This window comes from Stenella coeruleoalba, assembly GCF_951394435.1.
Source record: "Stenella coeruleoalba genome assembly, chromosome: 13".
Lineage (NCBI taxonomy): Eukaryota > Metazoa > Chordata > Mammalia > Artiodactyla > Delphinidae > Stenella > Stenella coeruleoalba.
In genome coordinates this window covers 69,566,334-69,633,460 of record NC_137159.1, presented here as the reverse complement: position 1 = coordinate 69,633,460, position 67,127 = coordinate 69,566,334, and the positions used below count along the sequence as shown (strand labels likewise).

The window sequence follows — 67,127 nt, the reverse complement described above, 5'->3', positions numbered from 1 at the left end:
GAGTGAGGGGAAAGGCGGGGTGGAAGGCAGGAAGAGCAATTACACACAGGAACCGCAACGACTGTTCACAACCGGGCTGCAGGGTAACTGATGAGGCAGAGACAGAGGCAAGGGTCAGGTCACTGACAGCCTTGCCTGCCACGCTAAGGAGCTGACTTCAGAAAGTTCAGTCTGGCTGTAAGTGTGGAAAATGGGCCGGAGGTACGAGTGCAGGTAGGAGAGCAGGGAGGAGGCTGCTGCCGCGGTCCAGGCAAAAGGCGATGCAGCTTGAGCTCAGGCGGCGGGGACGCAGCTGCAGGGCTTGCTGGCTGACCGGATGTGAGCGATGAAGCTGGGGGCGATGGATGCCCGTGCTGTCTTGGACGTCGCGGAGTGCTCTTCACGGAGGTGGGACTAGACTGTTGGGGAAGGTGGAGGTGGGAGGTGAGGCCTGGGGGACATCCCAGGGAGATGCGCAGTGTGCAACCGTACACAGGAGTCTGAAACTTGGAGGGAACTTCTGAGCTGGAGCTGGAGACCAGGGGTCCTGCACACACAGGTGAAGGTTAAGCCACGGCATGGAGGCCATCACGAGGAAGACTGGGTGGGCCCAGGACAGACCCCAGAGGAAGTGGGCAGAGAGGGAACATGATGAGAAGGAGACTGAGAAGGAAAGGACAGAGGTGTTGGTGAAAACCAACAGTGAACAAGAGAGCAGAGTAATAGAAACCACGAGTGATATTTCAAGAAGAGAGCAGTCCACAGTGTCCAGCGCTGCAGGAGGGCCACTGGTGACCTCTGCAAGAGTGACCTCAGTGGCGACATGGGGGCAGGGCCAGGTTTCAGAGGGCGGGGAGCCCAGGGGAGGCTGTGCTGACTGGGGAGCTTTGATCTCTTATTTGCCCGAAGTCTGATTCCCATGCTCTCTGATGTCACCAACTCGTCCCTCCTCTCCCCTCCCTTTCCCCAAACAAGTCTTGGTTCTCTCTGTGTGAGTCTCAGTTAACCAGGGGTCGTGAACCGTGTCTGCTGTGCTCGCTGTGTCCCCAAGCGTCTCTGCTCGCCCTGCTCTTGTCCCTCCCACTAGGCCCCTTGGTCGCAGAGGGTGATGAGTTAAGACTTTACCCCACAATACACAGCGTGACAGTTACAGAGCGAGGGGGTCAAGATTTCAGCAGCCTCAGGAGGGATGCCAGGAACCTGAATGGGCGGAATCAGGAAGAGCATTTTCAGTTGCCCTGGGAGTTTGGGAGCAAAGCCCATAATGCTTGCTGGCCTGAGTCTGCAGGCTTCTCCCCCTGCAATGGCAGCCTTGCAGCTACACTCGTCCAAACGCCAGCACAGCCCCTCGGTGCAGCAAGGAGCGTCTGCCCTCTGGTGGACCCAGAGGGTACTACACAAAGCAGGGCTGTCTCCCCAGCCCCAGCCCCAGCCCAGACTCAAAAAATGTTCTTTGAGGGACGTGAACATATTTTTCAAAGTCCAACCGTCCCTCTAACAAATGTGAAAGTTCCTTCCTGTCCACCCTTTGCTGCTTTTATCTGGGAGAGCTTCTTCTCCCGGGGAAGGCCAGCTCTGCCCTGTGAGATAATCGGGCATGTGGTTTCCTCACTCTCCCTCCTGCCACCCAGGCAGGGAGATCAGAAGTCTAGGCTGTGAGGTGTCCTGTGGAGTAGGGGGCATCGGGAGGTCAGTGGGCAGATCTTGGGTTTCCAACTCCAGGCTGACCCATTGCTCGCCTCAAGAGCCCCGAGCCTTGCCATTGTTGTTATGGATAAGGCAGCAACCCTTTCCATGGAGTTTAATGGTTTTTAAAGCTACAACTTAACATCTTCTATAGGTTCTTCTGTGCAGGACAGATGGACGCATTTTCTAAATATGGAAACTGAGACTCCACAATGGCCTCGGGAACCTGTGCCACGGCAAGTCTGGTTGAAGGCAGAACTGGAGGGAACCCGGATCTCCCCACGCCAACTCTAGGATGCTAGGTTGGCCATCTCCACCCTTGGGGTGGCTCTGAGTCAGTCCATCCCTGGAGACAGTGCAGGGCCTTGTCTGGGGACAAGTCTCCCCTTGAGACCTCTCCGGGCAGGATCTGCTTCTCCTGCAGCTGTGGGACCCCAGGACGCCCAGCTCTGTTCCTTCTCCAAACTGCCTGGCAGCTTCACATCTAACACAGGGGACCAGCTAGGTGGTTGGGAGTAAGAGGGTCGTGTCTGCACTCAGGCTTTACCCCGATCATCTCTGTGGCCTGGGGAAAGTCCCTGTCCTTCCCTGAGGTCCACTGCCATCACTGTCACCACCACCATCATCTTTGTCACCGCCACCATCACCATCATCATCAGTAGCAGCGGCACGTTTCTTATAACACTTGTTGAGTGTTTGCTCCTTGTTCAGCATCATGTTAAGTGCTTTGTACGCATTACTTCATCTACTCCTCAAAACAGAGCTAGGAGGGAGGTACCGACATTAGTCCATTATTACATGTGTACACTTCCTGCAAGAATTGGGCCAGAATCCATCCCAGCTTCTTGACACCTATGTCTTTGCTCTTAACCACTGTACGCTGTGCAAACACAAGTCATTCTGACCTCGAGTGTCAAGCGGATGGGCAGCCGGCAGGGTCATCGGCAGCACGGCTGGGAAATGGGCCTTTTTCACCCTCCCTACCTGGTTCACTGCATAACACTAGCTCCATCCTCACTCCCAGGCCTCCTCTGGGGCTGAAGAAGAAGTGGCACATTTTAAGAGTATTCCCTGGGCTTCGCTCGTGGCGCAGTGGTTGAGAGTCCGCCTGTCAATGCAGGGGACGCGGGTTCGTGCCCCGGTCCAGGAGGATCCCACATGCCGCGGAGCGGCTGGGCCCGTGAGCCATGGCCACTGAGCCTGCGCGTCCAGAGCCTGTGCTCTGCAACGGGAGAGGCCACAGCAGTGAGAGGCCTGCGTACCGCGAAAAAAAAAAAAAAAGAGTATCCCCTGAGAACCTGAGGACCTACCAGACATTCCCGTCAGGGAAGAGGGTCTCCCCACAGGAGCGGCAGATGCGGGACGGCTACTTCGAGTTCAGAGCCTGATGCCTGAGAGCCACGGCATCACCAGGTTGGATTTTTGGAATAAAATCTTTATCCGTGACCATCCCACATTCCTCTCCTCTGAGCCCCAGGACCACTTGGCCACAGCAGGACAGCACTGAGGGTCACACAGCACGGTGTCTGAGGGGCCTGTGCAATGCTCACCCCAGGTGTTAGAGCCAAGAAAAGGCGGTGTCAGCGCCCTGCTGGACCCACACACCTCTCCCCTGAGGGCTGTGTCAGCACGCGGCTGGACCCACACACCTCTCCCCTGAGGGCTGTGTCAGCGCCCTGCTGGACCCACACACCTCTCCCCTGAGGGCTGTGTCAGCACGCGGCTGGACCCACACACCTCTCCCCTGAGGCCTGTAGGGCTCCTGAGTCTCGGTGGCAGGTCACTCAGGCAAGAGATACGTCCCATCTGCTTGCAATGGGATAATCAAGGAAGTTCCGTTGTGCCGTGTCTGAGAAGGAGGGCGCAGCGGCCCTGGAACGCTTGCGCCGGTGTCAGATGCAAAGGAATTCCCACCTGAGCCTCGGCTCAGCCGCATTTCATTCACACAATAGCCTGTGAGAGAGGGGGTGTTGCCCCCACTTTACTGATAAAGACACCAAGGCTCAGAGCTGGAAAGAATTGTCCAAACTCATGCAGCTGAGAAGTGGCACAGACAGGATTCGAACCTAGGCCTGTCTGAGTCCCAGGCTCTGCTATTTCCACTACACACTCTGCTTGTGGTCCCTGTGGGGTGGGGATGACGCAGATCCCGGAGGGCCCTGTGGTGCCTGAGAGAAGAAACCACTTTCTGCATTCTTCCCAGACTGGCAGGGACAGTCTGATTTGGGACCTACCCCTGGGACTGTTTCTAGAAGGGGACAGGAGGTAAGGGACCTGAGACTAAGACACTCTTCAAGGCATCGCTGAGCATCAGGGACCTTTACGCCCGAGTGGACACTGGGTTCCTAGGTCACATCTGGACGTGGCCTGGGAAGTTCGGGGTCTGGAGGCTGCTGCCTACTACCTCCTGGGAGGCCTCCTGTCTGCGGGACAGGGCACAGGATGCAGGGGACAGCCCCTCTGGAGACAGGATCTAGAATGGGAACCTTGGGTCAGGTGTGTACCCACACCATAGGAATTCTCCAACATTCCAGCACCTCCTGGATTTGATCAAGGGACTCCATAGGGCTCTTATTTCCCCTAAAGGCAAGGCAACCACAGCAGGTTCAAGTACACGGAGGGTGAAACAGACCTTCCCCTGTGAGCCAGCATTTAGACACCTCCTCCTCTGAGGGCATCAGGTAGGCATCTGACAGCTTTCAGAGAACCCCTAAGGGGCCTCTCCTGAGTGCCAGAGCAGCTGGGCCCCAAAGAGCCCCTGTGGTGGCCAAATTCATTCCAGGGTTTGGCTGAAGGGCAAAGCAAATAAACCCTGATCGCTGGTCACACACTGTCGCGTCCCGAGAGTGCAGGGGTGCCGAGGGGGGCCAAGATATCTTGGGAAGCCAGGCGCCAATTGGAAAGACTGCTCAGCGCGTAGCTCTGTACAGCCTGCACCCAAGAGTCGAGAAGAGAGGCTGGGCGGAGGCTCCAGGGAAGGGAGGGCAGGACGTGTATTTTCCTGGTGAATTTCATCCCATTTGGCCTGGTCCCTGCTGTGACATGTATTGACCTCAAAAGGACTGGCCATCCCAGTCTTGGCATCACTGGAGAACTTAAGCCCTGGAATGAGCAGTTCTTAATAAAAAGTCCTTCTATATGACCCTGCACTCAAAAAAGGATGAACTGATGGAAAAAAGGAAAGGCCTTTCTTCTGCTTTATTGAATAAACAATATTCTAGAAGGGAGGGAGGGATGGGGACAAAGTCATTCTTCTAGTCAGATTTCCCCCAGCGCCCCGCCCGCAGGGGGTTGAATTCCTAGTTCCAGGGGTCCCCCTCAAGGCCGCCAGAGCAGGTATTTGGGGCCACATCAGCACCCCCAGAAGTGAATCCGAAAGGAGCGGAAAGAAAGAATTCCATTAGCCACCTCGAGCCTGCAGCTGTAAAGCCCCCTCTGATTTCTGGGTTCATACCTCTTGTGTCCCTTTCTCTGAGTGATGGCCAGTTTGCAGCTCTCCCAAGCCAACTCAAAGCCTCCTTTGAGCAGCTCTAGAATGCAAAGGCTGTCCGAACCTTGTGGTGCTGGAACCAGTGGGAAGAAACGGGAGAGATTCAAAGAAAAAACTCAAGGCAGACAGGATTCCAGCTCCAGTCATGTGCTGGGCTGTTATGGAGGAAGAGGAATTACCTCGGTTGTGGGGCGGGGGGGGTGGTCCAAGTGTGGATCCTCTTTTAGAGAGTCTGCCCAGGCTAAGCCCTCTGGCAGCCATGTTGGGATGGAGGGCCCTCTGCTCTGGCCAGGCAGTTGGAAGAGGGCTGGACACCTGCCTGGAGTTGGCCAATCAGATTCTCTGAGAATTTGGAGCCAGAGCTGAGGGACATTCACTGAGCCAAATAGACATAAACTTGGCCGCTGTGGAGGCCACATTTGGCCTCACGTCTGACAAAGCAGAGATGGCTGGTTGCACGTAAAGCAAAGTGCAGAGTTGCTGAGGACAGAGGCAGAGACTCTGGGCCCCCGACCAGGTGCTCTCTGAGGTCTAGCTGTCTTTGTTCTTTTTTGAGTGGTTTGTTAAACCATTTTGAGTGGGCACTCTTCCTTGCTACCAAAATCACCTAGACTGAAGACCAAGGGCAGAAAGGGCCCAGGAGTAGCAGACACAGGCAAACAGATGCAGCTCAGTGCGAGAAGATTGCCCTAAAAGGGCTGTTCCTCATGAAACGGGCTGCCTTCAGCGGTGGTATGTTTCCCACAACTGGAAGGACCCAAATAAGACTGTTAAATACAGCCAGTATGGAGATGGCCGATTGTCTCAAAGGAGTTTGGACAGCTAACGACCATTAAGGCCCCCTTCCGCCTGATGGAAGGTTTGGAAATGCTTGAGCTCTTCTCTGAGCTCTATCACCAGCTTCTTCATCCCTGCCGCTCCCCCCCCCCCCACATTTCCATGCCAATCACCAGCTCCCAGTGACCACTGGAGGTTGTGGTGGCATGGCAGCAGGACCAACAGGGGCAAGGGCAACTCCCCAGGTCAGTCCTGGAGCCCAGCGGGCTTTGCGTTGGCTGTAGAGGGACCGCGCCTGAAGTCTGGACCACCCACGTCGTTTGCAAAGCCTGGAATGCAATCTCCCCTTTGCCTTTTGAAACCCCACTCCCTGTCTCTTTCCAGGTTACCTCATTTCTCAGAAGCTCCAGTTTTGCTGATTCTGAAAGAATCTGCGAATTGCCCTGGAAACTCATGACCTCACTGGGAAGACCAAGGTGTCCCATTGGCTGAGGGAGACTGTGGGGGGGGGCTTCTTGTCCCCCACTATGCTGGGCATCCCCCCCTCACTCCAGAACACCTTAATTCATGAAGTCCGGAGATCTGGCCATCGCGTGTTCAGACTCTGAGAAAGACAGCATGTTGTCATTGTCCAGATCTGACTCATTCAGGACCTGGACAGGGTTGCAGAAGCAGCGAGAGAATCAGAAAGGGAGATGGGGGTGCAGGCGTGGGGGGCAATCAGCACATGCTGAGAGCTACCATAAGCCACGCTCTCGCTGGGTGCTCAGCGTCCCTGGAGTCCCCTGGGAGGCAGGTGCTCTACCCCTGCCCCAGACAAGGACACGGAGGTGCAGAGAGATGAGGTCATGTGCGTGGCTGTCTGGGACCTTGTGGGCTGGTCTCATCATGGGAAGAGTCCTCTTGGTGCCTCCAGGACAAACTTGGCAGTGAGAACGGGTGTGGGGTGATGGACAGGGTGACATCCCCCACCCGCTGTTGTCACCCAGTCACAGGCAGGGGCTCTGCACGGCAAGGGGCTCAGTCAGGGTGGGGAGGCAGCGATGAGCCCTCATGGTTTTATCTGCTCCTACTTCCCATCCAGACCAAAATGTTCTCATGGTCTTAGGACAAATGGGTCCATGGTTGTCTTCATGTCCTGCCGTACTTTGGACTGTCACTCTAGGACACCTGGGCGTTGTGCTGGAATAATGTAGGAGAGGGGATGTTGTGAAGTGTGCACCTGAGGCTGACCTGCTGTTGGCCCACCTGCCTGCAGTGGCTGCAGTGTTGCTGGGAGGGCCCCTTGGGGTGGGCTACTGATCTGGAGACCCAGGAAGGGAGTCATGATCCTGGAGGAAGGACAGAAAATTGGGAGTAGTTGCTTCCAGTGAGCACCCATCCCTCAGTGCCCCTCACCCTGCCTGCCATCAAGAGGCTTCAGGTGATAGCGGGGCCCACGCCAGCCACCGTCCCGTGGCCCAGGGCACACACGTGGCTGCTGAGGTCGGTCAGCAGGTCCTCTGACGCGTCGTCTCTGTCGAGCAGTTGAAGGATGATCCTCTACAGGTCCTCCTCATCGATGAAGCCATTCTCATTAAAATCTGCAAAGAGGAGGCGGGGCCTGAGAGGAAGGGTGAGAGGAAACGGGCTTCCTCGGCCTCCAAGAGTCCTGGGGCCACGGCACCAGCCAGGACCTACAGACTCCCACCAGCCCCTGGGAGGCCCCGCAGAGCCCAACTATACCAGGTGGGCCTAGAACCTGGGACTCAGGGAGACCTGGGCAGGCCTAAGGGGTGGGGCTCAGCAACGGCAGGGGCAGGCTGCAGGCAAAGGTGTTGCTTAATAATAATAATAATAGGCATTGGTTGGGTCTGTACTACCTGCTCAGACTTTTCCTGAGATCTTCACCTGTTTTAACTCACTGAATCTTCACAATTAACTTTTTATGAGTCTCACTTTACCAAAGGGAAACTGAGGCACAGAGGGTTTTCTGGTTTGTCCACACAGCCAGGAAGTGAAAGGGCTGGCATTCAGACCTGGCTAGGCTGGTCCCCGGGTCCCACATCTACCATCATGCTGTGGAAATTCCAACCCTGGAACTTACAGGTCAGTATATCTTTTGGTGGCTAGGAGTTGGGCAGCAAGGAGGAGTAGGAAGCAGCCTGGCTTTGGAGCCAGAGGACCTGGGCACAAGTCCCTGCTCCTGTCACCCTGCATCAGGCACAGAGATGCACCAGGCTGGGTCCTGCCGACAGGGAGCTCCCAGGCTGGGTTGGGGTGCAGGGAAGACCGTCAGGTGCCCGAGTGGCTTGGCTCCAGGAAGAGAGGAACAGGCATCCCAAGGACCCCAAGCGTTTCCAGATGGGCGTGTTCTTGTCTGGTTGGGGTTGGGGGTGTGAATGAGGAAGACTTCTTGGAAGAAGAGGCATCAGAGCAGCACTAAATGGAACTGCAGAGATGGCAATTGGAGGAGGTGTCAGGGTCAGGGTCACTGGGGACAGTGGCAGAGAAGGAACAACACCAGGTGATCAGTTAGTTTTGAGGGGGGTGGAGGCTTGGGAGAAGGTCAGAGGTTGTCTGGAAGGTGAGCCAAACTGCAAAGGGCCTTGAATGCCAGGATGAGACAATGGTACTGACATTCTTGACAGCCCTCCCCTGGGACACCCAACACAGTCCCTGAACCGCTCATCAGCCATGCAGTAAATGCAGTCAACTTAGGCAGGTACAATAATTACCACCATGACAAACAGAGGGGCCAGGCTATGGTCTAAGTGCTTTGTATTCACTGCATTTAATTCTCATAACACAGATGCAGAATCTGAGACACACAGAGATTAAATAACCATGTTTACTTCCTTAATCTCATTTCAGCCTATTACCTCATCAATACACTGATGAATCCCAAATTTGTGTCTCCAGCCTGGGCTTCTCCCTGAACTCCAGGCTCATATAACCACCTGCGTTCCTGCCCTCTCTACCTGGAGGACTAACAGTTCTCTTAAACTCAACCTGTCCAAACCCAACTCCTGATACGCCCCCCTCCACCCTGGCCCCTAACCTGCAGCACTCAGAGCTGCCCCTTGGCGAATGGGTAACTCTACCCTTCCAGTCTCTTGGCCAGTCAGGTTGGAGTCATCCTGGACTGTCTTCGCCCTCCCAGGTCTAGCTCCAGAGGCAGTAAACACAGGCTGAGGTCTCCTCCTCACTGCACTGCCTCCACCCTGGTCCAGCCACCATCACAGCTCTCTAAGACCCCGCAGCAGCCTCCTAACCAGTTTCCCTGTTCTCAGTCTGCCCCCTTCAGTCTCTTCTCCACTCAGCAGGCAGAGTGGTCCTGTTCATCCTTCACAGCCTCCCATCTTAGCCAGAGGACAGCCCGGTCCCAACCGTGATCCCCGAGGTCCACCCTGCCCTCACTCTGCCTCTTTGCCATTCCTCCATAGGGCCAGGCACGCTCCTGCCTCAGGACCTTTGCACTGTGGTTCCCCCTTCCTGGAACACACTCACCCCAGAGTTCCTTTGGGTCTTTATTCAAATGCCAGCTTCCCCCAGGGCACTGCTCAGAACCTGTCTGAAATTACACTTCCTGTCCCTTTCTCCGCTTTGTTTTCTCCCAACACCTAAGACTACCTAACACACTATATGTTTCACTTGTCGGCTTGTTTATTTCCCTTCACCAGAACATAAATTCCACGAGGGCAGAAGGTTTTATCTTTTGGTCACTACTGTGTTCCTGACTCCTAGAATAGTGCCTGGAACAGAGCAGGTGCTCAATGAATATTTGTTGAGTGAGTGAATGAATGAACCACCCAAGGTCACACATTGGTAAGCGATGGAAACAAGAGGAAACCCAGGAAGTCTGACTCTATGGTCAGTCTATGCTCTCAATCACTCGTAACTCTAAAACGTCCCATTTTAGCTGGGCCCAGAGTGGAGGAGTGCATTTGCTGATGTCATAGGATCCTTCCGTGGTAGAGCCTAGACTTTTGTCTCTGTTTCCCCAGGAAGGGTATGGATGTGGAAGGTACAACTAAGCACTAACCCCTTAAGCAGGGGGCTCTCCCCTGGCTGAATGTTTATCAGCCACAGGGGCCGGAGGCTAAGGCCCAAGATGTCCATCTGAGCCCTCCCTGCACAACTCTGCTATGACACGCCATGGGTAATGGATCAGATCTGGTGGGGGAGGTGCAGAGGGGCCAGCACTGGACTGGAGGGACTGGAGACTGGGTCCCCGCAGTGACATTGCACTGCTGATGAGAAGCCCTGCAGCCTCTCCCTGAGGCCCCGCATTGTCCCCAGGAGTCCTGCTGGCCCAGCTCCCATATGCAGAGACTGCAGCAAAGCGACATGGCTTTGGTCCCAAGCCACCTGAAAACAGAATAATTTGCTGGAGTAAAATGTAGTCCTGGACAGTTCTCCTTCTTTGGTGGTGCAAGGGCAGAACAGCCTGGGAAAGGGCTGGGGGCAGGGAGCTCTAGGCGACTGGCCAGCCCGTGTGGCCTCAGCAGCCTCATGACCTGCGTCCGGCCACTCTGGGGAGAGGAGGGTCTTCTTCTTGCTATTTCCCAGCAACGAGGGAGATTAGAGAGCTGGTGGGCTCAGCCTTCATGTCCCCCCAAAAGCCTCTGACCATCATCATCCCAGTCTCTCTGTCATGTTATTCTTTGCAATTTACAAAGTACTTTCACAAAAATTAGCTCATTGGATGGAGCGAGGCAAGGCAGGCTTTCGCCACTATTCCCACGGAACTGAGTTGCCTCTTCGCCTCTCCCAGCCACTAGCATCCCTGTGTCAGATCCTGGGAAGGTTTGGGAGGATCCGCTGCAGGTGCTCTGGCTGAGGGTAATTCACACCTGGTGGAAGCCGTGCCGACTGGAGCCGGGAAGTAGTGCTGGGATGCTGGTCTCTGACAGGTAGGAAGTCTCCCCAGAGGTGCTGAGAGAAGGGGATCGATCCGTTGGAGGCCAGGAGGGTCCCTCAAAGCAGAAACTGGAGCCCAGTGGGTATGTCCTGGTAGGCGTGGCTGGCCTGCTGGACTTGACCGAGAGCCATTCACCCCTTCCTTCCTCCTAACAGAATTGCAATTCTTGTTCACGATGACGCCATGTCCAGCTTAAAATACTCAACCTTCCAGTCTCCTTTGTGGCTATGCGTGACCATGTAACACAGTTCCAGCCAATGAAGTTATAGCCAAAGTTGCTGGGTGGAGCTTCCAAGAAAGTCTGTGAAAGAAGAGTAGACTTCGTCTGTGACTTTGAACGTCCATTTTGTCCTTATCCCCTCTCACGTCCCTTTTTCTTCCTGCCTGGAATGACGAGATGCCTGTAGGCACAGAAAATATCTGGTGACTCTGAGGACAACAGTCCCATTAAAGACGGGAGATTAGGAGGCTTGAAGGAGCCAGGCCCTTGGTTGCTTCCGGGAGCCATTACCTCAGCTCTGGACTGCCTGAATCCAGGATTTTTTTTTTTTAAACAGGGATGTTCTTACACATAACTAAGTGCAATCCTAACTGATACAGTAGGTCAGAGCAGTAGTTCTCAAACTCTGCTGCACCTTACAATCACCCAGGGAGGACTTCCCTGGTGGGGCAGTGGTTAAGAATCCGCCTGCCAATGCAGGGGATACGGGTTCAAGCCCTTGTCCGGGAAGATCCCACATGCCGCGGAGCAACGAAGCCTGTGTGCCACAACTACTGAGCCTGCGCTCTAGAGCCCACAAGCCACAATTACTGAGCCCATGTGCCGCAACTACTGAAGCCTGTGTGCCTAGAGCCCGTGCTCTGCAACAAGAGAAGCCACCGCGATGAGAAGCCCGCGCACTGCAACGAAGAGTAGCCCCCGCTCGCCGCAACTAGAGAAAGCCTGCATGCAGCAACAAAGACCCAACACAGCCAGAAGTAAATAAATAAAATAAATAAATTTATATATATATATAAAAGAATCACCCAGAGAGTTTTAGAAAAGCCCACCAACCAGGGCATACCCAACACCATTATATCAAATCTCTGCAGCTGGGGCCCAAGCGACCATAGGCCTTAAAAACTCCGGGGGTAATCCCAGTGAACAGCCATGTGGGAGAACCAGTGGGTTAGAGCCATGCTTCTGAAACTTTAAGGTGCAGAGAAACCACCTGGGGGTCTTGTTAAAAGGCAGATTCTGATTCAGTAAGTGGAAGGTGAGACCTGAAATTCTGCATTTATGGCAAGCTCTCTGGCAACGTTGATGCTGCTGGTACCTAGGCCACACTTGGTGTAATGAGGGGTTAGAACACTGAGTTAGGTCTTCAGACTTTGGCTAAGAACGATCATCAAGACCATCACCAACACCATCCTCTCCTTTCTTCCTCCTTCTCCTGACCCTTCTTTTTATTCCTCCTCTTCTTCCTTCACTGCTACCACGACCACCTCAATGTATAGAGCAGCCGTCACAGGCCAGGCACCAGGCCCATCTTTCATCTCGCTGACAGCTCTGTGAGGTAACAAATCTTCTGAGCCCGAAGAGAATTCAGATTTGCCCGAGTCTCGCTGATGAAGCCTTGGAGTTTATGAGTCCCCGGGCATCTATTCGCACTGCTGATTTGCATGAAGGCTCTGTGCTTTTTGTTTCTGTACTTGAGCTCAAGGAGGAAGGAAACTGCCCGAGGGGGCCCTGGAGAGAGGGCCGGGGGGAAGATACAGGGACAGTGTGGGGGACAGAGAGTGTCTGCTCCTCGATGTGACCTGAGGACCCTGTCTGACTTTTCAGGAGGAAGGGCATTCTCCCCATTCCTGAGCTGAACACAATTGAGCTCCTGAGGCTTGAACAGCAAGAGAACCTGCTACTCTTCTAAGTTCCCTGAAGGTTTGGGTGTTTTTGTTTGTTTAGCTCTAGAAACCACGGAAAGACCGCTGAGGCAGACATCTTTTGGAACATCTGCCCAGCCTACTCTTTACCATTTCTGAGCAGCATCTCCACCCCCAGTGGTTGGTCTCTGGAGCCATGTTTATTTCTGTGACTCTGCTTCTTCTTGGTTGTGGTTTATAGGACAAGGTCGGTCCCCTAACCTAGGGGCAGCTGGATCCCTGGTTTGGCTGAGCCAATCAGCATCTCTTGAGAAACAGAGATGCTTGTGGCTGGTCCGTCATAGTGAAGCCCAAAGGCCATGTGGAGGCCAGGGTGGTCATCTCTGGCCCATAGGCACAGAGGCTTAATCAGATCAGCAGAAAGAGGAGGCACACGGAGAGAAGCAGAGATGAGAGACCAGCAGCAATAGAGAGAAAAGGAGGAAGCAGCTACCTCGCTTCCTGGCCACTTTCCAGCTGCAGCCCAGGCTCTCGGGAGGCCTGCTTCACTTCTACCATGGGTTCCACGCTGCTTATAGTGAACAAGCTCCAATGGCCTCCTCCCCCCACGATCTGCACCTCTTGGCGTTCACGCTTTTGTATAATCCACATACCCCTCTTGTGTGGGTGGGCACTTATATTGCCAGCAGACTGGCTCCAGAGACTCCCTAGCTGTCTTTCAAGAAGCAAGTGGCCATGCTGGAAGGCCCATGTGACGAGAAGCACAGGTCACCCTCTGGAAACTGAGGGCAGCCTCCAGTCAATAGCCAGAGAGAAGCCCGGGCTCTAAGCTCTGTAGACACAAGGAGATGAATTCTGCCAACAACTGGAGTGAGCTTGTAAGTAGATTCATCCCCCGTCAAGCATTCTCTAGGCGAGCATGCAGGCCAGCCAAAGCCTTGACTGAAGGCTTGTGAAACGCTAAGGTGAGGAACCGACTAAGTTGTGTCCAGACTCTTAACCCACAGAAACTGTGAGATTATAAATATGTGTCATCTGAAGCCACTAAGTTTGTGGTGACTTATTACACAGCGATGGAAAACTAATGTACTGCTGCTCTTCATCTGTTGTCTTTAAAAAAGTTTATTTTATTTTATTTATTTATTTTTGGCCGTGTTGGGTCTTCGCTGCTGCACGCGGGCTTTCTCCAGTTGCGGCGAGCAGGGGCTACTCTTCATTGCGGTGCACAGGCTTCTCACTGCAGTGGCTTCTCTTGTTGCAGAGCACGGGCTCTAGGCACACGGGCTTCAGTAGCTGTGGCTCGCAGGCTCTAGAACGCAGGCTCAGTAGTTGTGGTGCACGGGCTTAGTTGCTCCACAGCATGTGGGATCTTCCCGGACCATGGCTCGAACCCGTGTCCCCTGCATTGGCAGGCAGATTCTTATCCACTGCGTCAGCAAGGAAGCCCCCATCTGACTCCTTTTACACAGGTAAATTCCTGTTACTTACAACCTGAAGAGAGCACGTAGCCTGGGCCAGCATTTTCCACCCAGAAGAGCTTCCCCATCCAGGATAGTACTGACAGAAGACCGAAGAGGCTAGAGATAGCACAGCATGTGCTCTGTGGTGGAAGGCCTGACAGAGGGTAGCACAGCTCGTGAACCAGAACTCCTTGAATACCTTGGAAACTCGCTGGGGACTCCCAGAAATACGTGGGGTAAACAAGGAGGAAGACTAGTGGATGGGGGTGGGGACTAAGCCAACTGAGTTGGGGAGTGTGATTTCACTTGTACTCACCCTGCCTGATGTTCATTGTAAGTGTGTGTCATCAGATTTAGGACACTTGGGGCCATTATTTCTTCAAATATCTTTTCTGCCCCGTTCATTCTCTCCTGTCCTTCTGAGACTCCAGTTAAATATATGTTTGAACTTCTGGTTGTCCAGCACGTCCCTCAGGCTCTGTTCCTTTTTTCTCTTCATATTTTTTTCTCTGTGTTCTTCAGATTGGATTATATTTCTGTTGATCTCTATCTTCAGGTTTACTGACTCTTTCCTCTGTCATCTTGATTCTCCTGCTAAGCCCATCCAGCAGATTTTTAGTTCAGATATTTTATTTTTGAGTTCTGTATTTTCCATTTGATTCTTCCTTATAGTTTCTCTTTTTCTGCTGAGAATTCCTATCTTTCCATTCATCAGGAGCATATTTTCTCTTACATCATTGGGCATGATTATAATAACTGTTCAAAGACACTTCTCAGCTAATTCCAATATCTGGGATGTTGGAATCAGTCCCCATTCTTGAGAATGAATCATTAAAAAAATTTAATATATTGAATAATTTTGGATTGTATCTTAGTCATTATAAATGCTTTATGTGGAAACTCTGGATTCTGTTATATTCTTCCAAAGAGTGCTGAAATTTTGATTCTACTGGGCAACTGATTGGACTTAAACTGCAAACCCTGTCACACAGGGACCTTGTTAAAATGCAGTGGCAGCTCAAATCTCCATTCAGTTCTTTTATCCTTACCGGAGTTGCTTTGAGTCTGCCCTGGTATATATGGTTTAGAGGTCAGAATGAGATTTGTTCATAGTTTTTACACAAAATTTGCCTCCCTTCTTCTGGATTTCTTTCATGGACTCTACTCTCTTTTCACTTTTGAGGGGAAAAGTGCCCCAAACTCTCTGATTCTTCAAGTCAGAAAGAGATCAGGGTTTCTATCAGTCCATGATGCCACTTACCGAAGCTCACCTTCAGGCTAAAAAAGTAAAAAACTAAAAGGGGGAGAACCATCCAGTACCATTTCCTTTTTTCAAGTGTCAACTCTGCTTCTGGTAGCTTTCTAGTGTCATCAGGTAGTTGATATTTATATTTCGTTTAGAGTTTATAGTAGCTATCTGCAGAAGTGACAGTATGATAGAAGCTTACTCAGCTATTCTCAGCAGGGGAACGTGTGATTTCATTTGAGTTTACTGAATACTAAGCTTGAGAACATATCAGATACAAAAATATCATTAAGCCCTTTTTACAGATGGGAACACTGAGCTCTCATAGGTGCATCTGGTTTAAAAGTCCTCCACCCCATTCTATCCAACTCCGCTTGGGTGAGGCAGGAATAAGATGGTGTCCACCCTGTGGAGACAGAGGGGGAGCTGACAGAAAAGGAAGGTGGTGAGATGCCAAACTATACAAACCTAAATGTACAAGTCCTTTGGGCCAAGATTTGTCATGATGAGCCTGAAGCCTTGCATGTGGTCTGTCTGAAGGCTTTGTTTCTTTCCTTTTGGTCCCTTTTGAGAATTTCAGGGATCCTGGATGTGCTAAGTGTTCGTGAGGAAGGGTTCGTGAAACCGCTACAGAGCAGAACTTTAGCGGAGCCTTGTGGCTCCCAGACAAGATCAGAAACAAAAAATGCCGTAGGGCCTCAGAGATGATCTCAACCCCCTCATTTTTAAGATGAGGAACCTGAGGCCCTAAAAATTAAAATGATGTGTCCAAGGTTTCTTAGCTATTTAGTGGCTGAACTAGTTTCAGTGTTTAAATCTCTTAACTTCTTCAAAATAAACATAACTCCTTCATACCCATATATAGCCCTGTCTTTCTCTCTCTCTCTCTCTCTCTCTCTGGCCTGCCCACACTACGGTCATGAAATATCAACACCGATGACTCCATTTGCCTCTGATGGCATGGAGGGGAAGTCATCAATCCGTGAGAGTAGTACTCCTCAACCGTTAAAAAAAGTCTACAGCACTTGAGAAGCATAGTGCCCATGAATACTCAAGGAAACCCCAACTAACATCATCACACCAATGCGTTGACGTCGATGGATTCCAGTTGCGGTATTTATTCCATGGCAATTGTCCCACCACTCGATCCCCACAGCACCCACCGTAAATGCGGAAGGCGTACTCGATCTTCAAGCTCGGGCAGGCCTGCTCGCTAAACACAGATGCCGTGCCCCGCACATCCTCGAAGGAGAACGCATCGTCGTGGGAGAACACTCTGCAGATTCGGTCTCTGAAAGGGTTGACCTGTGGGTGGGGAGGAGGAAAAAGAGGAGGGAGGCTTATCCATGTCAGGTTCATGCCTCCCTGGGTCTTGTTAATCTATCAGAAGCACGGTGTCCTGGGTTTGAGAAGAAAACAATAACAGCAACCTAAATATTGGCGTAGATGTTGGGTCAATAAGCCGGGACCACGGACACGATGGAGGGTACCTGGGCTGAAGGACCACGCTTAACATCACTCTCCCCACTGTCATCTCCTGCACGTACATTCCACAGCCTCATTTTTTGGTTGTTAAAAATGGGATGAAAATTGTTTATAATTCACTCTCCAGAGTTACCTACTATCAACGTATTGATGTAGAAGTCAGACAGACCCAGGCTTCAGTCCTGGCTTCACTATTTACTAGTGATTATTTTACATAATCTCCAGGGCCTGAGATTTCTCATCTACAGGATAGGGTGGGATAATACTATACCTACTTAATAGGTTTGTTGTGAGGATTAAATAGGACAGGTTTCAAATTGCACAATGACTAATAAATAACACTCAACAGATGGTAGCTGGAAGTTGTTATATAACGTCTACAGATATTATAATTTGTACAGCAATTTTCATTTTTAAACCAGCTCGTTCTCACATTCGAGTCCCAAATGAGTAAGGGTCATGTGAGTTTAGAAACTCTGATTCCCCTAAATTGGGCCTGGCCAGGGTCATTCATGAGCGGTCCCTTCTGAGCTGGTACTACAATGTTCTAAGCAAACACCCCAGCCACTTCTCAACCCGTTCAGAGGCAGCTCACCAAGGTCACCTCGCTACTCTCCATCCAGGCCCCAGGAATGGGCAGGTGGGGTGGGCTGTGGGTTAGAAGGGATGGGCAGATCTAATGAGAGTTAAAGTCACAGAACAAGCTTGGAAATATTTAAAAGTAGCAGGTCCATCTTTGGCATCCTCGTCTTCCTGCTTTCTGTGTCTCTAATCCACCCCCACCCGCTAAGATTCCTTGGCCCGCAATTGCTCAGGGGCCCAGCCCATGCCTGCCCTAAACTCACCCTGCCTGCTGGCAGGCCTTACCAGATCCCAGCTCTGTTCTGGTGTTCCAAAATGACCTCTGATCCCTCCCTTCTCACCAACCAAAATTCCTTTTCCTTAGATGCATCTCAGCTAAGGAAGCTATTTGATTCTGCGAATTCACACAGCAGTTCCTCAGTATTCCAAATTTTTAGTTAGTTGAAACGAATCTTTAGTTGATTTTTCTAGTCCCCTTTCACTGACAAGGTATTTCTTCAAGGCTCCAGGCTTCATGCAAAAGGACTAGTTCGACTGCACACACGGCGCTATCATCTCCCTCACTAAACCCCGTCCCCAGCCTCTCTGAGCCCCTGTCCTTGTCTGTCACTCCTTAGGGCTGCCCTAGCTTCAGCCAACACTTCGTTCTCTGGTTTTGATGTCTCCATTTTGGGGTCATGAAAATTTCTCTTTCATTTCTTTTGAACTCAGCTACAATGTTAAAATCTATGGTTTAATTTTATTTGGTATTCCTATATATTTGAGAAGCGAGAGAGGACATTCTGAATCACCCCACGTGGCTGTGCAGTTCTCAAACCTTAGTGAGCACACAAGTTATCTGAGGTCCTTCTTAAAACCATGAATTGTGACTCCCACCCTCAGAGATCCTGATTTAGAAGGTCTGGGGTGTAGCCCAGTGTTATGGATTGAACTGTGGCTCCCCTCAAATTTATATGTTGGAGCTCTGATCCCTAGTACCTCAGAATGTGACCTCATTTGGAAATAGGGTCGTTGTAGACGTGATTAGTTAAGATGAGCGTATATGAAGTAGGGTGGGCCCCGCATCCAATATGAATGGTGTCCTCATAAAAGGGGAAATTTAGATACAGAGACATGCAGTCAGGGAGAACACCACGTGAAGGTGAAGGCAGGGATCGGGGTGACGTGTGTACAAGCCAAGGAATGCCAACGATTGCCAGAAAACTACCAGAAGCCAGGAGAGAGGCACGGAAAAGATTCTTCCTCACAGCCCTCAGGAGGAGCCAACCCTGCAGACACCATGATCTCGGGCTTCCAGCCTCCAGAACTGTGAGACAGTAAATTTCTGTTGTTCAGTCTCCATAGTTGTGATACTTTGTTATGGCAGCCTTAGTAAACCAGTACACCCAGGAATCTTCACTGTAGATAGGATTCTCAGGTGACAGGATTAATCCCATATATATCTGTATATACATATATATGTTGGAGGAGTGGCCAGTCCAGGAGAATCCAGGCTGCCCCGTTAGATCTTCCGGACCAGCTCCTGTCTCCTCCCTCTTTTAACCTCCACCTCCCCTAGAAAAGCTTGGCCTGCCTGCCTCAGATGAATCCTGCTAAGGGCAGTCTTCTGTGATGTGTTCCACCTCGCTAAGTGCCTTTACAGATAACTTTGCCAAATTTTAACTAAATTAACTCTCACAAGTGGATAGGCGGCTTAACAAGATTCCTGCAAGGAAACCACAATTGAAGATAATGCTCATAACACAAATGCCAAGTGAACAAGAAAACGGGCAGATACCTCTCCTGCTTAAAATGTGAGCTCTTCTCTATGAGGTAGAAACAAGGAGAATTCAATCAGACATAATGAGAAGTCCCAGCTCCAGTTCTCTTCTCCTGCACTCAGACAGGTGCAAGGTGGGTCAACAAGCTCACTGCCTAAGCGTCTATCCAACCGCTGAACGATGTACCAATCTTCCCTTCCCTCGGGGCAGCCCCACTACTTGGCTTTGCTGGGAGTGATGGGGGAGGGGAGAATAATTACCAGGAAATCAATTCACTCCCCCTTAGACCCATGTCACGTAACTGTTATCCACCTGCACACACACACACACACACACACACCCCTTGTTTCACAGAGATTGGGAAGCCAGCTGTTGGTGTGGCACCTGCTGGTAGCGAGAACAGTACATGAACAGAACACGGTGACCACAGATTCTGTTGGAAGATGCAGAGAAAATCCTGCTGAAGGTGTACAGAAATATGCATTAGAACAAAATTCACACTGTGGAAAATTTGCTAAATAGTTGAAGAAAAGTACAGCTGCTTCTAACATGGTTTCCCTAGATTCTGTTTCAATAATGAAACACATGAAGAACCACATTTCTGTGAGTCACTAAAGGAAAGAGACAATGTAGACTGAACAGTACATTACTTCCTTAATAAAGACACCATTTATGGGAAGATTTGTCTGAGTGTAATCACTGACGGAGTGGCTGCTTCCTGATGGAAATGGATTCTGGGTAAGGCTGCAATGATGTAGATTCATGTGGAACTACTCCCTGCAGCATTCCCTTCAGGCTACTGTAGTGAAGAACTTAGATCCAGAAGTACACGAGTGCTGTAGGATGCATTGATGTGATTGTTTTTTTCTTTTTTTTAAGGAGTTTAAAATATAGTAAAACTTATAAAATGATTTGTAATCAGAAAGAAAGTGACTATGAAAATCTTTTGAACCACACGGAGGTTTGCTGTTTATCTATTGGCAGACCACTTAAAATAGCCATCGAACATGAAGAGGATTTATTCTTGTACAAAAAGACAAGAGTTCTAAATTTGCTGAGCTTTTTATGATAAGTGGCTGTTGACAGTTTGCTACTTCAGAGATATCCACCAAAATATGAATTCAAATTCTTCTGACTCTTCAAGGTAAAGGTGACTTATTTTAACAGTGAGTGAGAAGGTATTTGCTTTTCCAAAGAAACTCATGCCTTGGAGGGAACGTTTTGAAAATGAGATTTTTGTTGCTGAAAACATGTGATCTCACCTATAAAGATGCTTCTGTCTGCACACCTGAAAAATATTAGAAACAGATTTTTCTAATCTGTTTGAAAATGATCCAAATGAAGAGTGGAGTTTGAGTCCATTTGTTAAAAATATAAAAACACAACGATTTCCAATTATCTTGTAAGAGCCGCTGACTAATGTAATGGAGGATGGACATCTGCTAGCTTAATTTCAATCAAAAGCCTTTAATTGGTGGATGGGATTGAAAATAAGTACTGTAATTTAATATAGCAAATAATGTATCTCTTCTCTTTGGATCAACTACAACAGCCATTGAAAACAAACTCAGCTAGACCAGATTTCTAAACGGCTCTATCTCAAAGGGTTAAAGCAAGATTTCAAAGAGAAATGAAGCATATCCAATCACATGGCTTTCCCTGACACTGTTGTTATTAATTATAAGCAAACAATAAAATTGTGAAAGGAGGAAATTTTGTTATAGAAAATAAAGGAGAATTTATGTAAAAAATATTTTACGCAATCTTTAATTTTAACTTTTTATTTTGCATGTTTATTTCATAACATATTAGTCTTGTAGTAAGGGTATAGAGTTTATAAGTGAACATATGATTATTATGGGCGCATGCTCCGTATTTTTTTATTGCTGGGAATGCGTGATCAGAAATGTCTGGAGGTTTCTGATCTAGACTAACCCCCTCATGTCACAGATGTGGAAATGAGGACCTGGGTGGGGGGCTGACTTGCCCAAGGTCATTCAGCAAGCGAGCGGGAGCCCAGGACCCAGGTCTTCTGAACCTGCCTGGTACGGTTCCCACCTCAGTGCCTTGCGCCACATAACTATCAAAAGAGAAAGGTGGTGATGAGGCCAAGTGTATGACCTGAAAAACCTCTTTTGACAAGAAGGGCAAAAATGGAGCCCAGATTGAAGTCAAAGAACTGGCCCCTGGCCTCTGAGAGCTCTAGGGTGACAGGAGCAAATGCTGAAGGAGGGAGAAGCCCAGAGGGGAAGGGGAAGGCAGCATGGGGCCATCAGGCTGGAGAATGCTGGAGGAACCAGAGTGAGGAGCAGGGCAGGTATTGGCTGCAGCGTGAGGGCCAGAGCTGTGTCCGGGCCCTGGAGGCTGCGGTGACCGGTAGAGTTCTCTGTGAGGCCCGGCGGGCACCTGCCAGGAGAGTGTCCCAAGCCTGTCTCTGGTCCAACAACGCCAAGTTCCCTTCCCCCAGGTTTCCGGCGGCTCGCTTCCCAGAGGGAGATCCCAAGGCGCTGACTGCCCCTGTGACCAGGCGTCCCTGGCACACATGCATCTCCCTGCAGAGGGCTGCTGATGGTGTTGCAGGGAGAGTTTCTAAGGGCCCAGGGGAGGCTGCCTCTGTGCCTCTCCCATCTCTCCACCCGGAGCCAAGCGCCAGCTCAGCCAGAATCCTCCGGTCCAGCCCAGCCACCAGCAGACAGAAGAACAGCTGGAAAGAGGCAGGAAGGGGAGCAAGGCTCATTAAAGAGCACGGTTCCGGGCTTCCCTGGTGGCGCAGTGGTTGGGAGTCCGCCTGCTGATGCAGGGGACACGGGTTCGTGCCCCGGTCCGGGAAGATCCCACATGCCGCGAAGCAGTTGGGCCCGCGAGCCATGGCTGCTGAGCCTGCGCGTCCGGGGCCTGTGCTCCGCGATGGGAGAGGCCACAGCGGTGAGTGGCCCGCGTACCGCAAAAAAAAAAAAAAAAGAGCACAGTTCCAGTTTACAGTATTCCAGAGTTTTGTTGCTATTACTTTAACAATCTGAAATCTGAACCGATAAAATTTGAGACCCATCCAGAGAGTTATAGTCTGCATAAAATTTCACACTCATTTAGAAGTCTTCAATCCTCCAGAGGAAGATGATGACAATTGACAAACTAACACTTCCCGTTTCAAGAATAACATATACCCTAGCATGAAGGTGTTCTGAACAAGGGAATATAAACATGTCAGTATAGAAATGTATCCAGGTAACGGCAGTGCAATCCCCATCTAGGCATGACAAAACTGAAGAAGGCGAAAATAAACCCCAAATGCTGGCGATGTTTTTGGAAACACAAACTATACTTTGTAAATAAAAAGATTTCAGTCCCTGCCAAAAAAACTAAGTTTTCTCAAAAAGGTCTTCTCAAAGTTATTGAACAAGAAATTTGATCTGAAGATGAAAGTCAGAGGGAAAATATTTGGACTTAGCTTAAAAACATCTCCTCACCATTTCTCCAGCAAGCGCAGAGTCAAAAAGGGCTCTTTACAGTTGCAAATAACTTACAAATAAGCAAGAGAGGGAGTGCTAGATTAGTCAGAGACTAATGAGTAGGAACTCATGGGTATCTAGATAGATGGATAGAAGGATAGATATAGAAATAAATATTAGTGCTTAGCATACATGGGTTACTATATACACGTATATTGTCTAGCTCTGTGCACTAAGGGACTTTACAGTGGTGAAACCTGGAAACATCACCGTAACTAAGTGATGAAAGTTAACATCCCTGGTAATTGATTGTATTGATATTATGTGTCCCCTGATACGATGTGATGAGGAGGGTACTTCACTTCTGTGGTATTGGTTGCATAAATCCATAACCCCAGACTAAGCAAGAGAACACATCTGGAAGACACAAATTGAGGGAGGTTCTACAAAAACACCTGGCCAGTACTCTCCAAAAAATCATGAAAGACAAGATGGAGGAACTGTCACAGATCAGAAGAGACTAAGGAGACAGGAAGACTAAACGTAATGTAGGATCCTGGAGTGGACACTGGAGCAGATAAAAGATAAACGTAAGAAAACTGGTGAAATCCAACTAAAGTTTGTAACTTAGTAGTGTTCCACCAATTTTAATTTTAGTTTTTTAAAAAATATATATATATATATTTTGGCTGTGTTGGGTCTTCGTTTCTGTGCGAGGGTTTTCTCTAGTTGCGGCAAGCGGGGGCCACTCTTCATCGCAGTGCTCTCACTATCGCGGCCTCTCTTGTCGCGGAGCACAGGCTCCAGACGCGCAGGCTCAGTAGTTGTGGCTCACGGGCCTAGCTGCTCCGCAGCATGTGGGATCTTCCCAGACCAGGGCTCGAACCCATGTCCCCTGCATTGGCAGGCAGATTCTCAACCACTGCGCCACCAGGGAAGCCCCTGTTATTAGTTTTGATAAGTGTTCCATGGTTACATAAGAAAGGTATACAGTATTTGCCTTAATAAATCTTGAAAGCAAGCCTTGAAAGGATTAAACTCATTTCAAGTAACAAGACTGCATCCAAGAATAAAACTGGATAACAGTTAAGTGGATACAACATTAAACACCTCAATATGAAATTTACAATGTTCAGATTCCAATAAAAAATGACCAGTCATGCAAAAAAGTAGAAAAATAAGATCCACAACCTGTAGAAAAATCAATGAATAAAAACAGATCCAGAAATGACACTAATGACAGAATAGGCACGTGCAAATATTAAAACAACAATCATAAATATGCTACACATATTCCAGAAGGTAGAGGAAAGTATGGTAAGGAAAAACGATAAATCCATAGATCCAAGAAGCTCAACAGAACCCAAGCAGAAGAAACTTGAAGAAAACCACACCACAGCACAGCGTAATCAAATTGCCAAAAACCGGCAATAAAGAGAAATATATTGGGGGGTGGTGTGGGAGGACACATACATATAGAGGAACAAAGATAAAAATGACTCGGGCTTCCCTGGTGGCACAGTGGTTAAGAATCCGCCTGTCAATGCAGGGGACACGGGTTCGAGCCCTGGTCCGGGAAGATCCCACATGCCGCGGAGCAATGAAGCCCGTGCACCACAACTACTGGCCTGTGCTCTAGAGCCCGCGAGCCACAACTACTGAAGCCCGTTGTGCCACAACTACTGAGCCCACGTGCCTAGAGTCGTGCTCCACAACAAGAGAAGCCACCACAATGAGAAGCCCGTGCACCACAACAAAGAGTAGCCCCCACTAGCTGCAACTAGAGAAAGCCCCTGCTCAGCAACAAAGAGCCAACGCAGCCAAAAAAAAAAAAAAAAAAAGACTCTAGATTTGTTGTCAGAAACTAAGCAAGTCAAAAGACATGGAGTGATACTCTCAGAGAGAAAGAAAAAAGGCTCTCATCCAATTATTCTATACCCAGCAAAAATATCTTTCAAACCTAAGGGCAAAGGACTTTCTTCTTCCCCCAGACAAACAAAAGTTTAGAGAATTCATCAGCAGAAGACCAGAGCTAAAAAAATATTAAAAGAAGTCCTTCAGGGAGAAGAAAATACCAGAAGAAACTTGGATCTACACGAAGCAATGAAGGACACCAGAAGTGATAAATATCTAAGTAAATATAAAAGATCTTTTTCTCATTTTAAACTCTTTCAAAGAGACAAATCCAATTACATAGCTGGAAGTTTCAACATTCCTCTGTCAGTAACTGATAGAACAATAGAGAAAAAAGTCATTAAGAATATAAAAGACTTGAAAGGACTATCAACCAACTTGACTTACTTGCCATTTGATAGAACACTTCACCCAGCACAGTAGTACACACATTTTTTTCAAATGCACTTGGAACATTTACCAAGATAGACCATATTCTGGGTCTTACAGCAAGTCTCAATAAAGTTAAGAGGATTTAAATCACACAAAATATGCTCTGACCACAACATTAAATTAGAAATCAATATCAATAAATTAGAAAATCAATAAATCAAAATCAATAAATTAGGAAGATATCTTGGAAAAAGTCAAAGAGATTACAAGGGAAATTAGAAAATAATTTGAACTAAATAAAAATGAAAACACAACCTATCAAAATTTGTGGTATTCAGTGAAAGCAGTGTGTACAGGAAAATGAACAGCATTAAGTACTTCTATTAAAAAAGAAAGGACTTAAATGTTTATTTAAAAAAAAAAAAGGCCCTTATCCAATGGTGGGAGTTGGTCACTGGGGGAAAAGAGAGAGAGTCAGGAGTTCCGGGTCTATCATCTGGTGGATGATGGAGCCCGTTGTAATCCTGTGCTACCTGGGAAGTGGCTGCCCCTTGGGAAATGGATGAGCTTGTCACCTGGAGCATTGGAAGCCACAGGTGGATGGAGCTTCTGGGCTGAACTGGAGGGCTTCTCTTCCTTCAACCCTGTTGCCCAGGAGGAATTCCTAGTTCTGGGTCTGAACCGAGTCACCCTTCAGCACTAGAGTAACTCTACCAGAAGGTGGCAGTATTGAGTTGGAGTCATGCAGTCAGTTCCCAAACCCAACGTGAGTGAGCGCCTACTGTGTGCAAGGTGTTGAGTTAGGCTGTGACTGTCTCACAGGCAGGTGGCAGGATAGCTATTACCATTACGTTTCACAAAGAGAGGACACTCAAGCCCAGAGAAGGAGGAGGAAAGCGCCTAAGTCAGTGCTTTGTCTACAGTACTACTCTTAACTGCACTGGGTATGCATTTTTTTTCCCAAGAAAAGTTCTCAAAATCGCATTCTTGCACATGCAGAGCAGGCAGGGTTTGAGGCATTACCCTGAGCCCCATGCCCATGCCAGTTGGCAGTTGCTCAGAGGACAAACCAGCAGAACTGAAGGATGTGGCTTCCTCAGCTAGGGATGAGACACAGGCTCGTGGCCTGAATTTTAAGCCATTGTAGCAAATGCATAGGTGAGTTACTGTGTGCCAGGTACTGACCCAGGTCCTGGGGCCCCCAAAGTGCTGGAGACGCCACCTCTGTCTTCCACGGGACACAGGCTAGGCACTTAAAGAAATCTCTGCAGACACCGACAGGGTAGGAGAAGGTCTGAATCAAGTCCAAGCAGGGTGAAAGGACAAGAACTAGGACAAGCTAACGTTGCTGGGCGGTAGGACCAACAAAGGGCAGGGAGGAGAAACCAGGCAGGAGACAGAGACAGAGCAGGAATCAAGGCCAGACCAGGTAGGGAGTGATGTGGTGCGACAGTGGGAGGTGCTGTGGGCTGGGGGTGGATGGGTGGGTGGGCAGGGAACCAGGCAAGGCAGCAGGGCCTCCCCTTCCTTCTCCACATGCCCCCCAGCTGTCTCCTCCTCTTCCAGGCTGCCCTGGGGTCACCTGGTTGGATAAAAATGTTAAGTAGGGGAGGGCAACAGTGGGGCTTAACCTGGACCCTGAATCCTCAAAGGCCCAGGTTGGCCTGTGTGATCTTCAGCAGGTGGAGAGAAGCCTGGCATTTTCATTTCAGGGAAGCTAGGGGTAGGGAGCACAGGGCATGAGAAATTCGCTTAGGTGAATGTACTTTCTCTGTTGGCCAAGCCCCAGAGGCATCCTTCCCGCTAGTTGTTTATAAGAAAGGGACAGGCTCTATGTTTCAGATGTTCAACCTTCCTGAAGTCTAAAAACAGAGAGGCCTGTTAGGGAGCTGTCTCCCGGTGACAGATGGGTTGGCAGGGACAGGCTGAGGATGTGTCCTGCTGGCAGATGGAGGTGGGTCGCTAATGAAACAAATCAGGGGGAAATGCAGTAAAAATGCTAAATATTATTAAACATCCATGGGACCACGTGGCCTGAACTCAGACCCACCACACCTATCTCTCCCCAGATTCTAGGCCCACAGGTACTTGCCAATGCCCCGAGGATCCTTCCGGAAGAGCCATCTGCTAGCTTGGAGGAGCTCAGGGGACTGCAGGCCTGAGTTTTTGGGGGTGGCCCAGGGGCCTGGCATTGTGCTGTAGGAGGCTTGAGGTGGGGAATGGAAGGGGCAGAGGCTCTGGAGTCAGACTGACTCTAAATAAAATTATAACTCTTTATCTGACATCTACAAGATTCCGGTATCTTGCAGATTTAGAGGTTAATATGATCTCAATTTTTCAATAGTGTAACTTGTCCAAGCAAAAAAAGAAAAAGAAGAAAAGAAAAAAAAAAGAGAAGCAAAAGACCAATTGTCCCCTCACTTATTTATCAAACCTATTACAGGAGACACAAAACTTACATTACAGAGAAGTGTCTATTCACATCTGTACATTAGCATTTTAACAACTTGAGATCAACTCTACAGTGTCTTACAACACATTAAACAATATTCAAGTTCTTGGGTAACGAGAATGACAAGACAAGCTGTGTGAACTTGGGCAGATCGTTGAGCCTCCCCTTTTCCCCATCTGTAAAATGGGCAGAATCATAACTTTGCTCATGGGGTTTTATGGGGATCAAATGAAATCATATTTGCCGAACACCTCGTGCTGGCAGGCCCCCAATAAACTTTATCATCAGTAATTCTCTCCACCCCACTGCACTGTCCCCCCCTCTGCATCACCAGCATCACCAGCACCCCCAGGGACTGGCAGGGTGATTGATCTAAAGCTCCCAAGTGTTGCCAGTTGCTGACCCTGCCTGCCGATGGGCACAGAAATGTTAGTTTTGGCTCCCATGGGTGCCTATAGGGACAACTGCTGACTACAGCCAGAGGCATCATCTCCAAGTGAAATTTCCAGGGAACTCAAAGGAGAGCAGCTTTGGTGAGAAGAAGGGCCAGAAGGGGGCTAACGTGTTGAGTGCTGACCTCGGCATAACCTCATTTTGCAGTTGACGATAAGGAATCACAGAGAAGCTAACACACCGGCTGTGCGGCTGAGTCCCACCGGGAGCTTTAATCGAAATTCACCTTCCTTAACCCACCAGTGGCTTTGAGTTGGTACCTCTAGGGGCAGGGCCCAAGGATCTGTGCCTTAGTAAGCTACCCATGTACTACACTAAGTGACCTGGTCAAAGTCACAGTGTTAATAGATGGCAGAGACGTGACATCAGATGCTGTCTACCCCACTCCCCTGCCCCGTACTGTCCCTTCCAGGACACAGCTTCCCACCCAGCAAAGACCGGGGTAGGGGTGTACAGCACGGGCAACCTCTAGCCTCGCTCCAGGGCAAACACCCAGCCTGAAAACACGTGTTTTGCAGAGACACCTCGCAAAGCTCCCTTCTGCTCCCTCTAACTTCCCTCCACCCGCCCCTCCCCGCAGCCAACAGGCTGTGGCTGGGCCCTGCAGAGGCAGGCAAGTTACATCACCCCAACCCACGTGGGCCTCCCTCTCCTGCTCTCTCATCGCTCACAGTCACCTCCACCTGTGACAAACTGTCTCTGCTACAAGCATGTCCTTTAACTGTTTTCCCTCTAACTTCCCTCGTCCAATTTCTGCCAGATTTATTTAGGAAATGTTTCCATTTACCACCTCAGCCCTTCTGATGGAAACCACTTCTACCAGAGCACCAAGTAAAGTGCTATTGTTGAATGAACGACTCCCTGGTTCAGTCCTCTAGCTTTGCTGCTTTATGGAATTACTAGGATAACAAGAAAAAAATTGCTATTTTTCTGTGGAAAAGGCAAACAAAGTTCCCAACAGCCAATATGAAAACCCGTTAAAACACAATCTGTACCTGTACTTTAAAGGCAGGTTGTGCGGAGCGGGAAGCGGTGACTAAGGCGATGATGTCACCCCAGGGCAGACCAGGCAGCAGACAGTTCAGAGAAGAGCCCAGATCGGGAGCCACTCTGCTTCTCATGGGAGCGGGAACGGGGCGGCAGGGCTGCCCTGACCCCAGCCCTCCTGGTGCCGGCCCGTTGTTAATAAGCTGCCTTCCTGTCTATAAGCAGGAGGGCTCCTCAGATGGTGTCGGGGCTGCTTTGCAGCTGTTTGGGGACACTCACCCCCGGCACCCTGGGAACATGTTCCCCTGTGAACTCTGTAACATGTGTATCTTTGCGTCAGGATGACAATTTCTCTTTTGTTAATACATCTAAGTGACAACAGTTGATCTATTTTGCCCCTCACTTTGACTCAACTGATATAAACTGAAATGGGCTCACACCACAGCCCCTCTGTCACCCGCAGCTGCTACTCTCTCTCTCCTGTGATGCCCAGTGACTCTTTGAAAATCCAAACCAAAGCAACTCAAAGGTCCTGTGTTACTTCAGTCCCTGATATTTTGGATTATTGGACTTTTGAAACCCCCAACTTCCTATTCTGCTCTTCCCCCTGTATCCTGGGAACATCGGCCCACCCCCAGCAGCCCGCCCTTGACTGCTAAGGGCCCAGCCAGCCAGCCATGATTCATCATCACCAAGGCGTTCACTGAGCACCTACTGTTGGCCAGACCTCTGGGCACTACACCTTATCCATACTTTCCCTTGGGCCCAAGGAGAGAAGCAGGAAGGAGAGAAACTGGTGCTTGTTAAACATTTACTGTATATCAGGCGCTATGTCAGTCACATGCACGTAAGTTGTCCCATTTATCCTTTAAATCAACCCGAGCAGCAGATATAGTTAAGTTCATTGTATAGATGAAGAAAACCAAGGAGCAGAAAGCTTTTATAACTTCACCAAGTAAGGGGAAGAACAAGAATGTGATCTCAGGTCTGTCTGACCCTCAGACCTGAGCTCTTTGCATAGAGTGTGTTCCGGGAAGACGCTGGATCAAAATGAAAACAAACAAACAAATGCACACAGATATGTTAAGCCCCTGGGTCACCACAGGGGTCCAGGCTGAGAGCCAAGAGCATGCTTATGGCTGGTGTTAATGCGGCTCAAGGACGACCGAGAGGAAGGGTAAAAAGTGTCCTGCGAATCCTGGCATTTGAGGGGGTGTGACAGGATGAGCTGATGCCGGCTCACAGGAGCCACTGGGAGTTCTGCAGCCCCCGCCGCACCGCACATCTGGGGAAGTGCTCACACAATACCCTCATGGAGGATGGAGGACACGGACTGGACGACACACACAAGTGCCTATTGAAAACCCGCATGCAAAATGATGTTTATGCACCTATGTCAACTTGGAGAGCGGTCTCTAGCGATGCGTCACAGGGCTCTATCTTTCATCACTGACTTGGGTTAAGGATCTCTAACAGCCCAGTTTTTAATTTTGTGCCCCGCCCCCAATGAGACGTCAATGTTTTTCCGTGCTGCTACATAGTTAATATAATTATCATTTTAATGGTTGCAGAGTTCAGATTCCCAGAGTGGACGGCCCTATCTATCTCATGCCTCCAAGGAGAACCTGGAAATCTAAATAGGAAACTAATTTTGAAAAAATAAGGAAAGTTATACATGAGGAAGTTTATTGAAAAATTATTTATAGCATCAAAAAATATATATCCAAACCTGGAAACAATGTTAATGGCCTGCAATGAGGGGATGGTTTAGTAAATCAGAACTCAATGCAATTATGCAACCATTAAAATGAGGCCAACACAGACCACATAGCAACATGAAGGAACACTTAGGCCTAATGGAGAAAGAGCACAAAATAAAATCATATCTGTTTGTCTGCAGTGATGTAAAATAAAGTGTGCTTGGGGGAAAAGTGGCAAAAGAAAACAGAAAAATGACAGCTTCTGTTAGGATGGTTGGGTGCTAAGGAATTCATTTTTAGAAAATGTATTTTAATGTCAACATATGATTTTAACAATAAATAAAAAGCAAATTAAAAAAGAACCTAAGTTCCAGAGACAATTTGCTAAGCAAGTAAACAAGCTTTTCCTCCTAAGAGGTTGGAAGCAAGAGCTTTGCTTCTCTTTTCTGCTTTGCTCTCTATGGGGCAAGGGCTGGACTCCAGACAGATCTACACTCTTGTCTCCCAGACCCAGAGAGCAGTGGGCTGCTCTTCTCAAGGCCCGGCAGGGAATGCTCCTGAGAATGGAAGTTCGGTGGAAGGAGGCCCCAGGTCATCTCATGGTCTCTGCCTGTCCGTTTCCAGATACATCCCAAAATATGCAGCCATAGGTTGGTAACTAGCAAGTAGTGAGCAATTTTCATTTTTCCTGATAATTGTACCAGGTGTGAAGAGCGTTGTCGGCTCTTTCGCGCTGCCGTCCTACCCTCTTGGTTGGTATGCCTGGGAAAGCACCGTGGTCCCCGGCCTCTCTTTCTGCCTGCTGGTTCTGAGGCCTCTCTAAGCAGGATGGCATCTGAGGACGGAGGCGGAGCCGCTTCGGTCCCCTCTCCCAGGTGAGTCTCCCTATCCTGGGAGGCCCTTTGCCCGGGAGAACAGCAGCAGAAGCATCTGGCCAGGCAGGGCACGGCTTGTGCAGTGCAGGAGCTGGGCCCTGACCCAGAGCTGCCCCGCCAGCTGCTCTTGCTGACTACCCTCCTGGAGGGGGCTGCTTGAGTCCTGGGGGTACTCGTGGGGCGGGACAAGGGAGAGGCTCTGGATCCAGAGCAGCCGGGGGGCAGGATGAAGGGGGTACCTCCAGCCATCTCCGAAGAGAGCCCGTTTCTGATGTTCTCCCTTTCTGCTGCCTGAGAAGTGGCGTCTGGGTCACGGCAGCTGCTTCAGCTCCCCTCAGCGCTGGGTCAGCCTGCCGGGAGCGCTTCCTCTGGCATTTGGCCTCAGGGAGAAAGAGGGAGGTGGGTGACTCCTCTCGCAGAGCCTGGCCGGGGCTCAGAATGCAGAGACTTTCAGCCGATGGAAAGACACTGTCTCTGCGTCAACTTCCTGGGCAAGCGGCCCACCCACAGCTGAAGCCTGGTCCCCCAGCACTTCATCCCAGGATGAGCCTAGTCTTGTTTCCAAGAGTGCGATCTGTTTAGGAATTTTAGCCCCAGGGTCACTTTTCCCTCGCACCTTAGGGTTACCCTCGGAGCCTATCTAATTCCTCCTTCACCCTCCAGCAAATTCGTCAAGAGGGTTATGTCCTCCTGAGTCTTTCTTCAAGGGAAACACCCCCATTTCTTAGCCACCTACCCAGTGGGTGGCTTTGGGTCCCTCCACCAGCCTGGTGGCTATCCAGGGACACTGCTCCCGTCCATCTAAACCCTGGTGTGAGGTTGATGCTCGTGTTTAAAGACTCCCCATGTGGAACCCTCTTGCACTGTTGGTGGGAATGTAAAGTGGTGCAGTCACTATGGAAAACAGTACGGAGGTTCCTCAAAACACTAAAAATAGAGCTACCATATGATCCAGCAATGCCACTCAGCAATCCCAGTTGACGATAGCCAAGACATGGAAGTGACCTAAATGTTGACAGATGAATGCATAAGGATGTGGGGTATATATATGTATATATATATATAAAGGAATACTACTCAGCCATGAAAAAGAATGAATTAAAGCCATTTGCAGCAACACAGGTGGACCTAGACATTATCATGCTAAATGAAGTTAAGTCAGAAAGAGAAAGACAAATACCATATGGTATCACTTATATGGGGGATCTAAAATTCAAGACACACGAACATATCTGTGAAACAGAAACAGACTCACACACATAGAGAACCGACCTGTGATTGTCAAGGGATGGGGGTGGGAGAAGGAGGGACTGGGAGTTTGGGGTTAGCAGATGCAAACTCTTATATATAGGATGGATAAACAACAAGGTCCTCCTATATTGCAGAGGGAACTATATTCACTATCCTGTAATACACCATAATGGAAAAAAATATGAACAAGAATATATATATATACACACACATATATATGTATACCTGAATCACTTTGCTGTACAGCAGAAACTAACACAACACTGTAAATCAACTCTACATTAATTAAAAATTAAAGAAAGAAAAGACTCAGAGGGGTCCCGCCACTCAGAGGGGCACAGACGCTCCCTGCCTCCAGGTGCTATTCCTCTCTGAAGCTGCCTGAAACCCCATCCACCTGCCTGTTGCATTTTAGCATTTTCACAGCCATCTTCTCACGCAGGCTGCATACAAACCCTCCGAGGTAGGCAGGGCTGCTGTCATTAGGTCCATTTTTCACGTGGGGAAAACTGAGGTCACACACAGAAGGAAAACTCCAGTCCAGGACTTTGAACAACAAGCCTGATGTGCCTGGGAGACTTGAGGGGCTGCATCCTGGGGGCCTCATCCAGTGCCCAGCACACAGAAGGGGACTGTGTTCTGTTAGGGGCTGAGGCCAGAGCTAAGAAGAGGGGAAGCTCCCTCGCAGGGCCTTCTGTGGCTGGGCCTGCAAGGGGCCCGACCTGGCCTTCTGCCTGGGTGAATGGGTCCAGCTGTGCGGAGCCGTGCTGGCCTAGAGCTCCAGGCAGGCGGCACCAGCCCTCCCCCACACCCGTGCCGCTGGGAAGCAGAGGCAGCAGGGGCCCAAGGCCTGCAGGGGGTTGAAAATCCTGGGAACAGAGCCCCCGCCAGCGCAGCCAGCACCTCATTAGGAGGCCCGAAGCGGGGTGGGGACACTTCAGGAACAATGTTGTTTATTTTTCTATTTTTAAACAAGCCTGAGGTCTCTGGGGCCACAAATGAAGTTATCAGAAAAGACATGAGTGGAATAAAGCCTCAAGCCAGCAGGCTGAGAAGGGCCCTGGGGACCAGGACTCTTGAAAAGCTGAGATGGGGTTTGTTTATCTTGTGCTCTGAGAGCGCAGGCCTGGGACCAAGGTGCTGGACAAGCATGTCCCCAAGCCCACTGCAGCCTGTTCCCTCTGGGCCACTGGGGAACTCGGGTGTGAGCTCTACTTTCAAAATGATCCCGTCAGTGTCACCTGCTGTGGGGAGGGAGGAGACACCACCTCTGGAAGGAAGCCCGGGTTCACTTCTCATCTCAGCCACGTGAATGCCTTTCCCAGTGGGCAGAGCCCAGCGGAGCCGGTCGGTGCACTCGGGGCACCTGGTCCCTGCCCGGCCACTGCTGGCTCTGCCACCGACAGGCCCTCCACCTGCCACGGCCTCTGCTTTCTCCTCCAGCAACGCGCTGGTCAACCTCGTCTTGACTCCCAGGTAGCGCGCACGGGGAGAGCGATGGGATGGTGTATGTACCTGGAGAGGGCTGGGCCCGCGTCTCAGCGGATCCCGATGCCCTAAAAGGGGGCTCGTCCTTCCCATCTCAAAGGTTAGGAGGTCGAGGCTCTGAGGAGTTGAGTGACTCGCCCTGAAGCCTTCAGACTCAGGCCCGCCTCGTTCTGGAGTTCACTCTCCCTCCACGGGGCAACTGCCTCGCCAGTGCTCTTAGGAGATTTGAAATTTGGGAGAAACATGGATCATCGACAGAATGAATTCAAGGTCTAGGTGGGTGTGGCTGGATGAGAAATACCTCTCAGAAGCGATGTGATAAGAAGCAAAGCGAGTAGGACTTGAGGTCAACGGTCCTGGTTTGATTCTGCTTTGAACTGCAGACAGTCACCATAGCTACCTCCCAGGGTCAGCGACAGGGTCCAATAAGATGCTACATGTGAGGCGGTAGGGGATGGTCAAGCTCCGTACAAATGAACATCACACGCTCTCCAGTTCCGCTCCCCGCCCCTTGCCCCCGCCACAATGTGAAACATGGGTCGAGCAAATTGCACCCAGGCGAGCAGGGAGAGGGCTACACATCGCCTCCTTCTAGAGGTACGAACCAGAGGCCTCTGCAAGTACAGAATCACCCATTGGGGTGCACTGGGGGAAGGGCTGCCCTTGGCCATCCCACAGGCTCCCTCCAGCCCCATGGCCCCCAGCTTAGGGGCACTCCTGTGACTTGCCCTGGAGTCTAGATAGAAAGTTGAGGCCAAGGAGGAGGGAGTTGGCCCACGGCCAGTCAGCCAGAGGAGGGAAAAGCTAAAACCAGCATGCAGGGCTCTCCCCCTACCGCCCAGGCTTTCCTAACTACCTGTGAGGGAGGCATTATGCATCCGTTTGGAAGGTGAGGAAACTGAGGCCCTGAGAAGAGCAGCGATGCGCCCAAGGCTGCTGGTATCTGTGCGGCAGCCAAGGCTGGAGGCCAGATCCCATCGGTCTGCCGCTGGCTGCTCAGGCCGGAGCAGAGACTGCGGCCTACATCACTGAGCTTTTTCTGAAACGAACCACTTCTTAATTCTTTGGCTGAATGTCTAAATAAGGATTTTTGCCAATTCTGAGCCCTGCTAACTGATGAAGTTGTCAGAAAAAGATCTAATGATGTTTGAAAATGCGGGGAGGGAGCCAGCTGCCAGATTGCCCTCCCACCTCTGACTCCGCATCAGGGAATTAGGACCCTCCCTCTCGGGGCGCAGCGAGGGGGCGGGGGGAGGGCAGTGAGTGCTGGAGGTTGAGACTCCGCTGCCTTTCATCAACTGTGTGACCCCTTTGATCCTCTGCTTGCGGGCTGTAAGTGAGGATAACTTTGAGGATTAAATGAGATGATGTGTGTGCGAGGCCACAGCACAGATTTCAGGGCAGGCTGGGATGGCAAGGGGCGGGGCAGGGCGGCTGCGGTCTTAACTCTGCTGAATGGACAGAGGTGGCCCTGCCCACAGCCCTGGGTGAGTGAGAGCTGCAGTGGCCAGCTCCATGTGGGGAGGCCCCAGGTCACCCCCAGTATTTATCTTGGGAGGGAGGGCTGGGAGAGCCAGCCGATGAGATGAAAGGCTCAGAGTGACCTCAGGCCCTGTGAGTGGGGGTGGGCCTGGGGTGGGAGCCTGGGAGGCTGGGCTGGGGTGCTTGGCAGGCCAGGCCCGGCCCTTTGTTCTCTCTCCTTTCTCAGTGGAACATTTGTTCACGCGGGAGTCCGGGCACTAGGGGTGGGGCCTGGCTTGGGGACTAGGGAATCCGACAATTCCCAGGCCTGCCTCAGGAGCCTGAGAGGCTGGGCTCTGGGAGGCGCCCTCCCGAAACGAGTTGGACCTAAGCGCAAACCTCCCTAGCACACGAGGCACACATGTGTCATCTGCTACCCAAGGGTGGGCTCGGCAGGTGACCCAGCCAGAGATGGGAAAGCCATTCCCCCCTCAATCACCAACTGTCCAGCCCGCCAGCTCCTCCCCACGCTCCTTCCTCCCCCTGCTCCATGTACACACATGTAAACATACATGCACACACCCACACGTGTTGTCTGCTCGGAAACCTTGACTTCATCCTCCCTAGTAGATGAAGTATGGAGAACAAACAGGTCTTGGAGGCAAATGCATTTTTCCAATCGTGGGGCTGCGGATAGAGCTTTTAACTTAGACTCAGCTTCCTCGCCTGTAGTGTGGGGAGGTACGCTGTGCTTCACAGACGTGGTGAGAAGCAAATAAGGCAGAGTATGAACAGGACTTGTAACCAAGAGGCACTCGGCTAATGGCAGTGGACGTTTGGGGCTGGAAAGCAGAATTGCTATAACCATCCAATCTGCTTCTTTGTTTTTTCAGCAAGCCAGGGAGAATATCTACAGGGGAGGGGGAGGTTCAGGGCAGTGGCCTAAATACAGCACGAGGATTATCACTGGGTCCAGCTGTCCTGGCTTGGGCCGCGGGTGAGCAACACAGCCCCACCCACTCCTGGCCCGCTGCCTTCCCTCCTTGTCCAGTTCTCTGCTCTCTGGCTGAATGTGGTACACTCGGAGGACTGCCCTGAGCTCATGGGAGCCAAGAGGTGAATGTTAGGGGCAGGCAGGCCAGCTCCTCATAGGGATCAGACCTCAGTCGGAGCTTCCCGAGGATGTGGTGGGAGTTCAGAACGTGCAGCATGGAAATAGCCTGGCTGGAGCGGGAGGCGCGGGTTCCAACCTTGGCGCAGGCTCTGATGGGCCCTTGACCTTGAACAGGCATGTCCCATCTGTGGGCCTTAGATTTTTCATCTGTCGAGGCGGCCATGAAAAGGCTCTGACAAGGCTGGTTCACAACTGCACTAGGAAGACCCCCAGAGTCGGTCACTGCCATCCGTCCACCCCCACCGCCTCTCAGATGGACAGGTGGATCCCAATTCTTCCTGGGTGTGCCACCACCCATGGAAGAAGAGAACCCAAAGGCCTTTCGGACCCCTTCCAGCCGGGGACTCCGCCAGACGAAGCAGGATGGTCATTTATAATAACAGAGTTTTCACTGGACCAATTGCTTACCCCCTTTGACCCTCTGCTTCCCCAGCTGTCAATGCAGATGATGACTCAGCCAGCCGAGGGCTGCGGGAGAGTTGAGTGCAGCGCCCCAGGGCTGAGCCCTGACCCTGGCCCAGCCACAGGACAGTGCTAGGGAGGTCCTTCCCCGGCCCCCGGGGAGGGGTGCTGTGCCCAGACTTGCCTGACTGCCCCAGAAGCCGCTCAGCGTCCTAAGAAGTTGGGAGGGGACGCCAACAGCATGACCAAGGTGTTTTGGGCTGGGTCCCTCTGGGAGGGACTGCGCCCACCGCGTAGCCTTTGTGAGTCTCTCTGGGCCCCAGCATTGGGCACTGGAGACGAGAATCTGAGCTCTGCAAAGCCCCCAAGGTTTGTGATTCTCCTGTTGGTTCTTATCCCTGAATTTGCTGAGAAAAGGCCTTCTAAGCCCCCAAGACCTCACTCCATATACAACATATAGTAAATGCCTAATAACTACTTCTGGGGTGAATGGATAAGGACCGGGTGTGGGAAGCCCTATTCATCAGACTCCAAAAAATGTCTCTTCTCCGTGGGAATTGCCCTCTGATAATCAACAGGACAACGAGTGACCTTTCCCAGGGGTCCGTGGGGAGGGAGGGGATCCCCGAGCAGCCTGGCTGGGCTGCAGGGCGGTGTGGGGACGGGAGGGGAGAGCAGGGAGCAAGGCTCTGAGGATACCAGCCAAGCGGAGCATCTGGGAGGTCGGACGTGGAGAGTTCTCCAGGAGAAAAGTTTGGAGACAGCTGCTGTCTGTGTAGAAGATTCTGAGACCCTCAAGATACTCAGCAACAATGAGGAGTGGGTGTTTTGGAAACATTTTTGAAACGTATTACTGAACATCAGGAATGCAGGTGTCAATCCTGGATAAAGATAGCAGGTCGAACCCTTGCATCTCTTTTCATTCCCTTCCGATACCCACTAAAATTATAGTAAAGCAGTCTTTAGAGGCGTGACCCACAAAGACAGAGAGGACACGGGGGAATAGCAGCCGTTCCTCAGTGATTCTTCCCCAGCTGAGCTCCAGGATCCTGACAGCCAGAACTTTCCTCCTGTTCTTGACTGTCCTCAAGAAATGGCCCCTTCAGTTCACCCTTCAGGGAAGCTCCCAGTCGACGAACCCCACCCAGAGACTGGAGCTCTGAAACAGCTTTTTAGCAACCACCTTCCACTCTTAATTATGAGCAGACAGTTACCAAGTACCCAAGGAAGGCTTCTGACATGAGAGATGGTGACCCAAACAAGCTCGTGGAAAGAAGCACCTTGGATTACAGATCAGAGAAGACATTACGTCCAGTAAAAATGAGAGCGTACTATTAAAAGAAAGAGAAATAAACAGAGAATAAAAACGAGCCCTTGGAAACGAAAATCATGATGGCAGAAGTGAAAAACTAAATTGGACATGAAGATAAAGTTGAGGAAAGCTCCCAGGAGAGAGAGCAAAGGGAGGAAGATGAAATATACGCGAGAAGAGACGGGAGGGAGTTTATTGCAAGCTATTCTAAGTAGCCTATACATAGGCAGGCCTCCGAAAGGCCCAGGAAAACTGGGATAGATGGAAACCAAGCTGGAGCTGAAACCTTAGGAGCCGTACCTGGAACGTCTCCTGACACCTCGACGGCTTCCCAAACCTCTCAGTGCTTTACAGAGTTGATGCTGTGCACAGACCACCTGCCTGCAGGAACCCCAGGAAGGGAGGTGGGAAGAGGCCGGAGGTGCGCGGTGGCCCTGTTCAGTGTGGGAGCTTCCACCAGACCCCCTGTGAGACCCCAGTACCTTCCCCCCAGGTCTTGCGGCTGGCTGTCCTGGTCCCAGAAACTAGAAACCCAGGCGGGTCACACCATGCCACTCCTCATTCGTGTTTACAGAAAGCAAGATCATTATTTACAAGAACAGAAACACTGAGCTAATTCACTTCTAAATACACCAAACAGAGCAGCAGACAAAAAGAAAACAGAAACTTCTCGGTAAAAAGGGGCAGTGCGTCCTGGCCCAGCAGGGCCTTCCTGTGGTCAGGCTTTTCCGCTAGCCTCTGCTGCCCAGGCCGCTGTTGCCTTGCCCTCCGCTGACAGACAGACGCTTCCCAATATTAACCAACCTACTTTTTCCACGAGTGAATCCAAGTTAAGAAAACAGAACTTTCTTCCCAGATCAGTCAGGACCCTGAGCCAAGTAATACCAGTACCCAGAGCTCCCTGGGGCCCCGTTCTCAATGCTTTTCCAGAGATGTGTTCTGGGCAGGGTGAGTCACCCAGCTCCCGTCCTTGGGGCCGTAGAGGACACAGGGACACTTGGGGCCCCACCTCCCATCAACCCTCTCCTTGCTCCTTTTGGGAAGTCAGCTTTCTACTTCGACCAAGATAGGAAAAGCACAGACGGAAACTTGAGTCCTGGATCTAAAACCCCAGATGCTAGTCTGAGGACCAGGCATGATCAGGGACAAAGTTCCTGACAACCAGTAACAGAGGGAGAAAAATAAGAACAAAAGGGGATGTGTGTGGAAAGAACTGTTATTGCTTCTGGGATTAGATCCTTCTTACGTTTTTGTTCTAAAATGAACATCTTTTAAAAATGAAATGATGATTGTGGAGACATGTTTTAAGTCCTTACTTGGCAAAATTGGAAAGTTGGCATTTCTAGCTAGTCCTTCCTCAAAATAATCATTTTTTGAGTAGGGGGGTGGTGGATTTTATCGGACTATGAAGTCCAAAGTCTGGGACACACTGTGGTAGATGACACAAAGGAGAGTAAGACCAAGCTCCAGGGTAGAATCAGAACCTCAGACCCGGAGGGTGAGGAGGGCACCAGTGCACGCAGTCCAGTCTCCTCTGATACCTAGGTGTGTGCTAGAACACCCCAGCTGAATGCTTGGCCAGCCTCCCGCTTGGTGCCCGTCAGGGACAGGGAGCTCATTCCCTCTGCATGCAGCTCTGATGATTAAAAAGTGCTTCCTTCTACTGTGGAGAAACCTACGTCCTTGGACCCATGCCTATGCCTGGGAGCACCTAGAGCCAGGCCTTTCACTTGCAGGAAAACAGCTCCACACTGCACCCCTCCCTCCTAGTCTTTTGCTGGGGCCTATTTGCTTCCCCCTCACCCTCAATCATTCCTTTTGTGAAGTGACTTGCTTGAGATCACTTGCCTAGCAAGTGAGTTCAAAGCCAGCTCTTCCAGTCCTGGCCCTATGCCCTGTCCCCTAGTTCTCTCAATTCCGTGTCCTCAATTCATGAGATGGTACTGGTTGTTCAGAACCAGTTGGAAAAGCAACAAAGAAACTAAAAAGGGGAAGAAAAAAAAAAGCAACAAGCAAAAAAGTCAGTGTGATCCCAATAAACACTTCTATATCCACATTAAAAAAAGAAGTGTGGAAAGAAATAAGGCAAGATGATCATGACAGTCATACCCTGAGGTAGGCTACGTGATGATTTTTACCATATTTTTGCTTTTCTGTCTGTGTTTTCCAGTTTTTCTGCAATGATGTGGTTTTTATTTGTAGGATAGAATAAAATAATGACCGTTTAGAAGGATGAAATAAGAAATGTAAAATTACTCTTGTCCCAAGACCCCGTCTCAGTCCCCAGCCACTGTCCGGTGAACAAGCTCCTGGGGCTCTAGGGCTCCAGAGATGACCCAGATTGTGGCCTCGCCCTGGGGCGGTGGTCCGCCCACAGCCCCTCACACATCTCAGCACTTTACAGTAGCCTGACATTTCTGCTGCATCGGCCCCCAGCCCTTGTCTGCCAGATGACGAGCCCGCGGCCAAGCAGACCCCAGACCACCCGGGGTTGTTGCCCAAGTGCCCATCTGCCCCTCCTCCATTCTTCTCCAGCCTTGGCGGCCCCACCCCAGACCCCAAGAAAAGGGAGAGGAAGGCGAGCAAAATGGAGGGTGCAGCGGACCATGGCTCATCCCTGCAAGGTCTGTTACACAGCGCAGGGTGCGCATGTTGTTTTCCGGACCGGAGATTAAACTTAGAGGGGAGATGTGTCATCCGTGGAGTGTGATGGAGCTGGGCCCGGACCCAGCCCTCTGACCTAGTCCAGTGATTTCTCCTCTGGGCCTCAGATCAGAGCCCCCAAGCGTGTCTAGGGTGTGCTGGATCCATCCAGAGTGCTGGGGCCACTGGTCATGCAGCACCCTCCGTGCCAGCCCTCTAGGGCGGGTCTTTGCCAGCTGCTCCCCAAGGCGCCTGGCAGCCCCAGACACAGGTCAGCACCGAGTCAAGCCCTGATTGGAAGTGCAAGCCCGGCCGTGGGGTCAGAGTCCTGCCTGACTTCCAGGCTTGGCCGTGTCATGTGGCCCTGGATGAGCTGTTTCCCTCTTGGGGATTCAGTTTTCCGATGGATAAAACTAGAGTGGCGAATACTGGAAAGTGACTAGACTGATGGTTTCTAAGTTTCTTTCCAAGCTTAGCATTCAGATATTCTGGGACTGAACAGTGACACCACCGCCTGTCCAGGGAGGGGAGGGCAGAAGCTCCCCATTCAGCCTTGCCTCTCAGTCTAGGTCTGGGAGAAGTCCCCCACCTTGTGTTGAGTGTTTGCGGGTGTGAGGGTGTGCCGGGCTGTGTGTGTGAGGAGGACACAGCCTGGAGGACAGGCTCCCCATTTTGCATCTGGGATAGACACGTTCTCCAATGATGTCACCTTTTTGAGGATTCTGCTCCCAGCTCCCCCCAAGATCCCACACCCCTTCTGGTTCCCTTGTCTTCTCAGTTCCAGCCTCTACTGCAAGTCTCGGGCTATTGTTCCTTCTCGGTCTTTGCCCTAGAACAGGCCTGTCACTTCGGAGGGGCCCCCCCACCCACCATCTCTCCCTCAGAACCCCTCCTGCCACCCCGCCCCCGGCCCTCTTTAAAGAGGCGCCCACAGCTCTCTGAGCCTGTCTTCCTCCAGACAGAAATGAAGATGGGCTCTCACTGCACAATGACACCTTCAAACCATTATTCTGCCAAGATCCGAATGAAAAATCAGGAAGCCTGACACTGCCATGATTTGTTAACCTGGCATTACCTCTCTATGCTTTGCACAAAGTTTAATTAAAATCTCAGGAGTGATTGGGGAGCCCTTTTATCGTGCACCTCTGGGCTCTTCCAGGCACCCTGGGGGAAGGGCAGAGTCTTTTCACAACAGGGACAAAAGCTCAAGGATGGTCCCTAAAAGATTGGCAGCTCGTGCAACACAGCCTGTTGGAGTGCACAGGGCCTCAGGGAGCACATGGAATCTGAGCCGGCCCACCACTCCACCCATTTCACAGGTGAGGACACTGAGACCAGTGCTTTCCGCGCCTCAGCAGATCCCAGTGAGGCCGCCCCCACCCCCTCCACCCCACCCCGTGGACTCACCCTCAGAGCTGGCAGGGAGCTGACCTGGTCCATGGTCAAGGTGGCCTCCTTGTAGTACTTCCCGTGGTGACAGAGCTTCAGGAAGGAGTCGTGGATGCTAAGAAGAGAGGCGTGGTGGGCGGGGAATGGGGACCAGCAGGCCCCCTCTCCCACGGGCTCTCTTTGGAGGAAGGGGACTCAGAATTAACTGACACAGAGAAAACAGTTATAGATCATTCCACCCTTCCAGAAACATCCCTGGTTCTCCAGTGTGCCAGAGCACCGTGGTGGATGCAAAGATACGCCAGGCTCGAGGAAAGGTATGTGAGTGTGTGCTCTGCAGCCTGAACACAGTCTGCAAGTGCACCGGAAGGGACTTCTGTCCTCTCTCGCTCCAGCCCCTCATTTACGATGGAGAAACCAGCAGGGCCTTGGGGATGTCAGCATGCCACCCCAGGCCATCTGGCCAGCCCCACCCTCAACTCAGCTCAGAGAAAAGAGGTCGCTCGGTGGGTGTAGCCGAGTCAGGATTAGAACCCAGCTGCCTGCAGCCAGCAGATCACACAGCCACCCGAGGCCAGCGCGCTGATCCCAGACTGCGGGGCTGAACCACTGTCCCCATCGATCCAATAATCAATGTCTGTCTGCGGCCTCCTCACCGCGCCAAGGGATTTTGTTTATGAGGCACAGGCAGGTAGAGGGGGAAATGGCTGTGTGATCACAGAGAGGAAGCAGGCAGGAGAGAACTCTGCCCCCGGCCAGGAGCGGAAGCCCTCATCCTGTGCCCCCCCCAGTCCACATTCTGGAGAATGAACTCTGTCAGCCTTGTATGGGGCCCCAACTGTCGCCAGAGACTTTACACCGACAAGTTGGGGAGAGAGCCAAGAAGTGGGGTGTGAAATGGGGGAGGAGAGACAGTCTCCAGGAGAGTATGGGTGGGAGGAGGGACACCGAAGGACAGCAAGGAGGAGAGGAAAGCCATCGCCCCTGGAGGGTCCAGTGGCCTACAAGGGGAAGGGGCGCTGGCAGTGGTCTGCCCCAGTCCAAAGGAGCATTCGATCACTATCATTGTTAGAATTGCTGTTGTGGGGTGATAAAAAGCAGACTGACTTTCAGTACATTATATTAATTTTTAAGACTTCTCTGAGTCCAGGCACCTGTACGGCTGTTGCCCAGGGTGGGCTACTCCCGCCGTCCCCCACCCTGGTCCTCCACTGGGAGTGACTGCTGCACGCTGCCAGCTCGCATGGACGTTTTTCATGGAACCTGCAGAACGATCTTGAAAGGTAGGGACCATTATCTCACTTTTACAAACGAGGAGACTTAGGCTCAAGGAGGTAAACTAACTGGCCTTGTCTAAGGTCACACAGGGGTAAGCGTGAAGCCAGAGCTGCAGACGCCAAAGCTCCTTCCCCAGGAGCCCAGAGAGGGAGGTCTCAGAAGGACTGCAGGGGGAAAAGGAGGAACCTCCACTGCCGTTACCTCCCCCCTTCTTGTGTCCCAAGCTCTCTGCGCTGAGTGCATTCAAGCATATTAGCTCATTGCATCTTCCCAGCAACCCTGCGTGAGAGGTATGGGGTGATCATTTCCGTAGATGCGTAAACCGGGGCTCAGAGAGTTGAAGGGGTCTGCCCAAGGTCATGCAGCTTGGAAGAGGTAGAGTGGGGTCTGAACCCTAAGCCAGGCTCTTTGGGCTGTACTGCCCACCTCTACAGGATCCACCTCCCACCCAGGCCCAACCCCCCACCCTGAAGAGCCTTCTGGGTTAGGGGGTGCTGTGAGAGGGCCCTGCCCAGACTTCGTGCCTTCCCAGGCTGCCAAGTGGGTGGGCTGCCTGCGGATGAATCGTGGCTGCGCCTCGGCTGCCACAAAACGTTCTGCTCCTCCAAATGTGGATCAGCTAGCTCTAAATGGAGCTCTGAATTAATCACTAATAGACTCAAAAGTCAAAGCCATTTGAAAAACTCACACATCCCGCCTGCCAGAAAAGAAGCAACCCAAGCTGCATCTCCGGCCACACCTGGCCAGACAAGGGGAGGGGCTGTCCGCGGGCTCTGCGGGACTGGGACCTGCCATGTCCACTCTGGGCCTCCGTTTGCCCTCTGTCCAATGAGTCTCATTCACCCCCCTCCATCCTCCAGTGCAGGCACTCTGGACCCCTCTCTGGCATCCTGTCCAAATCCTTGCCTCTGAGGCCCTCCAATTTAGCCTTTTTCTACTGGGTCCCACATTACAGTCATGTGAGGAGCTTGTGAAAGTACCCGTACTCAGCTCTAGAGATTCTCATTCAAGGCTAGCATGGGGCCCAGGCCCCATAGGTTCTACATGCTTCTGTATTTGTATTATACAGGCAGCACTGGGAACCCGGCTCCGGTGAAAGCCTCCGATTCCACACCTTCCACCCCAGCCTGGGCTCCCCGACCTGGGCTTCACTCCCATCCCATGGGGTCAATTGTTCTTCGCCCCATGGAACGGCCTGCAGGTATTTTATAAATGGCCCTATCTTTAGCTTGAAAACTGTGGCTTTTAGTCCTATGATCTGCTACTTCCAAGCTGTGTGACTTTGGGCGAATCACTTCATTTCTCTGAGCCAGTTTCCTCATTTGCAAAAAGGTGATAATACCATGAAAATAACAGCTACCACAGTCTCAGCGCCGATCCCTGTGCCAGGCACTGCTCTAACTCCTGACACAGATTTGATCATCTTATCGTCCTAATAACAATCATGTGAGGTTGATACATGTGATACTTTTTGTAAGTATGGAAACTGAGGCTCCCTGAGGGTAAGAAACTCGCTCAAGATCACACGGCAAGTAAATGGCAAAGCTGAGCCTCGAGCTCCAGCCTTTGGCTTCCAGGAAGCAAGTGCGTAACCACTCTGCCTGCTGACCTCCTGGTGCTCCAGGAGGACTAGGGGCTAACGGCCAGGACAGGGCCTGGAGACTGAAAATTTGGGGGACCTCAAGGTTGCTAAGAGGACAGGGGGGCCTTATGGCCAGGTCAGCCTGAGCAGGAGCTAGGGGCAAGGCTTTAGGCTCCCACGTCAGATCCACCCCAAGCCCTAGATCGTGTCAGGAGCCATCCCTGAGTGATACAGCATAATCCCAGTTGCTCAAACTGAGTTGGGCTGACCCCAGGCCCAGCCACAGAGGTCTAAAGGAAGCCACACGTGCCCTTTTTGTGTCAGGTCCCAGACCCGGGGTCTAGAGCCACAGCTGAAGATGAGGGCCCTGGAGGGCCAGTGCACGGAGCCCAAAGAGACATCTGGAAGGCAGGAGTTTCTAGGGCAGCAAATTTAACCAGAAGTCATAGAAGGCTGACCTGAAAGCTGAGGATGAAAGGGACCTGCTCTTTTCAGAGAGCAACGGGATGTGAAAGAAGATTCCCACAGGCTAGAAATTTAGGGTGGACAGACCCCTTCTTGGAGGCAGCCCTGGACGGGGAAGAAGCCGTCACATGTGGTCTGCCCCTCCCATTATGTGTCATCTGCAGATCCAGTGACCAGGCCTTTATGCCCTATGCAAAACACAGGTGGGAAAGCATTTAAACAAGGGCAGAGGCACTCTCCTGCAAAGATTGCCACTGTTTATCAGTCTCTTGGTTACTTTTTTTCAACTGGCTAACTCCATCCAAGTGTAGTCAACCAAGCCACATTCCTTTGTCACGTTTGTAGGAAAATCACAGCACGTTGTCAGAGGTGACGTCGGAAAATTGTTCAGAAGTGATCGGAGCTTAGTCAGGCTCAACTTGGCCGTGGCAGCCCACGACAGCTGCTTTCTCCCCTGAGCATCACGTACCATCTGCTCCCTGAGCCACGGCAAGTGCTGCTGGGCACCCATATCGAAGCTGCCCCTTCACGTTACAGACAGAGCGTCCACACTAACGCTGATGTAGTCGGTGCCCAGGTCCCCTCCGAGGAGCTGACGTAAGATCGGCAAGTGCGCGCGCGCGCACGTGTGTCCCGTTCCTAAGGTATTCTCTGTGTGTGTGTGCATATGCATGTATGTGTAACACTTTATTTTACAAAAACTGTAGCATCCTATATATGCCAGTCTAGTTTACCAAAGTAAGACAGATAAATAGGTTAAAAAAGCCAATAGTGCTATAAGGCTCACAATTAATATCACTAATACCCAGTGTCCTATACCACCTTTTTACCCCTGCTCTCCAGAGGCGGCATTTAAAAGAAAAATTTGCTATTTCTCTTGGTTTTTCCTTAATATTTGCACAGTATTTCTAAAGGCAGTGCTGATACTGCCGTTTATTGGTATTTTTTTTCATTATAGACTTTATTTTGTGCCCTCTTACTATTAAAAAAGAGAGAGAGAATTTATCTCTCTCTGTATACTACTTCTCCTTCCCCTAACTTCCCAATATAAGATGATTTGCCTGAATCAAAATTCAGTGTTTATGTTCTTATTATATACATATTATTTTTACATTTGTATATATTATTACATATTATGTATGTATTATTCAAACATTGCTCACAGCTGAGTTCCCTAGTGCAACGTGATTACATTTTTCTTTCTTGCAAGACTCTTTGTTTTTCCCAGAGTTAATAATCACTTTGTATTCCTTTCGCTTAGGCTTCAGTGTTTCTATCATTATTTCATCCCAAAACTTTCTGCAGAACTGTAAAGTTCCTCTTAATACGGTGATATACATTACACCGCCTATAGGTTCATTTTGTTTTCTTGGGGGCATCACTCTTGGAACTCCTAACTCTTTCATTCTAATCTGGACTCATTGCTTTTCAGGCCTGCTGCATGCACCAGTATCATGGGCTTCTCTTCACTGTCATCTTTGTAATTCCGCTGTTTGACATCCTCTGTTTCCTGGTTCCCTTGTCTTCCTTTTTTTTTTTAGTTTACTTACTAGTTTTAATGGAGAACTTAGTTTACTTATTCATTTTAATGGAGGCCCCAGAAGCTCCCTGAGGCAAGGCGCATGAGGCACATGTGAGGAGCCCTAGCGACCCAAAGGCCATGTGAGAGTCTTTGAACTTTCTGGATGGAGAGGGGAGCAGGCATACTCATGCTCAAGTGCTGAGAAAATAAATTGGTACAGCACAATCCCGTCATCCCTGTCAACATTTTAAACAAAGCCACCCTTTGCCCAGCATTTCTATAGCTAGAAATCTCTCTTATGGATTTAATCTGACCTGTTGGATAAGTTCTTCATACATAAATATTTGTTTACTATAGCATTCTTGGTAGAATTAAAACCCACAAACAACTTAAGTGTACATTATGGGGGGGGTAGTAAAATAAATGATATATCTTTTATAGGAAAGAATTCTCCTTAGCCATTAAAAAGAATGAGGCAGGTCTCTATGTGCTGTATGTAAAACTAGCCAACATAAAAACTTAAAAAGAAAGGTCGAGGACAGTATGATGCTTCACTAGAAATGGGTAAGTGCTACAGTATGAATGGGATAAAATTTTTGAAGGATACTTATGTAGATCTATGAAAATTTTTTCTGGAAGCCTCCATGTGAAAGTAACTGTGAACAGTGGCTATCTTCAGGGAGAAGGCCTGGGAAGGGGAGGGAGACATTTACTTTTTTTTTTTTTTTTTTTTTTTGCGGTACGCGGGCCTCTCACTGTTGTGGCCTCTCCCGTTGCGGAACACAGGCTCCGGACGCGCAGGCTCAGCGGCCATGGCTCACGGGCCCAGCCGCTCCGCGGCATGTGGGATCCTTCCGGACCGGGGCACGAACCCGTGTCCCCTGCATCGGCAGGTGGACTCTCAACCACTGCGCCACCAGGGAAGCCCCTGTCCATTCCTTTTTGAAACTGATGCAGGTTTGCCATTTCTACCTGTGATATGTTTCCTTTCTAAATATATCTGTTTGATGAAAAGAAATAGGAGCCCATCTAGAGAAAAATATTAAGTAAATAATTAGACATGTGGTAAAGGAATATGCCAGAAATCACAGAGGTGTTTCTCTCTCATCTCACACACAGGTAACCAAGGTTTGCAAACTCTGCTACCCTCCTCACTCCTTTAGCTTTTATCCCCCCACAACTCCCACTCCCCAATCCCTGCCCACTCCACCCCTACACACAGGCTGTCATCCTAGAGAGGGTTTTCATCCGTTCCTACAAATAACAATAGTAACAATAAGAATATCACCTTACCTTTGCATCGCTTTGTAATTCCGAAATGCTTTTCTATGTGCCATCTCATCTGCTCAAGAAATAAAAGCCTATGCTCCTTAAAAAAAAAAAGAAAAAGAAAGAAAAATTACCCATACAATTCCGCCTTCAATGCACTAACCAGCAAGTGTTCCTACCCCCCTCCAGCCTGTCAAATCTCTCAAATTCCTCTTTGGCAGGGGTTCTGAAAGGGGTGTAATTGAACAGAGAGCAGGCCCAGGCATGCCCCGACAGTTCTGCACACTTCCCCTCCAGGATCCGTCCCTGCAGGAATCCTCTGCGTGGGACAAAATGCATTCTTTGCAAGGTTTCTCTCACCTGCCAACGAACTCCACCAACTGTTAAAATTGTAACCCCTGCTCTGACCTTGATTTAGATGTCTCTTCAGATTCAAAAAGGACTGAGAAGGAACTTGTATCCAGAATACACAGAGAATGCTAAGAATTCAACAATAGAGACAAATAGCCCAACTAAAAAAATGGGCAAAGGATTTGAATAAATGCTTCTCCAAAGAAGATATATATGAACGAGCACGTGAAAAGCACCATCATTAGCCATGACGGAGATGCAAATCAAAACCACACTGCACACCCACTAGGATGGTGAGGACGCAGAGAAATTGGAGCCCTCCTACACTGCTAGTGGGAACGTTAAATGGTGCAGACACTTTAGAAGAGCGTTTGGCAGTTCCTCAAAATATTAAGCAAAATTACCATATGTTAAAAGCAAGACAACAGGCCCAAAATGGAGTCACTCATGCTAAGCCCCACATCACCAAACTGAAACTTAATTACAGTTTCAGCTCTCCCAGAAATGGAATCTTAAACCTGTCACTAGTGAAGTCTGATAGACCCCGCCATCCGTTAAAGGAAGTGACCTTGCGACTCCAATCTACTTTTTGTCACTATACCTTCCTTGTTCTCCCTTCCTTCTGCCTATAAAAATCTTTCCTTTTGTACAGCTCATCCGAGCTCCTTTCTGTCTGCTAGATTGGATGCCACCTGATTCATGAATCCTTGAATAAAGCCAATAAGAACTTTAAAATTTACTCAGATGAATTTTGGGTGTTTTTTTTTTTAACACATATGACTCAACAATTCCACTCCTGGGTATATATCCAAAAGAAATGAAAACATTTGTCCACGTCAAAAACTTGTACATGAATGTTCATAGCAGCATTATTCATAACAGCCAAAAAGTGGAGACAGCCCAAGCACCCATCAACCGATGAACATATAGATAAAATGTGACGTATCCTTACAATGGATCAATATTCGACAATAAAAATAACTGAAGTATTGATACATGGTACGATGTGGATGAAGCTTGAAAATGTCATACTAAATGAAGGAAGCTATTCGCAAAAGGCCGCAGATTGTATGATTTTGTTTATATGAAATGTCCAGAATAGACAAATCCATAGAGACAGAAAGTTAGATTAGTGGTTGCCAGGAGCTAGGGGGAGGGTAGTATGGGTGGGAGGGGTTACTGCTAATGAATATGGGATTTCTTTTTGGGGTGATGAAAATACTCTAAAATTAGATGGTGGTGATAATTGTACAACTGTGTAAATATACTGAAAAATACCAAGTTGTACACTTTGAGTGAATTGTATAGTAGGTCAATTATATCTTAATAATGTTTTTACTACAAACAATTTCAAGGAGTGTTTATGTCCTAACTTAGTGCCTGGCACATAGTAGGCCCACCATAAATATTATTAAAGGAATGTGTAAATGAGATATTGGGTTTTGAAAGCGTTTCTGATCTATTTCCTCAGCCTGTGGGTCTTGTAGCCCAGAGGGCTCCACTCACTATAGTTATTCAGTGCTGGAGGCAAGGGGACATTTTGCTCAAGCAAGTCACTGCCCAGCTCTGAATATCAGCTGGGCTTTTTTTTTTTTTTTTTTTTTTGCGGTACATGGGCCTCTCACTGCTGTGGCCTCTCCCGCTGCAGAGCACAGGCTCCGGACGCGCAGGCTCAGCGGCCATGGCTCATGGGCCCAGCCGCTCCACGGCATGTGGGATCTTCCCGGACCGGGGCACGAACCCGTGTCCCCTGCATCGGCAGGCAGACTCAACCACTGCGCCACCAGGGAAGCCCTAGGCTTGTTTTTTGAATTCCCTGCAACTGAGCAGACTGGAAAGCCATCCTCTGTCTGGAGAAAGGATTTTCTAAATTCCTTTGTTGTGGCAAGAGGCAGGTCTGGGTGTTGCAGATTCTGGTCTCTGTAGGGGCATCCTGGCAGGCAGGAAGAAAAATGGTGGAAGTCCTGCCCTTCTCGTCTTGGGGGCAGAGGGGATGAGGAAGGTAGTGAGGACCCCTGGGTGCTGAAAATCTTGGCGCTCGAATCACCCTTCTGCGAGGTCATTGGGGGGAGGGGTCAGGGGGGCTGCACACCTCTAGAGGTCTGCCTGATGGTCTCAGCCATTTCCAGCACAGTGCAGAGCGAAGGTGCCCCAGTGGCAGGGGAGGCGTGACCGCGGTGGGGCTCCTGGCCTCCCTGGCCATGCAGGGGACCCTGGGGCACAGGGAGAACATCAGAGGGGCTGAGTGCTCAAGCAAAGACCTGGCCAGAATGCAGAGCCCAGTAAGGCACTTTTCCAGAGGCAAATGGGACACCATGGACCCCTCACAGTGCAGGTCAGCACATTACCCTGAAGTCCAGGTGTGACTGTCATGCCTCATTGGACCCAGGCAAAGATGCACAGGACAAGCACGGATCCAAGGAGGCCTCGCCATGGCCGGGTGAGCCTGCTTCGTGCACCCAGATACCGACTTAGGGGAAAGAAGGGGCGACAATAACCTGAAACGCTGAATATTTACGCAGAGAGACTGGTTCATCCAAAGAGATTGTTTAAACCAGTTCTTTAGTTTCCCATTTATATTGTCTGGGGGAGAGTAGGATTGTTATAGCAATGGGGGCGGGGAGCAGGGAGTTTGAAACAGAGTAACTCTTCAAATAGATAGCATATTTATATGGGAAATAGTCATTCAACTTGGAAGACACTGAAATATTATTAACGGTAAGTCTAGGGAGTGGAAGCCTGAGAGGAAAATTCGGGCAGTTTTAGATAATAAACTCTCCTTTCCTTGCACACACCAAGGAAAGGCTCCATGGCCAGGCCAGGAGGAGAACACTGAATTAAGAGCAGCTGGAGGGGGCCTGGGAAGTCAGGGGGAGCTCAGGCCTGGAAGGGCTGGTCCACGGGCCCTGGTGACCTTCACCAGCCAGACGAGCTAGGCTGGAGCCTGGACACTGACAGTGGGGAAAGGAGGGGAAGGGTAGGGAATTCCAGCCGGTCACACCCCACACTGCCCAGTGCCTTCAAGCGAGACGGCCTCTCACCCCGCCACACGTCAACTTCCTGGTCATGCTCATCTCAAAGGCAGTTCTCCTGCCTCTGTGTCTGGCTTCTGGGATGAGGGTGGGGCGTGGGCCTATGCTTGGAGAAGACAGAGCCTCCTTACAGATGAGTAGGGCTCCCCAGGTGAGGTAGGAAGCAGGTGGGTACACCTGGGCACAGTGCAAGTCTGACACTAACTATCTGTTGTTAGTGCAGCCCTCACCGGTGAAAGACACAGTCCTCCACAGGACTCCCCTCACTTCAGACACCAGCTGCAAGTTCTGGGGTTCCCAGGCCACCTGCACTTCTGCTCAGTGGCCACTATTCCCTCAGGTCTGATAATTTGCTAGAACAGTTCACAGAACTTAGGAAAGTGCCCCACTGATGACTACAGTTTTATTATAAAGGGTACAAATCGGGACCAGCCAAGTAAAGAGACACATAGTGTGAAGTTTCAGAGAGTCTCAGATGTGAAGCTTTTGTGTCCTCAGGATGCAACACCCTCCTGGACCACTGCCATGTAACATGAACCAGGAAGTGCTCACCCAAGACTGAGGTCAGAGTTTTTATTGGGGTTTCATCATGCAGGCATGGTTGACTGAATCATCAGTCATGTGATTGAGCTTAATCTCCAGCCCTCCACTCCTCCGCAGCGGGCTGACATCAACTGGCTCAAAACCCAACCCTCTAATTGCACGTTTGGTCTTTCTGGTACAGCCAGCCCCCATGCTGGGTCATCTCATTAGCATGAGCTCAGACATGGTCTGAATAGCCCACCAGGAAGAGTGAAGACACACATTCCTTTCACTTGGGAAATCCTGAGGCTATAATGGTTGCCTCCCATGGGCCAGGGACAGAAGCTATCTGAATTCTTTATTACACAACACTAGGAAATCTGGAGTGCGGTTGGGGTACAGTCAGAGAAATGGAGAACTAGATCCAATCTTTTGAAGAGAAAGAGACCCCTTCCTCCCCAAAGGAAGAGTGAAATTTATTTGGGAGTTAAACAGATTTACCCAGAGGAAGAATTGTGGACAGAGAATATCTTGAAATTTAAATCTTCGTGTTCTTTTCTACCTTCTCATAAGAGACATTTTTTTTTTTTTTTTTTTTAGTCTCCCATTCACATTGCCTGGGGAAAAAGTAAAATTGTTATAGTATAGGAAAAGAGCTAGAACCAGCCAATGTTCCTTGTTTTATGAACGAATCAGACTTCTGAAAATCCAAAAGGAAGGCTGAGGGAAGCAAGAGACCAGAGTTTATAAAAGAAGGACAGAGAAGAAGTATTATGCCACCAGAGAGGCAGGGCAAGGGTCTCCCAACTGGGGCCACTGCCACTGCCAGGCCTGGGGAGCTCAGAGCCTGCAGACAAACCATTTAACTGTTGAGGGAGCACCACTCACTGCCCAAAGAGAAGGGGAACACGAGCGACCCACTTCCTCACTGTGGGGCCGGAGCTCCATCACGGGTCCAGCCAGCTGTCACTCAAGGAGGATCCAGCAGAACATTTTGTTTCCCAAGGCTCTGCTGAACCCCATCTGAATTGCCCAGGTGGACAGACACCCCCACCTGCATTTTCAATGTCCCAGGACACCACAAAGCTCCGCAGAAAAGAGGGTGGGGGGCCTGGACACTCAGAGGGTGGAGGACCGGTGGGGGAATGGGAGCCCCAGCTCCCATTCTTGTTTGGGGCTGGACAGTGGTGCACCTGCCCCTTTGCGACTTGTATCAGATGCCCTGGTGACCCAGGTCCCACTCTGACTTCTGGGGCTGCTGCGGGGACAGGTCTAAGAGAGCTTGGTCCATCCCAGAGTGTTGCCTGAAGGATTCTCCTTGCGTTTTCTGTCCCAGGACTGCTCTATCAAGAAGCTTCCTCAGCCTGCAGGTAAGCACAGCCCAGAAGTTCAGGGTGACACTCCCTGGGGCGACTGTCCACCAGTCAGGTTAGGAACTGGTGGAGAAAGGCTCCCACGCCTGTGCTTCTGAGCGACAGCTCTGGGAGGTGCTCTGTGGCTTTTCAGCAGGGCCTGATGAGGTTATAGCCCTTGAGACAGAGTGATCAGGACACACACACCCCAGCTGGGCTTTTCCTCTTTCTCCACCTCTCTCCCTAGCCCCTCACTCCTGCTCCCTGGGATGGGTTCTCAAGTAACCCACCTGCACAAAAGTCCTGGTTTCATTCCTCCTTTCAGGGACGCCTCGGTGGGGCACCCATGGCATTGTTGGGAGCCTCTGGGGGGCGCTGCCCTGCTACGTGAGAGAAAAAGGACACTCCAAAGACTTTGCATTCTGATTGGAGCAGTCCTGAGTTTTCAGTTCTAAATTCCAATAGACTAACCTCAAAGATCCCCTAGTTGGACCCCTTCATTTTACAGTAGACTCAGGGCCTGGAGGAAAGTCTCCTGAGATCCCGTGGGGAGCAGGGCAGAGCAGGGTCTGGAACCCAGCTCATTCCCTGGTCTCTTCCCTCCCAACAGGCCTCTAAAAGCTGCTTGCTGGAGGTCACTGAGCTGGTTGAATGAGATCCTATCTGTGGAAATGTCTCGTAAACTGCGAAGCATTATAAAAATGCTATTTGTCATGATTTGTGCCAGGCCTAGGACTGGAACCCAGATCCGCTGGCTCTCCGGCCAGTGCGTTAAGCCCAGCAATAAGAAGTTGCATTAGACAGCAATTTAGAATTCCTTATTTTTAGAGTCACGCTCTCAGAGACACTTGCTAACTAGCAACCCCATCCCAGCCTCCCTCTCTCTGCTGGGCACTCCCTGCACTGTGTTCTGCTGGGTGGCTGGCTGGGTGGGGAGTGCCAGCTGACCTCTATCTTTTATTCTCTGATTCAGAAAACTATTTACAAATCCTCTAAGATGTCTCAGGGACTTTGCTGGTGCGGAGGACATGGTGGTGACCAGACAAACATAGCCCTGGCCTTAAGGAGATCGGCATCTAATAGGGGAGAAACGTAGGCCGTAATCACTTGGTTAACTGTACAATTGTTTCTGTGCTGGTGCTGTGAACAGAGTGCAGGACACAATGACAACACCACCAACTCTAGGGGTCAGAGGGGCTCCTTGGAGGAAGGGACATTTAGCAGAGACCTGAAGGGTGGACAGGAGAGAAGCAGACAGGAGAGAAGAGTGTCTCCTGGCAGAGGAGCCCCCAGGGAGAGAGGAGCTCAAGGTGCTGGCAGAGCTGAGAAGGGCCTAAGGGTGGAATGTGTGTCAAGGGCACGAGTCAGGCAAAGCGAGACTGGAAGTTGGGTTGGGGTAGAACTTGTGGGCCCGGTGGCTCCTTGAGGGTGTATCTTCAAACCTTTCCTGAAAGCAATGGACGTCATTGAAGGGTGTTATGCTGAGAAATGACATAGTCATATTTTTATTTTCAAGGGGTCATTCTGCTCATAGGGTGGCTGGCGAACATGCTGGAAGGAGGCCAGCCCGGCTTTGGGGAGGAATGTGAGGAGACTCCTGAAGAAGGAGGGAGGGAAGCGGCGCCAGAACAGGGCTTCGGTGGCGAGAAGGACAGAACTAGGTGAGTTCGTGTGACGTTTTAAGGTGGAATCAGCAGCACTGGGGATTGGAAGTGGGAGGGGAGGGAGTGGGGATTGCTATTGGGGACCCTTGGGTTTCTGACATAAGCCGCAGGGTAGATGGAGGACATGCCCCTTCCTGAGCTGGGAGCCTGGGGGTGGGACAGACTGGGGGGAAGAACATGATTTTGGACGTGTTGAGTTTCTGTGCAACAGCCTCCTGGAGATGACAAGTGGCAGCCAGATACGCGGGGCTAAGAGCTCCGGGCTGGACACAGACATTTGGAAATGTCCAGGCGTAGGTCATAGTCAGATGTCATGAATGAGATCTGCCTGGGACCGCAGTGGGGATGGAGACAAGCTCCCTGACCTCAGGGAGCTTACCTTCTAATGGAGCGGGTAGAGGATTCCACTTCTTGTAATATCAGAGTGGCTCTTTCGAGACCAGTTCTCTCACCAAAAATAAGCTGGACAAAATCCAAAAGCCTTTTTTCTGCAGCCATTTGTTTGAAAGGTCAGGATCCCAGAGAGATGGGAGCATATGGAGGTGACATTTGGTGCTACTTTTCCCCTTAAGGTATCCCTGGCTCGTGAGCAGTATGGGGCCAAGAGGCTAAGAACCAAGGAGAAAGCAGTGGAGAAGAATCTGAGAACTTGAGTGAGAGATTCTGGCGATCTCATAGAGTAAGGAAACAAATTTGGAGTTCAAAACAGCCGGACAAGTAGGACCTGAGGGCCAAGATGTCTGGGAAAAGAGAGGAGAAGAGAAGCACCGTAGGTTAGTTCACAATTCCCAGGTCCTCTTCCCCAAAGGCATTTGCTGATTCACAAGCAGCGTCCGCCCACCCAAGTAGTGAAGGGCTGAGCGCAAAGCACAGACGAGAGACTAGAGAGTTGAGCGGAGTTTTGGCGGTAAGATGGGGCTGGGGAAGCAAACTGGGAATCAAAGGCCCACCCAAGAGGAAGGACCCTAGAAAACAACCCAGGCTCCCAGGGAGAACCCCAGCAGGGTGAGGTGCTAGGAGCCTGGGTGAGCCAGAAACAGAGCAGCCTTCAAAGTCTGACCTCCAGCTTCAAGCCAGCTCAACCCCAGGTTGGATTAAGATGGCGTTCCGACACTTGAACTGCCTTCCAGAAAACCAAATAAATCATCTCTGATGAAATGTCCCATCAGTCAGAGCCAAAAATGTATCTCCATATTAGAAACAGACCCACAGGTGATCCAAACAGTGGCGTTATCTGATGCAGTACAGATTTTTAAATCACTGTGATTAAAATGGTCAAGAAAATCGATGACAAGATGGAGACTTTCACCAGAGAACTAGAATCTATGTATGCAAAAGACTCAAATGGGAGTTACAGTGGCGTGGATAGAATCTGGCAATTACTATCCTTGAAGAACAGCTAACAACCTTCCATTGAGCCAGGAGAAAGGGCACCCCAGGGGCAGGTGAGTGCCCTGTGAAACCCCACAGGTAGCAGCCTGCAAACAGGGTGGAGGGCAGGGTGTTTGGCTGGCAGAGCCAGCGGCAGCATTCCATGCAGGAAATTCAGGGAAGGCCAGCTGGAACCGCATTATGCTCGAATTTGAATGTTGGATGAAGAAATTAGAGTTCCGTTCTGCAAAGAGTGAACAGTAGTTCTGTTTGTCTGTGTCTCTAGGTTTACTTTGCCTCAGGATCAATGTAGAAAGAGTTAAAAAAGAAATGACATAGTTTGCATTCTTTTTTAATTACTTTTTTCAAACATGAAGAAATTCAATATCTGCACCAGTACTTAAAGCATTTTTAATTGTTTCTCCATCCAGGAAGAGTTTCATCTTCTGGGCTATTTTTGTAACACTCCATAACAAGCCTATATTACAGTTTCGGACGGTAGCATTGAACTTTTAAACAAATTTTGGCATTTAGCAAGACGTTTTTTGGCTAGTTTATTTTGTCCTTCCTTTGCTGACCTTGTAAACTACTTAATTGCGAAATGTGGTTTGTCTCAGAGCGCCTCTTAAACATTGTATTCTTTAAAATAGAGATTTTTCCATTGCTTGGGAGACCAACAGCCATATCCTCAACACATACAGCAAAGCAGGGCTCCTCCCTTCCACTTACTTAGAGACATATGGTTTTCATCAGCCACTTCTCTCTTCTTGGCAGAAAACCTGGCAAAGGTTTACATTTTATTTAGCAAATAGCCCACCCCTCTCACATCAAGCCCCTATTTGCTGTTCTCTCTCTTCCGCCATCCCAAGTGACCCTGCCTCCTTCTCCACTCCCAAAGTGTGCCCTCAGTCCCCTACCAGGGAAACCCAATTGATTGAGTCGCCCACCTGCCAGATCTGGTCGGAGCTCTGAAGCAGGAAGTCAGCCCGAAGGCCTCTGGAAGTTGGAGCTGACCAAGCTGAGTGTGAACTGTCTTTCAGAAGAGAGGGTTCCTGAAATTAGATCAGCCGGCCAGCTGGGAGCTCTTCCTCACGGCTACAGAGAGTGGGCAGCTGACGAGACTGAAGTTCAGGGACCCCTGCCATTTGGGTTGTCCTGCCCCCATTCTGATCCAGTGGGGAAGCCCAGTGCCACTCCCTTGCCAGGCTCCCCCGCCTTCTGTTCCCACCAGTTCTTACCCTTCCTGGTGTCATTGTGAGGGAGCTTTCTAAGCTGGCAGCAAAGTTTGCTGAGCCCTCAGTCCCCCTGACCATCCTTCCCCTGGAGGCTGGCTGAGCCACGCTGACATAAAAATGGCCAGAAAAGAAGTACCTGAGTGCTGGTAAGGATGGCCCTAGACCAGGTGCTGAGGGACCCAGGCGGTCCAGCATGCTCACCACCACCATATTTACTGCAACAACTGACCATTTCTGCCTCCAGACATACCCTGAATCCATGCTCGTTTCTCCACCTGTGGGGGCAGAGGCTGTCCTGGCTCCTGGCCTTGGGGGTCCAGGATGCTGGGGTTCTGAGGGGCTGGAGGGAGGCCAGTGTGGCTGGGGCACAGTGATAGAGGGAGAGTCGCTCAGGATGAGGCTGCAGCATTGGGGAGACCAAGTTCCCTTTGGACTGCTTCCCTTCAGGGCCTAGAAGGCACTGGAGCTGCGATTTAGATACAGATGAACACCTCCTGAGGCTTTGCATCAGCTCGGTGCCCCAGTGGGTGCTGGGGACTTGCCAGGGCTCACCATTCTTTGACCGTGTCACACACTGTGAGACCCTCAGCCTCATAGACACAGAGTGACCCCAGGCAAGCAGCAGGGCTCCTAGGACTTCGCTGGAGGAGGGAGAAGAGGGACTTCCTATGGTCCCTGTGGCTGGTTTTCCAGCTTGGGGACAGCAAGCACTGGGAAATAAGGGCTTGCGTTATTTTGAGAAGGCTTGTGTATTGGGGTCATAGGATAGGGTTCTGGAGGTGCTGACAAGGGAGGGGTGCAGCCAGAGGGGGAAGGATATGTCAAACTAGGTGGGTGAGGTCAATGGAAACATCTCTGGGCTATAGTTAAACTTGAGCAGCAGGAAGGAAAAAGCTGTGATTTAAACCACCAACGGAATTACTCTAGCACTTCTGCCTTCCAAGGGGGCGGCCTAATTCATATCAAAGGGATGATGAATCCTTAACGTGCCTACAGAGACGGGTAGGAGAAGGAGTTAAGACCAATAATTTGATTGTGTTAAGGGCAAAAGTAATTTTCACACTGGTCCTTAACGTTTTCTGGGCAGGCAGAGATTGGCCCGGACGCCGTCTGGGCAGACGGTGGGAATGAGCTGCTCCACAGGGGAAATGATGCTGTGGGAGGCGGGCTCCGGTCCGGGGTGGGGGGAAGGGGGGAGGGGGAGTGAGGCTGGAAACGTACTGGATGCGGTGGGGGTGGGGAAGAGCAAGGGAATAGCTGATATGCACCTTTATTTTCCCCGCCCGGTACGTGGGCCTCTCACTGCTGTGTCCTCTTCCGTTGCGGAGCACAGGCTCCAGACGCGCAGGCTCAGCGGCCATGGCTCACGGGCCCAGCCGCTCCGCGGCATGTGGGATCTTCCCGGACCGGGGCACGAACCCGTATCTCCTGCATCAACAGGCGGACTCTCAACCACTGCGCCACCTGGGAAGCCCCGCTGATATGCACCTTTAAGCTGTTCTCCGTACGAAGATGCAACACGGCTCTCCCAATTATATGTAGGAAAATGTGTCACACACGCCCTATGCTAGGGCTACTTTGGGGAGAATCAAGGGAAAGGATCTATATTTTATATGTGTCTTGACACAGGGCAGAGAGAAGAAAACAGCTTCAGGGGACAAAAGCATAAAAAAGAAGAAAGAAAGGGGGAGAGAAAGGAAGAAAGAAAGGGAGGGAGGGAGAGAAGGAAGGAAGCAAGGGAGGAAGGAAGGAAGGGAATTAATTCAGTAGAAACAGGTAAGAGGAGATTGGGAACAAATCCCCCCAAAGTCTTGCAGGAAACCCCGGATTTCCCTCTACTGTGGGTTGAGGGTTTGATCCATTTTCCCTTGGATATTCAAAGGCAAGGTGGCCCTCATAAGGCCACAGGACTTGGAAACACCCAACACGGTACACATAGGGTTTTAATTTTATGTGTAACTTAGTAATGAGGAAGAAGAAACTGAGCAGGACCTGGTGAGGGTTTGAGCAGCCTTTAAAGGGCATTGAGGGGCTTCCCTGGTGGCGCAGTGGTTGAGAGTCCACCTGCCGATGCAGGGGGCGCGGGTTCGTGCCCCGGTCCGGGAAGATCCCACATGCCACGGAGCGGCTGGGCCCGCGAGCCATGGCCACTGAGCCTGCGCGTCTGGAACCTGTGCTCCGCAACGGGAGAGGCCACAAGAGTGAGAGGCCCGCGTATCGCAAAAAAATAAATAAATAAATAAAGGGCATTGAGGAGATCCATCAACTAGGAGTTTAAATCCAAGCCTGTTCTGTTGAAGGCAGGTCCTTGGCTCACTGTAACCAAGGGGGTTATGGAAACCCTTGTAGGATCTGGAAGGAAGTGGGCTCGCTATTCCCTTCTACACACACACACACTCACACCCCCTCAGATAATGATAAGGACAGGTTTGGCCCGAGTGTCTCCCTGCCCCCTTCCCCTTGATGTTTCTTGAAGCCTCTTTTAAATTATGGATCTGCTCATTAATGGCCAGTTAAGATGACTGAGTGGTTCCATCTATATTTCAGGGAAACCCTGGGATCCTTTTGGCCAATCATGAGGACACACTCCTTTCTACCTTCCCTTCCACTTAGAAACTGAAGTTATTCAAGGTGCTGGCCTCTGAGAACTCCCTGAGGTAGAACCAGGTTGCTTCATTCTTTAGAGAAGTGTAGATACCTCACATCATACATGGCTATGACCAGGCTCACCCAAAGGTCTTCCCCAGCACTTGATCCACAGATATCAACCTTTTATCTCAATTTCTCCAGAGAAGACCCCATCATGTCCTTGACTGAAATACAACCCTGAGAGAGAAGGTCCCCCAGGGACACTGGTGCGCACATCTCCATCTAGAGGAGGATGACTTTGCAGGGAGGGGTCTAGAAACCATCTCAAATGTCAAATGAATTGAGGATATTGAGTCTAGGGAAGAGAAAGTTAGGGAGAACACACAACTGTCAGTGAGCATTCTCTCTTATGAGCAAGAGAAATGTGACAAATTAGGTTAAATGAGAAAAAATATATTATTGGCTCATGTATTGAATAAAAGGAAGGATCGTGTAGGCTTCAGGAATGGCACACTCTCTGTTTTCGAGAAGATTGCAATCAGCTCTACCCAACTCAGATGGAATAGGTTCCCCACAGGAAAGAAGGGATCTGTTACCACAGGAAGGTAGAAGAGGTATTGGCCAGACAAAGACAGTAGATGTCCACTCCAGCTGTCTAAAATTTATGAGATATTCATTTGGGTTTTCTTTCTATAGCTTAATATCCTTCAGTGGCTCACCAGGACCTACAAGATAAAGTCCAGTTCCTTCAAATGACTTACAAAGCCCTCCAGGGAGCTCTGCCCCTGGCTCCCTGCTCAGCTGCCCCTCCTACCACTCTGCCCAGATCTCTCCCCAAGGTACCCTTACACCCAGAGCCAGGCAGACCTCAGTCCCTCTGCCCAACGCATGGGCCAAGCTCTCTCCTAATTCTCTACACCACGGCAAAAGACAAGTTAACAACATTGCCTGAAATCTTAGGGAGGAAAAGGGAAGTACACACCAGAAAGTATCCTATCATTGTTCTCAGAAGTGGCTCTGCTGAGAGCCCACAGCCCCAAGCTAACTTCAATGTCCTTTTCAAGCACACTCCCCACCTCACCCACAACTACCTCCAGGTGGCCAGGAATAAACCTCCTCCCACCATCAGGCATCTTCCAAGTATCCCTCTTCCTTGGAGTTCAGGTCTAAGCAAGGACCCCACAGCCAACCCAGCTCCTGGAAGTAGTTCTTCCCTCTTACTCCCAGCTGAGATCTGCCTCCCAAAGCCCTCTTGTCCTGCCCCAGAATTTGCCTCTTCTATGCATTACTGACAATAGGAATATCAAAACAAAATACCTGCCAGGACATTTTCTAAAAGTTAGAATGGTCAGGTTAAAACAGCACTTTGGGAGGGACACCCACTCCCAAGTCTAGATTGGGCTGTGCCAGGCCCAGTCAGTTGTTTTCTCCAGTCTAAGCTGAAGAAGTGAGCACTTCTCTCCCACATTCTTCTCCATCTCAACTTCTTATCTTGTACAAACAACTGATCCCAGAGTAACACACACCACTTTGCAAGAACACACCAGTTTCAGGCATAGGGTAGTCTGATTCCAAATTAGGAGATGGTGGTGCTCTGAATAAAACAATGTTCAGAGGCAGACTTCTACAAATCATTCAATGTATATTACTAAAGGGTATTAACATTTTAGACTAAGAAATCTCCTTTAGGACCCCATCAGTGCTTTCCCATTCTCACCAAGGATGATGGGTCATTGCTTTATATTAGCATAGCTAAAAGGGCCAACTCAAGTGGGACATTCAAAAACAAAGGAACATCTTCCATGAAGCAAATTTTAGTCTCCATCCTAAAACGCAGACAGCTTGTAATCCTGAAATGTCATTTTTTTCCAGTTTAAAAAAACCCCACTTATTATAAACTCATTATAAAGTAATTTTATAATTCCAGGACAAAGGATAACAAAGAGAGAGATTGGGTGAAGGTTGATTTCAAAGTTGTGTCATGGGAGCCCTACTGAGACATCCAATCAAAACACAAAAATTATCAGATATGGGAATTTCCCAAACCTGTTCCAAACAGTGAAACATTGCATATTTGTTTTAAATTTTAGTTTAAAACATAGCTAAGCTCAAAAGCAAACAAAGAAAATTTCTAGACACCAGAAATGAAACAGAAACCTATAGCCATAGAGGGTCAGAAAGGACAAACCCCAAAAAGAGTAGGAGAAGGCAATAGTGAAATCACCCCAAAAGAAGCCTTAATAATGCAGAGCCCTTACAGGACACTTGTGGAAAATAACTCCTATTGAAGATGAGCTCACAGACGAAAATTATAAAATATATGGGGAGGTCCAATGCCAAGATAGACATTCCACTGGCCCAACAAATGGAATAATTCACACCAGAGGAACTACAGACTAACAAATGATTTGACAAGGGCCTTAAGAGTTTAAAGAGATAAAGAAGAGCCTATATAACAGCAGTAGAAAATTATGACAGACAAGAGGATTTGCAATCTTTGACTATAATTGTGGGTTGTATATTTCTCTTTGTAGTTCTATTTCATTTCCTACATTTTGAAGATTTATGAGGGGCATATACACTTAGAATTACTATGTTCTCTAGGTGAATTAATCCCTTTATCACTATGAAATAACCTTCTTTATCCTTGGAAATAGTCTTTGCTCTGAAATCTGCTTTGTAAGATATTAATACAGCCACTCCAGCTTTTTTTTGATTAGTATTAGCATGGTATATCTTTATCTAACCTTTCACTTTTAACCTATTTATGGCTATAATTAAAGTGGGTTTCTTATAAACAGTATATAGTGGAATCATACTTTAAGAAAAACCCAACCTCATAGTCTATGCTTTTAACTGGGGTATTTAGACGATTTACATTTAATGTGATTGTTGATACTGTTGAGCTTAAATCTACCATTTTGCTATTTGCATTCTATGTGTCCCATCTGTTCTTTGTTCTTGATTTCCTCTTTATTGAGTTACTTTATGTGTTTTATGATTCCATTTTATCATAGGTCTACTTTATTCATAGGATCGTATATGATACTTATTTTATCGTAGGTCTGCCTCATTCTTTTTAACCCCAATATAGCATTCCATAGTATGGATGTACCACAGCTTATTTAACTACTAATAGAAATTTAAATATTTTTTCAATTTTTAAATATTACAAAAAATACTGCAATTAACATTTTTATGCATGTCTCTTTGTGCCTTGAGTATTTCTGTAGAATCAAGTCTCAGAAGTGAAATTTCTAAGTCAAAGGATATGTACTTTTTCATTTTGATGGAGCCTGCCAAGTTTCCCTCCAAAAAAGCTGTATCAATTTGTTCTACCAACAAACAGCAATTCCCTACATCCTTGCCAACCCTAGGTAGAATTTTCTTTTATTATTTTTTGTCATTCTACTGGGGGAGGTTGTCAGTTATTATTGTTTTAAATTTTCATGTCTCTGGTTTTTTATAATATTAAACATATTGATATATATTTATTGGCCATTTGTACTTCTTGGGTGAATTATCTATTGTTATGGGTTGAGTTGTGTCCCCTGCCCACCCCCCACCCCCCGCAAATTCATACGTTGAAGTCCAAACCCCTAGCATCTCAGATGTGACTATATTTGGAGACAGGCCTTTAAAGCAATAATTAAGGTAAAATAAGGTCATGTGGTGGGCCGTAAATTCAATGTGACTTGTGTCGTTATAAGAAGAGGAAATTAAGACACAGATGTGTGTGCACAGAAGAAAGACTGCGTGAGGACACAGTGAGAAGGCAGCCATCTGCAAGCAAAGGAAGGAGGTCTCAGAAGAAATCAAACCTGCCAACACCTTGATCTTGGACTTCTAGCCTCTTGAACCATGAGAAAATAAATTTCTGCTGTTTAAGCCACCCAATATGTAGTATTTTCTTACGGCAGCACTAGCAGACTATACACATATTCATATATATCACCCATTATTCTCTTGGGCAATATATCTTTCTTAATGCTTTATAGGAGTTTATGATATATATAATAATATTTTAATTATATATATATATATATATACATACTTATATGCATAATAACCTTTTGTCTAGGTTGACAATATAATTTATCATTCAAACCAAACATCTTTGAGAATGAAAATGGGACACGAGGACAACAGATATAAACCAAAACTGTTCTGAGACAACTAGGGTATATGGCCACCATACTAACGTCTGTTATATTTGGGGCCAATTTTTTTCTCCAACTATACTAATTACTTTAAAATTTTAAATAGACTTTATTTTTAGAGCAGTTTTAGGTTTACAGAAAATTTGAGCAGAAAGTTCCCCTATTATTAACATCTTGCATTAGTGTGGTAATTTGTGACAATTTATGAATCAATATTGATACATTTAATGACTAAAGGTCATAGTTTACATTAGGGTTGTTGCTCTATGTTGTACAGTTCTATGGGTTTTGACAAATACATAATGTCATGTATCCAACATTGCAGTATCATACAGAAGAATTTCACTGCCCTAAAAATGCTCTGCTCCCCATCTATTAATCCCTCCCTTCCTCCCCCAGAACTTCTGGCAATCAGATTTTTTACTGTCTCGGTAATTTTGCCCTTTTCAGAATATCATAAAACTGGAGTCATATAGTATGTATCTTCTTTCAGTGAACAATATACATTTAAGATTCCTCCATGTCCTTTCATGGCTTGATAGCTTCTTTCTTTTTTTTTTTTCTTTTGCAGTACGCAGGCCTCTCACTGTTGTGGCCTCTCCCTTTGCGGAGCACAGGCTCCGGACGCGCAGGCTCAGCGGCCATGGCTCACTGGTCCAGCCGCTCCGCGGCATATGGGATCTTCCCAGACCGGGCAACGAACCCGTGTCCCCTGCATCGGCAGGAGGACTCTCAACCACTGCGCCACCAGGGAAGCCCAGCTTCTTTCTTTTTATCACTGAATAATATTCTATTGTAAGGATGTACCATAGTTTGTTTATCCACTCACCTATTGAAAGATAACATGGTTGTTTCCAGTTATTGAGTTATGAACAAAGCTGCTATAAATATTTGTGTGCAGGTTTTTGCACAAAATCTTCAACTCATTTGGGTAAATATCTAGGATTGGGGAAGATGAATTGTACAGTAACCTATGTTTAGCTTTGCAAGAGACTACCAAACTCTTCCAAAATGCCTGCACCACATTGCATTCCCACCAGCAGTGAATGAGAGTGTTCTGTGTCTCCACATTCTCACTAGCATTTGATGTTGTCAGTGTTTTGGATTTTAGCCATTCTAATAGATGTGTACTGGTATCTCATTGTTGTTTTAATCTGAAATTCCCTGATGACATACGATGTTAAACACCTTCTCATAAGCTTATTTGCCATCTGTATGTCTTCTCCATTGAGGTATCTGTTCAGATTTTTTGCCCAATGTTTAATTGGGTTGGTTGTTTTCTTATTATTGAGTTTTAAGAGTTCTTGTATATTTTGGCTACAAGTCCTTTATGAAATATGTCTTTTGGAAAGATTTTCTTCTAGCCTGTGGCTTGTCTTTTCATTCTCTTAACAATATCCTTCACAGAGCAGAAGTTTTTAATTTTAATGAAGTCTAACTTAGCAATTTTTTCCTTCAGAGATTGATGTTATATCTAAAAAATCATGGCCAAACCCAGGGTCACCTAGATTTTCTCCTATGTTATGTTCTAGAAAATTTATAATTTTTGTTTTACATTTAGATCTATGATACATTTTTGGTTAATTTTGTGAAGAGTGTAAGGTCTGTCTCTAGATGCACTGTTTTTGCATGAATATGTCCAATTGTTTCAGTACCATTTGTTGAAAAGACCACTCCATTGCATTGTCTTTGCTCCTTTGTCAAAGTCTATTTGACTACATTTGTATGGGTCTATTTGTGGTCTCTTTAATTTGTTCCATTGATCTATTTATTCTTTCATCAGCGTCATACTGTCTGGATCACTGTAGCTTTACAGTAAGTCTTGAAGTCATGTAGTATCAGTCCTCCAACTTTGTCCTTCTGCAGTATTATGTTGGCTATTCTGGGTTTTTACCTTCCCATATAAACTTTTTTTTTTTAAGATTTTTTTTTTTAATGTGGACCATTTTTAAAGTCTTTATTGAATTGTTACAGCATTGCTTCTAAGTTCTATGTTTCAGCTTTTTGGCCCTGAGGCATGTGGAATCCCAGCTCAAACCTGCAGATCAAACCTGCAGTCCCCGCATTGGAAGGCAAAAATCCCAACCATTGGACCACCAGGGAAGTCACTCATTCTAATATAAACTTTAGAATGAGTTTGGTTTTATTTTTTTGTGTTTTTTTTTTGCGATACGCGGGCCTC

General features: G+C 49.3%; 2 protein-coding genes across 2 annotated transcripts in view; one reads left to right on the top strand and one right to left on the bottom strand.

Moving 5' to 3' along the window:
• CIMIP2C (ciliary microtubule inner protein 2C) overlaps window positions 1–3,053 on the top strand; it is a gene marked incomplete at both ends in the record, with an annotated part of 12,320 nt that extends 9,267 nt beyond the window's left edge. The window contains one exon of the mRNA XM_079940782.1: window positions 2,889–3,053. Coding sequence (XP_079796908.1) covers window positions 2,889–3,053 — 165 coding nt within the window. The remainder of the gene's footprint in view (window positions 1–2,888) is intronic.
• A 3,439-nt stretch (window positions 3,054–6,492) lies between these two features.
• CIB4 (calcium and integrin binding family member 4) lies at window positions 6,493–42,789 on the bottom strand (the record flags this gene model as incomplete). The annotated part of the gene is given in 5 exon segments (XM_079940940.1): window positions 6,493–6,585; window positions 7,406–7,474; window positions 7,478–7,515; window positions 16,568–16,709; window positions 42,572–42,789. Coding segments are annotated over 5 exon segments (375 nt in total). The 5' UTR covers window positions 42,605–42,789.
• Between the last annotated feature and the right edge of the window lie 24,338 nt (window positions 42,790–67,127).